The following is a 70,372-nucleotide window of genomic DNA, read 5'->3' on the forward strand; positions in this document are numbered from 1 at the left end:
TTGCTTATCTGTTCCATTTTTTGTACAGCATGTAGAGCAAAATGTTTTGGCTGGTTTAGCTGGATTCAAGTGAACTGAATTTTGAGTGATAATAACTAATGATATCATATGGGTTATTTATGTCGAACCTTTCATGGAGACAACCCTTACGGTTCAACTAACCTTGAGTTATGTAGGTTTAAAATGGCAAAACAATTATTGAGATAATAATTTAATAGGAAGGATATTTTTATTTACAAGTAATTATTGCACTTTAATTGCTCTTGCTGAAAGAATTGTTAGGTTCATTCTTTATTGTTTGGTCAAAATCATGATAATTTTAAATAAAGCTTCAGTTAATTTTTATTTCTCTAAAATCGGGTTGCTGGTATTCATGCAAATATGCTTCTTATAGTGATCACCCTGCAAATACCTTTTGCTGGTGAACAGTTGTGCTGGTCATAACTTTTGTTGGGAGACTTGGGAAGCTTGCACACAATCAAGACCCAACACAAGTGGGAGACATGTTTGAGGGTTGGGGGGGGGGGGGGGGGGGGGACTGCCCATAGCAATTTTGATAGAAAAGGTCCTCGTTTTGCATACCTTTTATAATTTGAAAAAAGGTACCCCCTGCACATACCTAGTTAAGAACATTGCATCTCTTTTCTAAACCCTTGAAATGAAGTTAATGATGTAGGGCTTAATAAATATGTCAGATCTAGCAGCAGCTTCTATTGTTAACTTACAACCATCCTTTCTACTTGTTCATTAAGACGGATAAGTTTTCAACAAATTTTCTTTCTTCATTGTTAAAAATATATCGTTGAGATCACAGTCACCCCAAATGTTTCTTCCAGCCTTCAATGGTATTAAATCAGCCATGTTAAATGACTTCTGTTTCCCCTTTCTTTTCTTCAAAAATGCCAATTTTTCCTGACTCCAAATAAAATTCCTTGACCTTGAAGAATTTTTTCCCCTGACCTGTAGCAAACCTTTTGTAAAATAGCTACCCTTTTATATACCTGAAGACTGATAAAGGTACCCTTTTGGGCAGGGCCTCCCTGATTGACCTTCATACGGTTTCCCCATCCCACCAGCATGCAGGCTAGAGGAAGGAAGGAGAAATATCAGGCCAGTTCGACAGTCATTGTTTTTGATTATATACATGTAGCTACTGAATGTGTTGTGAACTAGCAGAAATCTAGTTTGAAATTTTCAAAATACGATAAAATGTTGTTCAATTTGAGAATGGAACCCTAACAACTGATAGACTATTGTACAGCTTCCTCCAGTAAAACAGTTTTTAAAAAGGTGCTTCTCCATGCCAAGGAAACTCCTGCAACTTTTGCTGCTGACCTGTGGCTTTTTCCTTGGTATTACTGTGTCTCGTTTTGTCTGGGTAGACTGGGTCCTAGCTACCCCACAAACCACTGCGCCGGCGGGCCAGTCTATAACTTGTCGCCACGTCTGTTTTTGTTTGAAAAAATAAGTGTGTCAAGTTTAAATGTTCCTTTGACGATTTGCTACGGGTTCTATCTTCCTTCTACAAACAATTGAAAACTTTTGAAAACGTAAGAGCCTTAGAGATTTCAATCTTTGGAAAGAAATGGCGGAGAATGAACTTGGAACATGGTTTCGAAGCATACCCATTGTCACAAGATGGTGGTTTTCTCTGTCCATCGTATTTCCCCTTCTTGGAAGGCTGGGATTGATAAATGGAATGTACTTCATCCTGGACTATGCAAGTATTGTATATCGTTTCCAGGTAAGAATCAATGACTCCAGAAAATAGCTCCAAGTACGTAAAGCTCTCTGAAAGGCGGACGAGAAGGTTTTTAAACAGATTTTGCACAGAAATGCACACACTTTTTTTAAATTCACACACGGATATAAGCTTAGTTACAGTATCAAAGAATTGAATCCCTCAAATAAAAAAAAAACTAATTAATTTAGAGGTTTGAACTTTCTGAATTTTTGATGGGGTAAGAATTTCATCCCTGGCAACTGTTTTATTTTCTGACTCGATGTCTACATAATTATATGCATGCTGTAATTTAATAAAGGTTGGCATTATATATGTTGTCCATTATATTATATCAAGTCCGTTATATTTTGCGATGGATGGCAGAACACTTATGAACCATACAGATCATGTTGCAAATGTTGAGCCTCTGATAAAACCTTGATTGAAGCGGTTGGTTACAGTATTTTGAACACTGTGTCTCTATGTCCGGCAGCCGGACAGGTTTTTCAAAATCCTTCGTGTCCGGCAGTCAAAATTATTTTTTAAAAATTTCAGTTAATAATGTCAAATCCTTGTTTATATGGCTGAATACTAATTTTGGTGAGCCTGGCACCCGCTATATCAGGATTTATAACATAGACTCTTATAAAATGACCAGCAGTCAAAACGTTTGAATAGCACTCCGGTTAGCCTAAAAAGCACTCCGGTTAGCCTGAATAGCACTCCGGTTAGCCTAAATAACTTTGCAGTTAGCCTGTTTACGGTTAGCTTTCAATAATGCTAAGGGTAAGTCCATAAATACTTAAAAAATTCCAAACTTCGCTGGCCGGTTGTGGTGGTGCAGTGGTTATCAGTATCGCTTGCCAGGCTGGTGACCCGGGTTCGATTCCTCTTGGGGTCGCCTGTTATAACGTTCATTTTAAGTTGTTGTACTAAAAAAATGTTTAGAGTCTGCCGGACACAGAGTATTTTAAGAAACCTGTCCAACTGCCAGACATGTAGCCACATTTCTACTCAACAGCATGGTGTTGTGTTAAAAGATGTGTTGATTTTTGTTGAAATAATAAGTTGCATGCTGCAAATTAAATTGTAGAAGGAAAATACTGTGTGACTTTAATTTGTGTGTGTAGTGCTTTTTGATTCTCCCCCCTCCCCGCCCCCCTCTCTCTCAATCAAAAAAAATTGACATTTGGTTACTCTTCAGTGTGTTTTTATTGCAAAAGATGTTAAAACTTGAAATTATGCAATGGAGCCTATGTGAAGCATGGGAACATGTGTGCAAAGGGAGTCATGATTTATTCTGATTGGATGACAAAGTGATACAAGTTTTGTTAAGCCAATCGCTTGTTGTTGTAATGCAAAAGCAAATGTGAACAACGTTTGACACTCAGGTTAAAACTACTGTAACGTCTGCAGCGACTGGCAAATTCCAAAACGAGACAAAACAAAACGAGCTCTAGGCGTGTCGCGACAAACTAGTGGGTGGGACTACTTTACAGGTCGTCTTCAAGGGTAGACAAGTAAACCACGGAAAACCAAAGTTGATGGTTATCGGCGATTTATTGCATCAACAGAAACGATCGTAAACTGAAATAACAATATGTAACGAATTTCTTTCAATTTAGCGGAAAAGTTGCGTAACAAATAGTCAAAACTTACACGAGACAAACTAACGATTTGGAATCGACAACATAACGAAATTGAATAACAATACATCAAAAATAGTCAGCGTAAATACTACGCTAAGATACTAAATAAGATTCGATCACAGAAGTAAACAACAAAAGGAACTAATTAACAGCTCAATGCTTTCGAGCCTAAAAGGTGGGCGTTCACTCTAGTAACGTTCAGAACACTTTCTAATTTAGACGATTATAAATCAATTAACATTGTACAAATCTTTCTTTGTATTCCTTCGCCCATAGCTATAAAAAATGTAACCTAATCAAAATGACAAAGGTACTCATATCGGTCCTGCTTGAGCCAAGGGTTGGGAAATCAAAAAGCACCAAGAGTTCAAGGTCGACAAGACCACGCGAGATGGAAAGAAAAACTACTTTAAAGGGACGCTAACTCAGCTTTTATAGGTGCGTGGTGACGCTTAAAGGTCCGATTACAAAACCAATAAAAAAGAAGTAAACATTGTAACTACGTTCGTAACTAAGGTAAAGAGACAATTATTAACTAATCAAAATTGATCTTTGTCTAGTGTCCTTAACAACTACTCTAACATGGACTTTTGCTTTGGTCCATAACTGACGCACACCTCAGCACTTACATACTGGAGTCATTTTTCTTAATTTTCAGATATGGAGGTTATTCACAGCATTCGTTTTCTACCCCATTGTACCTCAGACTGGTTTTCATTACCTCATTAATATGTATTTCTTATACTCCTACTCTACAAGGCTTGAAACAGGTGACGCTGATTTATTTCATGATTATCTCATACAATGTGGTGCTGTCATTTTGCTACTATCAGATGCAATTTAACAAAGCTCACATAAAACATTTTGATGAAATGGAGAAACTAACCATTATATTAAACATATCAAACATGTTTACTGTTGCTAATATGAGCAACACCACTGATGTTATGCTAATGCATGGTAGAATGTTCTCAAAGAATCGGTTTTTGGAACTTAAAACCGCTTTTTGTTTTCATGAGCAGATGGTGGTCAATAATTAATCAGGGGTGAGGTTGGTGGGGTTGCTAAATATTGTAGGTTTATTTTATAACTAGCATTTACAATGGGAATTTTAATCTTGAGATTTGAACATTAATATTATTATTTATTCATCATAAAAAATTATGTTATAATTAGTTTGTTGTTTGATTAGTTGAGTAACGTTTTGAAAGGTAAAATTTTTATGTTTTTGGAATGGAATGACCAAAGTGATTTTGGAAGTTCACCTCTGATCATAAAAATTGGCTGCACGCTTAGGTTTCTTTCTTCGAAGAAAGAATTTTGTGAAGAAATCAATTTGTGCTATAGCCTGTGAACACAGATGCATTTCCAGCTGTCGATTTCTGTGATGTAATGACTTTTGTTTTCTCTTTTGCCAATCAGATTCCATGATAGAATGAAACTCGAGTGCTCCTTGTAGCAAATACCTTGTGCAGTAGTTCTGGGGCTATTTGAGCTAAACTGTGATTGGCTTAGAATTCCTACATCACAGAAATCGTTTCCTGGCTCAGGTTCGCAGATGTTATTTTTTGGCGGAGACAAGCGACAGCTGGAAATACATCTGTGTTCGCAGGCTATCAGTGCTATGATGGACAGCAACTGTTTTCTGTCAAAGCATGTAGATGTGCTAATGACAATAAAGTTCATTTTTAATTACTTGCAGGTCTTTTTGATGGTCGACCAGCTGACTATTTGTTTATGATACTCTTCAATTGTTGTATTTTAATTGTATCCTTTTATAAGCTTCTCAATTGAATGTAATTTGGTGGTACAATTTGCTAACTGGAATGTTCCTTGACTTGTCTGACATCAGATCATAGGATTTCTTATACCCTTGAGAGTAAGTTAGTTTTCTTTTTAGAATAATCAGGGCTCGAAAAAGTGCTGTCCGTTTGTCCAGGATGTACAAGTAAATTTTCTTGCGGGGCAAGTGACTTTTTATTTTCACTTGCCCAATGGGCAAGGGCCAAAGCAAGTCATGTGCCAACTAAATAAGAAAAAAAGTAGTTAACCAAGACTTGCGCAGGACAAGCAAAATTTGAGAGCTGTTTGTCCAAAGGGCAAGCTGGAATTCAAGGTTTTTTTTGAGCCCTGATGATGCCTCGGGACATGTTTAAATTAGGTTGGATATTTTATCAAGTTCTTGTTCAAAATAATATAAACAACATAGTTTTTATTTTACAAATTCAGATAAATGTCCTTGTCTTAATTAGCCCACAGTCAACAGTAATAATAGTATTGTGGCTGGTGAAGTTTGGTTGAGCCGAAAGAAATATTCCACTTTTAAAAAATATTTTATTGCGCTCTGAGTACAGGAAATTACTTTACATTTTACATGTGAGTCCACAGAGGAGAACGTTTAATGCTTTAGAATTGTATGTAGTTTACATATTTTTATTAAGCAGGTCAGCTTTATATGAAGATTATTACAAGTTCTTCCCTCTGGCACCCAATTTGCATATACAAAGTGCAAATAAAGTTGATATAAATAAATAAAAAGTAAATAATTTAGTAGTTGTAATATAATATATTATAATATAATATTTAATAATTATAATATCTGAGACAAAGGGGAAAAAGAAGGAGAGTTATGACATTTAAATTTACAACCTACTATCTTCTAATTGATGGAACAAATAAAAAACTGGTTTGCACACTGATGGTAAAAATAAGTGTCAGGTAGTGTAATGTTGGTCTTACAAAGATTAAAATCTGTTTCTTTCCATTTCAGCTTCTCATGGATCCCCTTGTTTTAAGTGTTCTGTATGTTTGGTGCCAAGTAAATAAAGATACGATTGTACAGTTCTGGTTTGGAATGCAATTTAAGGTAGGCTTGCCTTTATCTTTATAATATTATAAATGCCTAGTAAACAATATGCAGTCAGTGGTCTCCTACCATCAAAGTCAAAGTGCTTATATTCCCTATGCTGCTTTTCTTTCTTTTTTCCTTTGCTTTAGCACTTAGAAACTGCTAGGTGCAGTGTATGCAGGGTGAGCTCATCCATGACTGTATAGTAAAGTTCAGTCAATTTCTGCTGCTTCATTTTTCTTTTTCTCTGTGATCCTGTGCTCTTGCAATGTGTGAGGTCATATGCATCGGATCGTAGTGTTTTTCTTACAAACTCAAGAATTGTTTCTTTGCTTACTTTTTTGTCCAAAATAATCTTCAGCTTTTGTCAAGTTGTGCTGCTGTAATAAAAGTAAAGCACTCAGCTGTATTAATCATCTTGAATTTTTCTTACCCTTGTCAAGTTGTGTCACTGTAATGAAAGGTAAACACTTAAAGTGGTACTATGATCAAATTTTGACCCCTTGATTTTTTTTTTGGTGTATTATGAAAAGATAAAAACGCCATTTAAGGTTTGCAAATATCTGTATTTGTTCTGGAGATATTTAAGTTTGAAAAATGTGTAAAATATGCAAGTGAGATAACTGACGACGTCATATAATCAACCCAATATTATATCAAGTATATATGAAATAGAGCTATCTTGGTCAATTTGCATCACAGACCAATGAAACTTGGTAGGCTAATAGTTCTACAGACAACACACCTACGGCCATAAAAAATTCTGTTCCCATGGCAACTCACTCTTTTCCAGTCTGCACCCACTTGATTTCAATATTTTGGTGATTTTCAGCCCAAAAAACATTAAACAAGGCCATGAACTCAACCTAACATATTCATATGCTTGCTGTATCATGCATATGAGGTATCATTAGCAAATATCAAAATGGAATGCCAAAGGTGGCCAGAAAAGCCAATGATATTGGGGAGGTCTGGAACCCAGTATGTTGCCATGGTAACAAGACTGTCAAGCTCGTATTGTGGAGCACAAGTAGAACAATGTTACTGCAAAGAATCAAACACTTCTGATACAAATTGGCTTAGATATCTTTCTTCATTATATTTGATGAAGATTTGGTTGAGTGTATGACGTCATCACTTGGCTAATTTGCATATTTTAAAAACTTGAATATCACTGGAATGAAAAGAGATATTTGGAAAATAGTAAATAGCATTTTTCTTCTCATACAGACTACTTGTTTATGTTTTAAAATGGCTTAGGTAGGAAAGATGCAATTTTCGTCATAGTACCACTTTAAAACTATTTTTAAACAGAAGGTGATTTTCAAGTTTTTTCTTTGGATTATCAACTTGAAGTTGGTACAGGTAAATTAACTCCCATAGCAAGTTTGTGAAGCTGACGTTACAAATGCTAGGCCTCCATCAGAGCAAGTGCTCTATTTCCCTTAGCTTAGTGTTTTTCTTGCCCACTAACACAACCTAGCAGTTTCTTCAGAAGCTAATACATTTATAATAGAAGCTAACCTAACAAGTGGGCTCCTAATGTGTTGTGTCTGTCATATTCTTCAGTGACATCAAAAAATTACATGTGCCCATCAGTTCACTCACTTTCTTCAAACCATTCTATGTGTGATGTTGGTCAATAACTGAAAAGAACTTAAGTTGTGTACACATGGATTTTGAAGATGCATTCTTTTTGTTTTTAGGCAATGTACCTTCCATGGGTGCTGGCAATATTTAACATGATCATCCAGGGAGGGTATGTACATGTAGTGTTTAAAGAATGTTGTTCCTTTACTGTTCCTGTTTACATAAACTGTTAAATTCTCCCAGACTGTTTGTTTTTTTTTTTTGCATCAGGCAATGTAAACATGCATGCATACATAGGAACATGGCTTTTAAGGTGCATATTTTTACAGTACAGTGAAACCTGTATTAAGGGGACACCCTTGGGACCCTCATTAGCATCTGCTTAATAGAGGGTGTCTGCTCAAACAGGTTCTAATATGTTGTGCAATAATAATTAACTCTTCTGTAACACAATGTGACACAGTGTGAGATCAAAGACTGCTCATAGCACAATGTCCAGTCAGTCAATTCATCAATCTGCAATAATCACTTAGCTTTAAAATGACATCGCTGAACAATGTTAAAGGAGTCTCAGCTGAACCTTTAGATGTAAAATGCTCTTGAAGCATCCACTTATTGCAGGTTTTGTGCAACAAAATGGCTTAATATTGGTGTCCACGTCTGTTAATAGAGGTGTCTGCTGAATCCAGGTTTATTTTACAGTAAACGTGGAAAGAAAATTTTGGGACTTCAGCTGGTGTCCGCTAAGAGAGAGTGTCCACTTAATATGGGGTCTGCTTAATACAAGTTTCACTGTATGTTTTCAAAGTGTAAATCTTTGATGTTTTTGTTTTCTTCCAGTGGTATTATGGAGCTTATTGGCATATTTGTTGGACACCTGTACTTCTTTCTCATGTTCAAATACCCACAAGACTTTGGAGGACAGCGTTTCCTTTCTACACCATCCATACTGTATGTTTTTTTTTTAGGGTTGAGTTTTATCTGTAATCAGATTCCTGTACGGCGCTTATAGGCCTTAACTTACACTAACATAACCTGTCATGTCAATAGACACTTTGCATAAATGGTGCCTAAATTTGAAGACCATTAGACATCCTAAGGCTTGTGTTTAGGGCTGTGATTAACGGCCGTAACCCATAACACCCGTTACGGCCAAGTATGCTTGATTTTCCCTTGATGCTACGGGTGAAATTGCCTGTTGTTGAAAGAATTCACCCACAAAGTAACAAGTTTGTTACGGGTGTGGAGAACCAGGCTACAGGTGACTAAAAACTTAATGAGAGCCCTGGTGTTAATGTTTCCAGACAAAGGATTTTTCACATGCATGCGAGGCCTGGAATGTATAAGTATTATTATTCAAATTTCATCATTTATTTAAAGTGTCTATTCTGCCATGAAATTGCATTAATTAGCATAGTTTAACGTAATGAATATAGTTATAACATTGCAATTTGTTTACATCATTTAACCAACATACTCAGTTATATGCACTGTTGAAGATATTCTTCTATACACAGTTGACTTCAAGATTTAAAATGTGAACAGTATATATGCAGATGGTAAACTTAATGTGCAAGTAAAATTATATACATAGGAATGATTTTGTCTTTAGGAAACAAAGGCACGTTTCACTGCTGTACACGTAACAGACTAATTAATTATATACGTAAATTTAGTTAACAAAACTAACTGTGCTTTGGTATCATGAATCAAAGAAATGACGCTTGTCTTGTCAACTTCCACTTCCTTTACAGGTACAAGCTTCTTCCAAACCGCCAGGGAGGTGTAAGTGGCTTTGGTGTGCCCCCTGCCAGTCGCAGGCCACGTGACCAGGACAACGGTGGAGGAGGTGGCGGTTGGGGAGGCTGGGGCAGAGGACAGCGCCTTGGCAACGAATGAATGTTAAGACAAATGTCTTTGTAGATCTCGATAATACGTGTACATGGTCACTATGTCTAGGTTGACATGCATGTGTCTTTAAAAAGATTGCTACGTCGTATGGTTTGGTATAGTTCGAAGAGCAGTCAAGCTTTTAATCTAATGAATGTATCTTTCGTTTAGATGAGAAATTGTCAAACATGAAGTTCTGATCAAATTATATCAAAAACACGACGTGCACCAAGAATATATGTGACACCACTTTGCAGACTTCAGGTGTAATATAAGTAAATAAAGTTCTTTAAACTTTTCTTGTTTTCGTGGTGTAATTTTTCCGGGTTTTGGTATTGGAAGTTGTTCCTCTGTGATAATGGAATTTTACAAGTGGCATTTATAACATTGTCAACACCAGTGTTCGAAAGGAGACAGCGAGCTGAGTAAATGTTAGATTTTGGCTCACTACCCGGAAAGACACACTGTAGTACAAGTGCGTACAATCGTGTAGCTTTAGGTCAGCAGGGACCCCACAGCCAGTTTAGATCAAGAATACCATCAGCTTGTCAATGTACTCTCGAGTTTCGTGTTTTTTAACTCAAGAAAAGTATCTCACCGCCATATAAGACGGGTGGTTCCGAACGGAAAGTGCGAAGTCAGCAAATAGGTGAACGACATAAAGATCGTTCTGTACTATAATACATGTAATATGCATTATGGTGTAGTCTGAAAAACCCGAAGATTGTTTTTCATCCGAGCCATGATCTCTGCTCAAAGAATCGTGTGTAAAGAAACACGTTAAAAACTACGATAGTCTCTGGAAGTATGCATTAGATTTTTTTCTCAAGAAAGTGGGTGGGAAATTTTTGTTACAATGCAATTTTCATAGTCGGACATTATCCATTATTATTATATGGCTAGCTCAGTGAGCGGGCAAGATGAATCAAATCCTCCGCTGTGACTAGCTACCCGAGCGGACAAGATGGAGCTTCACCCCATTTCTGAATTCAAAGACAAAGGATAACAGTGCAATTTCCCTTAATATCCGAGGAGTGATACAGCAAGATCAGGGGCTTGTAGCACAAGAATTTACAAATAACTTTTGTTCTATAGCTGATCATATTGGAGGACCATATGCGTGTAACATAACTGAGAACGATTGTGACCTTCACAGAAGCGCATTAGCCATTAACGCAAAGCACACACCCAACACATTCAAGTTCAGAAAATTAAAACGACAAGAAGTCCTCGCAGCACTTAAAGGAATTAATCCTAATAAAGCAGCAGGGTACGATATGTTACCACCAAGAGTACTGAAAATAGCAGCTGAACAACTGGCAACACCTCTGACCACCATTTTCAATCAGGCAATAGAGGATAACCATTGGCCAAACGCTTGGAAAAAGGGAGAGTGGATCCCGGTCTACAAGAAAGAGGATCGTCTGGATAAAGTCAACTATAGACCAACTGCAGACAACTCAGTGAGATGTTTGAACCTATCTTCAATCCTTTTCTATCAGCATATCGCAAACACTTTAGCTGCGAGACGACTCTGATACGCCTCACTGAAGACTGTAAACATGAGGCAGACAAAGGTCACGCGGTCGTCATGTTATCAACGGACATGAGTAAAGCATTTGACTCATTACATCCGAAATTATTACTTACTAAGATGAAAGCGTACGGGCTATCAGATCCTGCACTGAAGCTGATGCAATCGTACTTCAGTAATCGAGAAAATAGAACAAGAGTAGGTAACTCTACAAGTGCATGGGGGGCACTTAAACGGGGCTGCCCACAGGGATCATCTCTGGGACCACTGCTGTGGAACATATACCAAAATGATCTGTTCTACGCTGGTGTAAAATCTCAACTGTCTGCTTATGCGGATGACCACCAGCTATATTCTTCCAACAAGGAATTACGAACAGCCATAGATGAAGTTGAGAAAGATGGGGCAAAGACATCTAGCTGGTACAAGTCAAACTTCCTGGAGGGCAACTACAGCAAATACCAAGCGATGATAATAGTGAGAGATACTCAACAGACGGAGCTAGTAATTAACAACAGTAAAATTGATATCACCGATGCATTTAAGCTGTTGGGCGTGATACGTGACAAGGATCTTAACTTTACGGAACATATATCGCAGGTTTGCTTGAAGACTAGCAAAATGATTGGCGTCCTACGAAGGCTGAAAAATCTCATCCCTATACATGCAAAATTACGGATCTATAAGACTGCAATCTTACCTCATCTAACATACTGTAGCTTGGTGTGGCATTTCTGCCGCGCAAGCGACACAAGGAAACTGGAGAGGATCAATGAGAGAGGACTCCGTACAGTATTCTGCGATCGGGTCTCCTCCTATAGTGACCTCCTAATACGCGCGGGGATGACAAGCTTCTACAACAAACTATTGCAAGAGATCACAATTTTCATGTTTAAAGTGAAACATAGATTACTGCCTAGCAACGTATTAGAGCTTTTTCCTAGATCACCCTCGAGCTACAGCTTAAGGAACTCAGATTTTTACGTACCAAGAGTAAGAACTGTTAAGTATGGGAAACATTCCCTTCGCTTCCTTGGGCCATCGATGTGGTCAAAGTGAGACAATAGGGACAAGAAAGAAACGTCTTTGCAGCGATTTAAGGCGAACATCAGGGGAAGGGACCTCAGTGGACTTGTCGGAGGCGACACATGCAAAGGGTGTCACCTTTGCAACTCTTGAGCCGTAAACACTAGTTCGCTCGGGACTACCCGCCGTGTCCCGCAAGAAAAATTTCCCCGAAAGCCATAGAATAAATACTTTTTTGACCAAGTTTGTTCGGTCAAGATAGCTGGATATTGGCCTCGTCCCTTTTTGCGAGTTTATGGACCTCGACTCCGTCTCGGTCCACAAAGACGCAAAAAAAGAACTTGGTCAATATCCAGCCATCTTGACCTCACACTTGGTCAATAACCCATACTTCCTGTCTTCTACAGAGAGTGTTTGCAAGCCTGGTCTACTATGACTAATCACGACTCGTTATCTTATGAAGGGTCAATAAATCAAATTATCTGGAACAACAAGTATAGTTTAAGCGAGGGGGCATCCATTTTCCAGTCGGTTTTCAATAACTAAGGAATTCTCAAGGTTGGTGACCTGATTTCTAAGGAGAGCGTTTTTCTCAAAAGTGACAAAATTCTGAGTTCCTCTTTTCCCCTCTTGTTAGTCCTTTGCCCTGGGTGTTTTAGATGCTGTCCCAAAGGAATGGCGTTCTATAATCAAAACAAACCCTTATTATGCTCCCTCTCCTTTGGATCAAACTTGTTTTGCATTAATAATTGCATTGAGGTAAAATGAACGTTACATCTAAGTTGGTCTACAACGAATTTCGCTCGTTGAAGCTAACTCCTGCTAATGCATTTACTGGAAAAGGTATTCTTTAGATATCAAGCTAAGAGAATTCCAATATAAATTGTTAAACCTAATTATTTTCACTAATAAAAAAAACTTCATCAGTTCAAAATGGTGAAATTCCCTTTATGTGCCTTTTGCAATGCTGAGGAGGAATCCCTGGAGCATTTATTGTTTTTTTGTAAGTCATCGAGTTTCTTTTGGAAAGAACTTTTATTTTGGATTGCAAAGGATATCAATACTGTGCTTAACGTCTCACTTTTAGGAGTTCTTTTTGGGAAATTTGACCTTGATAAAGATTTTCTTTTAGTGAATCATATTCTCTTGCTTGCTAAATATTTCATTTATGAGTCCAAACTTTCTCAAGTTATTCCATTAGTTTTAGTCAACAAAGCAAGGTTAAAAGCAACCTGTAAATTAGAATTATACATTGCAAAAGAGAGGGGAATTTTACTAAACCATTGGAAAAAGTACAATAATTTTCTCTCTTGGCTGTCTTGATGGCCTTCATCAACTAAACGACCGATAAACGAGACTTCGAAGCGTCAAAACAATTGTTTACTCAAAAACATGCACACAGTGTTTTTCTGTATCAGTAATGAACAATTGTCCAGTTTTAGACACAGCAACACTCCGAGGTTTCTCAAGCTGAGTGGCTTTTCCTTTTACCGAGTTTAAAAATTTTCCCTCGAGCGTAAAAACTTGAACATTGTCACCTTTGTTGTCACAGACTATCAAGTTGTTAAACTTGTCAACAGCGAGTCCAACAGGACGAAGCAGCTTACCTGGCCCCTCTTGACCAATATCATGTAGAAATTCTCCATCATTGTTAAATACCTTGACGCATTGAACCAAGTCATAGGTGACATAGAACCTGTCTTGATGTAGTAAGGCTAACCACGGGGACGTGTCAAGGTTTGGAGCGCTAAGGGACTGTAGCAATTCAGTACCATCAGGGGAGAGGACTTTGACGGTATTGTCAGCACAGTCACACACCAGCATGCGGCCATCAGAAGCAATGGTCATGGATACTGGTCCGATCAAGTTTTTGTTAAAGATAATTTTAATAAACTGACCACTTTCAGTGAAACAAGAAATGCTACAAAAGGAGTCAAAGACAGTGACGTCACCAGACCTGCTGAACGCTACTAACCTGGGATAAATTAGTTCTTTAGCGTTAAGTCCCTTCTGACCATACTCTCTCAAATAAATTCCATCTGAGCTAAAAAGTTGTACTCTGTCATTATTGGCATCAGCTACTGCAATGTTTCCTGTTTTGTCACTTATTGCAATGTCGCGGGGGTGGTCAAATTTTCCTCGTGCTGTACCACGTGATCCAAAAGACCGTACGACATGGTATTGATAGGGCTTCACGTGAACACTCCATGGACTACCAGTCAGCGGTTGACCATTAACTTCGGTCACCACGTCATGATACCCGTCACATTCGGGTGTGTAAGTGACGCTATATTTACCATCTTCGCTGTCTTCATTTTTGGTGTCGAGGTCCTGTTCTGACGGATTGCAGACTTTAACAACAATCTGATCGATGTCATTATAACATCGTTTTCCCTCTGCATTCTTGGTTGTGACTGTTAGGCTAGCTTCTCTTCCAACTTCGGCCTCTTTTAAACCTTTCCCTTCCACCACTGATTGCAGAGGATCAGTTGTACTAACAGTAACTTCACCCAGAAACGCGCGTCTAACATTCTGGATGCCCTCTTCATTTGTCTTGTATTGAACATGCGATGGTTTAAAGATGTTCATTTTCTTAGCATTTAGGAGACCTTTACACCTGTCAATGACACCTTGTTGTGCTTCAAGAATTTCAACGCTGTTGTTTCCTTGTAAAATTCTTTCGCAACTTTCCACAGAAGTTTTCAGTTGCGTGGCGGATATCTGAAAGTGTTGTAACTGTGTTGTATAATCTCTTTGCTGTTCGTTTTCAATAACCTCTAACTTGGTCACCATGGTGATCTCGTGCTCCTTTAACACTCGAATGAGTTCTTCAACAGTGGTTGACACTTTGTTACGAGCGGCAGCAATTTTCTCTCCGCTTTTCCTCAACATTTCTGTTGTTTTTTCCATTTGTGTCATGTGCTCAGAAATTTCTACTTTCATCTCCTGCACAAGCTCCGCCATCTTTTGTTTCTGTTCTTCTGCGGCTTTCTTGATATCCACCTTGGTGTGGTTTGCATGACGTGTTTGTCCACACTTGTCGCAAATGCAAACTTTGCAGTTCTGACAGTAATAGTTGAGAGGCTCATTCTCGTGACGTTTCTCTCTACACATGAAAGAGGTCTCCACCAATTCTTCCAGTTTCAAATATCCACCTTATCGAGCACAAAAGGTACGGAAAGGTTAGATAAACGAGAGTTATAGTGTTCGCTTACACTAAGTGCTACACCAAAAAAGTCTCCTTCCCATATAGTCAAATTAGTAGGGTTTTCGATTTGAAGCCGTATGTTTTTTTATCGATAGACGCCATTTGGTCGCAATCGATCCGAACCAACTTACAAATAGCAACCCTTCCTTGTGGTATACTAGATGGAATTTTCCACAAGTCACTTGGATTTTCTCTCTATACACAGGAGCCTTTAGGCGACTGTGTAAACCACGACAATACAATTGATAAGTAATACAATTGAACGCGATTGATCTAAATAAACTTACAAATATTTAGCTCTTATTAACCGAGCTGGAGGTCTGTATGGGAGAATCTTGACCGAGGTCGTGAGTACAGACCGAACGCAGTGAGGTCTGTACACACGACCGAGGTCAAGATTCTCCCATACAGACCGACTTAGCTCGGTTAATAAGATGTTTATTATATGGCAAAGAAGAAAAATTTAATTCGTTTAATGTAACTGGTTTGCTGACAGTTTGCTTGCGAACGGCGATGAGCGTAACTTAAGCCTGCCGAAATTTGCTCGTCCTCTTTACTTTTTTTTGTCATCAGGCTTTTTGGCACTTCCATAAATGATTGTGAAGAAAATAAAAGAAAATGGTGAACATTTTTGTATTTTAGTTTGCTACTTTTTCAACGCAAAATGAAACCGGTCTAGCTAGATGCCGGTCTAGATGGGAAGATCTAGACCGCGGTCAATATCCATTTCAACCAATCAAATTCGTGAATTCGGTAGTTCCCAGTCTTTGTGAGACACCGCCATATAATAAATTAATGTTATTAAAACCTACCTTCATCGCTTGATTCCTGTCTGTTAGTCACAGTTGCTGCTGTTAAATCATCAAGTTTTTTCATGACATCTGTCATCTTGTTCCCAATCTCTTTCAGCTCATCTTTAATGTTGTCCTCGTCCTTTTTCCATTCAATGAGAAGTTGTTTGTAGTGATCTTCAGTTTCAGGGTCCATGCACTCAGTTTCCAGATTATCAATAGCTGCCCTGTACCTAACTCCTCCTAGTCTCACCAGAGTGTCCCGGATGTCTTGCCAGTAGGCGTTGAACGTTGTGTCATCAACCGACCCTTGTTCGGCATGAGCGTACACGGTGTTTCTAAAGTACTTAACACGAGCAATATCCGCTTCACGACTCATGTCCGTTGCAGCGGGAAGTGTGTCCCATCCGGTTATCGGAGCAGGTAAGCCGCACAAATTTCTTAACAGAACCATCAAAAGAGTAGTGTCAAAGGTTTTTGAAGACACGGAAGAAGGATTGAAAGGAAAAAGCCTGCCCCATTGCGTCGCATTGATAATTCTTCTCGATCTGAGACCTTGTAAAGTGGGTTTATTTGCCGCCAAAACTGCATGAAGATTTATTGGTGCGTGAATGACATCAAGTGTGTCCCTGAGGGCCTGGGTACCAACATCAACAAGGAGACGACACAAGCGGACGTAGTTGGTCGTTTTCTTACTGGATGAAACTGTTGGTGTTGCGCTAGCCATGAGAGTATTCTGTTATTGATCTGAGTGCTAGGTAGAGAAAGAAATAAGCTACTTATACGCTTATTGTTCTAATTTCAAACAAAGTTTTGTAAGGTTATGCTGCCTCTTTGAGAGCCTCGTTATATGATTGTATTTCACTCGCTCGAGATAACTCTGCCTTCTCATTTCTCTCGCTGAGAGAGAGAGAGAGAGAGACCGAGTCACAGGCTAGGGTTCTGTTGGCCAGGCAAATGGCTGTATCATTTAATTCATTAAGCACTGCGTAAAAATGACAAGAATATTTCCCTTTTTCGGCGTTTTATTCACCACTACACGGGCCGGTTATGAAAGCATGTGAGAGGGGTACCATTTTTCAACTAAAGGTATGCGAAAGAGTACCTTTTCTGTCAAAAGGTTAACTTTAAGCTAACTGGAATGTTATTTGGGCTAACCTGAGTGCTATTTAGCCTAGTACCACTCGGCAGGCCAGCCATGAACCTTCGCGACTGTTCACGGCTATTTTTTGTTGATTTTTATTGTTTGTAGATATTGGTGTGTCTTGATGGGGTTGCTGGAATCTCATTTATCAGTTGAATCTTCGGCCATTCCTGAGATATCAGTGATAATATTATCGGTTTCTTTTAGTTATCAGTAAATTTTTCTGATCTCAAATTTCAGCGTTCAGTCAAAAAACGTGCCATTTCTCGCTCTGCCGGTCAAACCCAACCTAGGCCCTCTATTCGGGTTTTCTTACTGACACCGATTCAACTCAGCGTGAGGCCGACTTGAAATAAAGACGTATCGAAATTGAAGGTTTGCACGTCCGAGCAGGCGTTCGAGAGAACAGTTGCTTTAGTGAAAAAGATATATTTCATTAGTTCTGCAAACACCAGAGAAAAAATGAAACAACTTTGGTGCACAGGTATACGTAGCACGCGAACTTAGCCACTCCCCCGGGGCCACTCCATCGTTCTTTCGCATGACTGGCCAAGGAAAACTTGTTTTTGGTTGTTCACAACGAAGCGAAAATATAAACCGATCTCACCACCAACTCGCCCTAACACCACACGGGCTACTGACTTTTGTACTGCTCAGAATTCTCTACTGATAGGCTTAAGTACACGCCTTCCTGTAATATGTTCATGACAACTGTTTGGCAAGCGCCCCTCTCTGAAGTGGTTGGAATGGCTGGGCATTCAACCGTAAAACAGAGTTGTTTGATACAAATGCGGTATTGCATTCAAGAAGAAAATAATTCAAGTCATTTTGAGCAGAATTTAACGAGACGTAAGCCTCTCTGGCAGTGCCATGACTCAGATAAACCGACATCAGTCAGACTGCTCAGATCTGCCGCGCTATAAAGACAAGGAGATGGATAATTTACAAAGAGATGGAGAAAATTAACGTTGAATCAAAATTAACTCGACTGGGTTGACTAGAGACTCGAGCTTAATTCGAAAACGACTTCATTTATTCAGGTGCGGCCAAACGAACGACATGTGCTACTGAAAACCCAAAACAACGAACAAACCACTGAAACGAAACAGCCGAAACGAGCGAAACGAAACGAAATCAACAAATAAAACAGTTAGAGAAACCATTAACCGTGAACATGCTAACCTGAGTGTTATTTTGGCTAACAGGAATGCTATTCTGACTAATCCGAGCACAGGATTGCAGGTCTACTGTACAGTCTACGCTAATTATGCAATCACGACAGCAATGATGGGTTCTCTTGCTTTGTTGATTCGGTTTCATTTCACCGTGATGATGGTAGCTTCGTTTCGTTTTCTCCATCTGTAGCAATGACATACTGCTTCAAAGATATCTTACGTGACTACAAAGTCACTCAAACAAACCTGCGGATCTTGGAAGTCCTATGAACTGAAATTTTTTAAACACCCACACGGGAAGTTGATCGTCGCTGGATCGTTGTAGACGGATATCCACCGATGATTGGGAGAGTACAAAACATAGACCCTTGGTCCATGGATCCCCTCCGCGGACCAGGTCCATGGACCTCCTATTTTAACTATCCCGTATAAACAAAGACCGCTGATATATGACATTTTAGTTACATTTTAGTTTTGCTGTGAGCAGTTTTGAAATAACAGAATTTGCCACGTTAAAAATGATTTTACTTTGGCTCTACAAAGGTGACTGTCAGTTGTAAAAGTTGCAGTTCATTTAAGCCCTGATTATGTTAGTTTTCATGCTGGGTAAATGTTGACGGTTCATAACTAAATTGTTACACGACGATAAATACCTTCATATTTTTATATTAAAATTAATGTGACTTTGTGAAAGATTGCAAAGTTGAAAATTAATTAACTATTGAATTGAAACATTACTGTGAATTCATTTTTTGTTTTGTTTTGTTTTGTTTTTTTTCAATTTACTTATTTTATTTTATTTTTGTTTTATTATTGTTTACTACAGTATTTTTAGGGGCAGTAAAAATAGGGGGTCCATGGACCAGGGGTCCATGTTTAGGCCTAGCCTCTCACGAAGACGCTCTTTGTGCTCGTCACGCAATCTTCCTCCCACACGAATGAAGATTGCGTGACGAGCCCAAAGATTGTCTGCGTGGGAGGTCTGGCAGGCAACCGAATTACAGCTTTATGGAAATTTATCATCAAAGTAGACTGTGTCCACAGGAAGAAAACTCTCATTTGCTTTTTTGTGCGGTTAGTTATCATCCTACCATATGTGGCGGCCAAGAAACTTGCTGGCTTTGTTCGCTCTTAGCTTACAGATCGCAAGACCTCTTCAGTAGAACAAACGTTCTTTCATTAAACGATTCCCTTCAGGGGTGGTGCGTTTGGCTAACTGTAGTTAGTGTTTTCAGTAACGATATGTTTCTTAAACATCGTGAGAAAAGGGAAGAGGGAAAAACGTATTTTGTCTCAGGCAGGTGGAAAAAGAAAGAAAGGTTGGAAGACCACCTTCCCCTTAGTTGATATTAGTGAATGTTTCTCAACCCTTCCTGGGAAAGCAGGTCAGTTCATCGATGCCATACCGTTTCCTCCAGATAGGCACACAAAACTGTATTTTCAAACAAACTAAAATCCTTCTCTCAGTTACCCTGGGTGCCAGAGGGGGGTTTTTTTCGTGGCGAAGCCGCTATCAAGCTGCGATCGTGGAGAGCGAAAAAATCAAAACACACCTCAGTTTAGGTCATTTGACCAAACTGTTCCAAATTACCCCAGATAATAATAATAAAGATAATAATAATAATAATAATAATAATAATAATGACAATGATAATGATAAAGATAATGATAAAGATAAAGATAAAGATAAAGATAAAGATAATGATAATGATAATGACAATGATAATGATAATAATGACTTTATTAGTAGCACTTCCACGGGGTGGCTCTTCGCCTACTAATAAGTACCTAACTAAATTAGAAACTATAAAACGTCTTTACCTGGCTGCATACTTGAAAATAAAATCACAATTACATACTCACAGTTACACAAACTACTTAACATCAAAATGTTCAAAATTACTATCATGCCATGCTATTTAATCATGAAATGAATCAATTAGGGATAACCAGCAGGGTGCACATGATGAATTTACGCTTGCACACACGGTAGGCAAAAACCGGAAAAAAAGCGTGTAGGATGGGGTGCACCAGAATTTGACATTCATCATGTGAACAGTTTTTCGAGGAGGCGCTGTTGCCTCATGGTTAGAGCGCTCGTCTCCGAATCGAGCGGTCCTGAGCCACCCCCTCTCTATTCCGCCCCCTCAATACTTTTTGACCAGTCCCTAAATAATGTAAATAAGTATATCATTAGGCAGCTATGGCGTTCCATATATTTCTGTTACGATCTTCTGGTATGTCGATTGTCGTATTGTGTCAAGCTGACGTAAATATTGACATCTGAAGGCCACGTTTTCGATCAGGAACTAGCATTTCGCTTACTTGGAGTGCCTTTCCCAGTATAACACTCTAACCTCGATAGTCCTCTGCCCTACGGACTTCGCAGTAAAAACCCAAAACCACATTGTAGAAAAAGGGAATGTATACCCCATCATGCTGAAATCAGCTGCGGTGTTGAAGTTACTCCGGAACAAAGAACTGCTGAAAGTAAATACCTCAAAATTTACAATACAAAATTTGAGTGATCGAGGGAAGAGCTGGCCAAGTCTGATTTAAGTTTAACCTGTCCCTCTTACCCGGCAGTACCAAACAGAACCTTTTAAAAATATTTGGTCAATTGAAAGCTACTGCATGATATGAAGTGAGAAATCCTAATACTAATCAGTTTTAATGTCAATAGCAGCACTAATTATAAGTAAACAATGCTACAGTAGCTATACTAATCAGAGTTCTGGGAGACAGTTATAGTGAGATTTTTATAGCAATCTAGATGATCTTGCTATGACAGTGTCAACTGCGAATTTCAATAAAGTCCTTCGAGTTGTCTCTAAAAAATTCAGGTAATACATGCACGTTTCCAACGAAAAATAATTGACGTCGGGTTGGGGAGTGGAGTGAAAAAACTGTCGTTTTATTTTCTATTTTAGTCACGCGGGGAAAAAACAACCGACTATATTCAAATTATGTTTAGGCGAATTGGATAAACAACGGGAAGCATCGTTTTAATGTCTTTCTATATTGATATTTATTTAGTTTAACATTTTAAAGAAGGTACATTTAGGAGTCTTAAAGAAGTCAGTAACAGAAGATTCCTGTGGCGAAGGTCATTCAGTTCTCCACGTGACGGAAATAAGTGAGTGTAATTTGAGGTTTTGAGGTCAATTATTTGAGGTTCTGAGGATTGGAATCATCTTGAGCATTTAACTGAAAAGCAGAAAGACTTAGTTCACGAATTCTCCGTTCTTTGAATCTAATAAGGTAGAGTATTTGCTGGTTTTATGTCGACTATTCAATTTTTCGTTTAGTGTTGACTATGTTTCCGTGTAGAGTGGTCCACTGTCGCATTTACATACCTTGCATCTAGCACCAGAATCAAAGATCGTAATTTGATACATAAGTGAACTATATGACAATTGAAAAAGAGCTGCTTACTTTACCTTTTTGTCCAATGTGGTATTTTTGAATACCTTCCATTTCGTTGCTTCTTGTATCAACGTTTCTCTGCGTAAATGGGAAGATAAAGAAGTGTTATATATCTCATTCCAGATTGAAACACGTGGCGACATGAAATATCTCGCTAGAATTAAACGAGTCCTAACCTTCCTAGCCAGGGAAAAAACCCTTTCATTTTTGTTTCATTTTTCTTTTGCACTGGTGACTGAGGACCACCGAGGTGCAATGACATTTGGTTTCGTTTTCGCTCGAATGTAGCGACAACCTCTACTAATTCCATTTCATTTTCTGTACAAAGGTTTTCAAGACGAAAAAATGTCTGGTTCCGAGTATTTGAGATCCCCAGCTGCAGTTTCCAAAATAGCAGAATTTGTAAGTTATCATCACTCTCCTTAGAACTCCTTACGTTTAAAGTTCAACATGGTTCAAAATCGCTTCATGTGTAAGCGGTGTTTTTTAGTGTCGGTGTTTTGCCTGAAAATTGAAATTTCAGTACGAACTCCACACTGGGTGGGAAGTTTAACGATTCCAGTCAGATTCAGTGAGTGAAAGTAAACTGATTTTTAATTTCAATCTTTAATTATACACTGATATTCTTTTCAATTTCTCACTTCAATACTATACGTATTCGAAACCAGTCGTAAGAAAATTTTAATATATTAGAAAAAAACTGCGGTTGACTAGCTGCATCATACCCAAGGGCAGATCAGCAAACTGCCCCCCCTCCCGGGGGGGAAATCCAATATAAAAAGGACGGGAATGTTCGTCGTACCATTTAGGGGTTAAACTAGAGTGTTCAACCTCATGAGATCCACAGCAGGAGCTTTCGCAGTGTCAATTAATGTGTTGCTTTAATTTAGAATTGGTACCTCTAAGGGGTGAAAAAAATTTCAAACCACGCCCACAAAACAGGATCTTGGTACCTCTTACTGGTTCTTATCAAAATTTCAGACCAGGCTTGGGGAGCACCCCCGTCGTTTTTATACGGGAGTTCCCCCCCCCCGGGAAAACGGACTTTGTAGCTAACCTGAATTTCTGATATTGTTGTTCTTATTTCACAGATTTTGCTGATGTCAGCGTTCGTAATAATTTCTTTATACAATAGCTACTTCAGTTCAACAGCCGATGCTGATGTGCCGAGACCAGACCACATGGAGCGACTGTCGTTCTTTTTGATTTCTACCGTCACACTTTGGCTGTTCGTCAGTCTCGTGTTTGTGTTCTCCTTGTCAACTGTCAGCGACAAAATCGGCAAAGTTTGGAATGTTCTCGTGAGCAATTTTTTTTAGCATTAAACAGCCTTTATTTCCTATTATTTTTATAAGATCTTTTTACAGGATCAGGTTAATTTTGCTGGAGCCGATTGAGCAAGCTTTGAGTTGACTAATTTTCTGGAGATATGTGCTTGATTCTGCTTATAATTTATAATCACAAATTGCTAAAATATATATCTTGAATAATATGTAGATGCGTATGTATCAATTGTGCCAGTGGCTTCCCCACTCTTATTGTACTCTGTAAGCATATTTAAGTTTCACTGTAGCAGTGCACCGAAGATTGGGGAAAAGATGTTTCAATTTTGCAACATTTCTGCCGTTAATACTCCGAACTCACTCGATTCTAAGGGATGATGGTCCCGATGCACCCTGGGGGCCCTGGAGAACTTTCAATTTGATAGCTATAGTCAATCTATACTACTTCCTAATAAGTGTTTTCCGAAAATTGTTTTCCCAGATAATGACTATCAGCATACTTAGTGCCATGTTACTGCTCGTGTCAAGCTCTTTATTGCTAAACGAAGTCACTCATCTTGCTAATTACACCAGCCCACTTGGGAAGGTTGACCTGTGCATGGCATTGAGGCATGCTGGGAAGCAAACATGTGGCCACTTACAAATTGCAGCGGTAAGATCTGTTTTTTGTGTCTTGAATTTTTTCTCTCGTTCATAAGCAATATTAATACGCAAACGTGTATGTCAGGAAGGCTTCTTAGTGAGGCATTGGACTATAAATAGGGTAATTTTGATTTGAAATCGATCAGTTCTTTGAATCTCTTACTTCCACGGTCTAGGCTTTCAAGTCTGCACATTTCTACTAATTTAAAAAAGCAACAGTGAAGACAGTTTTACTTTTTTCGTTTCAGATCTGTGGATTTTCAGCGATGCTGCTATTTACTGGGGATTTTATCGTGTACTACTTTAAATTTACTCAGTAAAGATATTCTAGAATCAGTAGTCTAATTTGGGCTTCTGCTAGTATGTGCTAGCCACTCCTGAAGTAGGCTCAGGAGGGGGCGAGGAGGGGGCTTCATTACCATTACGATTTACTATAGCTGCTGTTCATGAAGGAGCCCGCGCTCCTCCCCGAAGGGATTCGAGGAGAAACGTAGACCGAACTTTGCCTGGTCTCTTTCACAGCCGTTTACTGGGATGTCACGCAAAGCTCGGAGCGTTGCGTGACACCCCCAAAAAACCACTGCGAAGAAGACTAGGGGTGCTTATCATTTGTCAGAATAAGCCGGTTGGGATGACCATTGAATAATGGTAAGGGCTTTTCTAACATCAGCAAACCCACCGAATGAGATGGCGCTTACCATTTGCAATTCGATTTCTCGTAATTGTTTTCGGCTGATGAGAGACTGGAAACTGGAAAATTCACCAAATGGTGAGGAAATTCCCGTCATTCCGTTCCGAACGGAAAAAGAGGACTACCTCTTAGGTAGTCTACAATTTCCGAACGGATTTTCCGGAAAATTACTATCCATTTGACTTTCAACCGAAATTTCTGGATTTTTAGCTTAATGGTAAGCATCCTAGACTTCGCTTAGTTCCTGAACCTCGATATTTCGCCTCGGTCAATCGTTTTCGGGTCACGTGGTCCGAGGCGAAAAGTGTGCCGTTCGTCTCGGAGACGTCACCGAAAACAATTGACTGTGAAGACCTGTGAGAAAGCCGTCAATCAATCAGTCAGAAAGTCATCCCAGTCGGTCGGTCGTTCAGTCAGTCAGTTCGCAGTTGAAGCTCTCGTAAGCGGACGTTCTCGTAAGCAGCCACTAGAGTTGTGGGAGCTTGCCCAGCCGACAATAAACATTGGGAATGCAAGAAATACCACCGTTTCAAATGATTTTTTTGTTTCGTTTTTGATAATGGCGATATCTGTATACAGATAACTGCCGTACTAACAAATTCTAAAAGCAGTATGAACTGCAATGCGATATACATGGAAATTATTTTCAGATGTCCGCTTACGGGAGCTTACGAACAAAGGAAAAGTCCCTAAATCGTAAGTCCTCAGTGTCCGCGGCCGCTTACGGGAATGTCCTCTTATGGGAATGAATCAAATACAGAGTTTGTATGGGAGTTCAGACGGGATTTTGCGAAGGAGGTCATAGTTAGAGCTGTCTGCTTACGAGAGTGTCGGTTAAGAGAGCTTCCACTGTAAATGAATCACGCTGCGGAAAGTTAAAATAACTAAATAAAGAAAGGGTAAAAAGTGTTTCTACTGTTTTATGTGTAAATCTTATTTCATACACGCTAAATCCAGAGGCACAAAGACACTGCCAAGACCCTGGACCACTTCGACGCTCTCACGCAATATCAACAATTTAATTCGTATTTTTCATATGAACAAAAACCCATCGCCATTTGGCCGTCGATAAAACCAGGAACATGGAACATCCCGGAACATCCCGGAACATCGAATAATTATGATAATTATGAGAAAAATAAGTAAAATTAAATTTCGTAAATAAAATAAACAAAAATAAACTGGTATCAGCTCGAAATATGAAAAGATATTTTGGGGGGTAGGGAGCGTTGGGTATTCCTTCAACGGACCACAATGAGTGCAGGCTCCTCTTCTTTTCGGCCAATTGCGTCACGGGGCTTTACAGCACAAACCTGGACGATTCGGTCGATGAATGCCAGGTAATTCATTGCGTTTCCTTTGTTGATCCCCGATTTCTCCAACATCTGAGGTGTTCGTAGGAGCATCATACAGTTGCTTGTTAAGTCAGTAGCCACAGTTTTGTCACTACGTATACTGTTCCGTCTTCGTGTTGCAATTATCATTCCCAGTTTCGCGCTCTCCGCTAGGAAGGTCTGGCACTATGCCCCACCAAGTGCAGACTCAGCCGGTCAAAGATTAGAGCAGTGCGTTCAGGTGCGTACTTCGCATGTTTGGTCTACTTTGGTGGCGTTCGAATGGCTCGATAGAAAACTAAGTTTGATCAAATGTCAGATAACGATCTGCACGTGAAGCTGAACTAGCGTTGAATAGATTATAGCCTACGGTAAAAGTGTTTTTAATTAAGAATTAACTTGTACTGGAGAAAATATTTTCCAGGAAAGGCATTCGAACTGTTGGCGACACTTTGAATTCAATTTCAGATCGCCAACACTTGTAACAAATATTTCTTGAGACAATAAAGTTTTGGCCAGCGACCCTGTAAGACAGCGCGTCGCCACTGAAATGTTTTTAAATTTTGTGTTTGTATTTGTTTACAGTGTCATCAAAGCTTGAGCAGTCCGAACTAGTTTGCACAAGAAACTCAATGCCGAAGAGTCTCTATTTCTATCTCATGGAGAAACTATTTCTTCATGAGAAATCGTGTATACGCATATCTTTGAATTGACGTAATGAATTGAATAAAGAAATCACACTTGTGTACCCATATTTTTCGGTCTGATTAAAGAGTTCGAACGCCGCCACCTAGGTTTTCTATGAACAACGAAATCTGGGAATAAGGGACAGCCATGTGATTAAACTGATGGCGAACGACTGGAAGGAATGGATTAGTCTTCTAAGTTGCGAGTCGTCACTCATTTCAGTCATTTTCATTTTTCTTTCTTTTTTTCTTTCTTTGTTTAACGTTTTTGTTTTGCTTTTTATTTTCTGAGCTGATACCAGTTTATTTTTGTTTTATTTAAGTTTTGAAAAATTAATTTTGCATATTTTTCTCATAATCATTATAATTATTCAATGTTCCGGGATGTTCCGGAATGTTCCATGTTCCTGCTTTTATCGACGGCCTCGCCATTTACCAATTTATGATGCCGAATTTACTAAATATGCAAAAGCCGTGGCAAAGTCATGGAACTTGGGGAGAGTACCGCCAACCCTTGTTCCCAGTCTCTTGGCTCACATCGCTCTTACGTCGACAGGAGGAGAGTGAGGTACGGACGGGGGTTTTCAACTTGTACTTGAGTTTTGGAAGTCTGAACAGTAACCGTATATTGTAATATACGTTTAGTTAATGGATATTCTAGTTGCCAAAACTCTAGCACGTTGTAAAAGATGCAATTACCATGAGTACATCTGTGAAGGCGAACCAGCATGTTTTCTAGCTTCACGCTCTGAATGAGCGTGAAATAAGTTGTGATGGATCCATTTCGTGCGAGGCTACTGTCCGTTTCAAATGGAATAACTGATCGGGAACTTGGCCAGTTAAAGTTTGTCTGCAAGCAACATATTCCTGTGGGTGTTCTGGAGAAGATTGTTCGTCCGTTGGACTTATTCGATGAGCTTGAAAACCGGAACTTGTTGGGCCATGATAATACGGTATTTTTGGCGGAACTGTTGACCGAGATTGATCGTTTGGAGTTGAAAGAGGAATTGTTTGGTGTTCGCGGTAAGTAAGGTCTATTGATTTCAGGCAATGTTTCGTCTGTAGAATTGCCGCCAAGTTAGAGATATAAATTGATCATAAGAGCTGTAGGCATAGAGTTAATTAGACGCAAACATCATATCCTGTGTTAAGCTTGTAGCTAAATAATTATTGTAGTTAGAACATCACAGATCATAATATGCTGTTGTTGACCCTCTGGGTGTCAAATAAATTATTGAAGATCATATATCATGATTGAGTGATATCAGATTCAGCCGGTATAGTCTTTTCACTTTGCTAGCCTGGGAAATATAAGATCACCTCTTGTAATAAAAAATAGTGGGGTTAGTCACCTGTTGCCTTAATGGGTGACTTGTATCAAGTCACTTGCAAGTTCACTTGTAACATCAAGGGCCTATCAAGCATACTCAGCTGTAAACAGGCATTATGGGTTATTGCCCAAAATATGACAGTCCTGTAGATGTTAAGTCAGAAGTGTCAGTGTTGTATGGTACTGTTACTGAGAGCGACTAACTTTTGCCTTTGAGCGACTGGAAAAACACACCTTTTTTAAAATAATTTTAAGTATTGGGCACCCAGGATTTCAGGGTTCGGTAGTTTTTCAGAGACTACAGCCTTGTTACTGATGAGACAGATAATGCACTGAAAAGGTTGATTACATGGCTAATAATATATATGCAAACATTTCACCATGCTCACTGGCTGTGAGCACATCAGTATATCCCAAACAGTGCAAAAAGTTGAAATTGATTAAATTGAAAAATATTTGTGTAAAATTTTGTATGAATGTTATTAACAAGTAATCAATTTTGTTTTAATTTCTTGTGCAATTTGGAATAAATAATCACTCATAAATTTTTTAAATACTTTAAACTGCTCTTGCCTCATGTAAATTTTTTGTAGGCTATGAAATATTTTTTTATGCTTATTTATTTCAACTCGCAGTTGAATTCATTTGATTTCCTATATAAGTTTCATCACATGCTAGAATTTCAGCTCAGGTAGGGGGCAGGGCCGGGGGAGGAGGTGGGGGGGATATTTTATTTCAGATTCTACAACAGTTCTCTTGAACTGAACTTGGAGATTACATGCAGGAAGTTTCAGTCCCAAATGGACTTTCAGCCTGGGCTGAAATGGATGACACTCATCGCATAATATTGCACTGAATATACTATGACTGCTTTGCCAGAGTTTAAGCATACTGGCCAATAACATAGCAATAATCAACAGTCCTTGGTGTCTTCATTGATGTATTATTAAAACACCTGTGAAAGTTTGAGAGAATTAGTAAATTGAAAACACTGCATAAACATACCTACTGTACAACTTGTATTTGTACAGCAATTTTGGTCGTTAAAAGTTCTACTCCTATTTCAGAAATGAGAACTGCAATATGTAAGAAAGAAGTTATAGAATCTTTAAGTTGACAAAGAGATAGAAAACATAACAGTTGTTTATATCTAATACGTATATTGCTGTTACAACACAATGAAGTACACAATGCAGTTTCCATCAATAATTAAAATAATATTGGTGTTTTTATTTTATTTTTAGTGCGTAGCAAATCAACTGATGCAGTACTCAGCCACATGCAAGATTCACTTCGTGATCATTATCAAAATGTCATTGGTTGGATTCAGCCAATCACATGGAATGATTCATTTCAGATTCACATAGAACATATTTTTACAAATTTGGAAATTGTTTCACTGGTTTCCCAGGGTACAAGATGCATTCAGAAGCCACTGGATTCCTACCACGATATATTTTCCAGCCGTCCAGGATGTTCCAAGCCAAGAAGAATCCTTGTCGAGGGTGAGGCGGGTGTAGGAAAGAGCACATTTCTGTGTAAAATTGCTTACGACTGGTCAACCAGCAATAGCAAGTTGCTAAACTACACAATTGTGATTCTTCTTGAGCTGAAACAAATGAAGGGAGGTTTTAAGGATGCTATCTTGCAGCAGCTGTTTCCCACTGATTTTCCCATCCCACTGACACAACTTCTCAGTCACCTTGCAAGCCATCAGGAGAATGTGCTTTTCCTTCTTGATGGTTTTGATGAAGCAAACTCTTCTTGCCTGAAGCACCTCCAAGATATCCTGAGTGGAAGGATTTTTCGGAATTCATGCGTGGTTCTCACCTCACGGCCAGGTAAAACTGCACACATACAAAGAATGATGGACACACGACTGGTAATTACAGGATTCACCACAGAAAACATCCGAAGTTTTGTGTTCAAGTACTTCCAAGACGATGCTGACACTGCTGAGGTCCTGTTGTCAGAAATGGAAACAAACCCTGTTATCGAGGATATTGCAAAGGTCCCCTTAACAGCCATGCTGATCTGTGCTTTGTGGGAGGATTCGCCAGATGCAACCTTTGAAGCCCTGTCCACACTAACAACTCTTTTCAATGAACTAATTTTACTTATGGTGAAGCGCCACTTTGCCAAGAATTCTGAAGACGGTTGTTCTGCAGATGAGGAGTTTGCTAGCTTGGAAGATATCCCCAAGGATCTTTACAATGATCTGCTCATTCTTGGAGAGATTGCACTGAATGGCTTACTGAATGATAACCTCCTGTTTGATGTCCAAGCATTGGAAAAGAAGTTTTCCAGCAAAGTGCTTTTTGAGCTTGGATTGCTCTCTCAGGAGAAAAGCACTTCCAGGTTGAAGCCAGTGCGAAAGTGCTGTTTTATCCATAAGTCTTTTCAGGAGTATGCAGCAGCATTGTGGCTCAGTAATGAGATCAATTCTTCCATGAATGATCCGTCAAAATTGAAGGATGTCTCTGCACTAACCTTGAAGTGTGTCAAGAAAGCCTCTGATACTATGCTGCTCAATTTTGTGTCTGGGCTTGTTGGCGACAATTTTGAGTTTGTGTTTGTACCCTTGTTGGAAAGTCTCAAGGAAAGTGTCATTGCTTCAGACATCGGTGAAGCAAATGACTTCCTTGAAATGTTTGTTCTTGCTTTGTTTGAATCCCATCAGGGTCACCTTGCAGGTAAATTAGGGGCGACTCTTCTTGATGGAATCCTGAAGTTGTCTGGTCGAGACGTTAGTCCATATGGTGTCAGGGCCATGACGTACTTCATGCAAAACAATCCTGACCTCAAGTCGTTTGTTCTGGAACACAGTCAGTTGGAGAGGCAAACAGCAGCTTTTTTTGCAAACTCTCTTTCGCAAATGCCTTCCCTACGAGAACTTTGCCTATATCAGAACATTGTAGGTGATGGGGCTGTAGAAGCATTCAGCGGGAATTTGTCCAGCAGTCTTCCTTTGGAGAAGTTTGTGTTCAGTGGAAATGCCTCGAGGAGAGATATCGGCGATGACTTTGCATCAATTATGAAGTCCTGCCCAAATCTTCGCCATTTGGATTTGAGCTACAGCGGTCTTGGAGATGAAGATATGAAGGCTGTGATAGATGCTCTGAAATTTGTTCCTCACTTGAGATTATTGAATCTAAGTGGTTGCAAATTAGCCCAGAACAGCATGACATACTTGTCTGAGAAATTGTCCTGTGCACATGAGCTGGTCAGCTTGAGTCTCGAAAACAACAGTGACATTGGAGCTGAAGGTGTCAAAGCATTGGCCGAGGGGTTACACAAGGTTCCATGGCTGGAAAGTCTGTCACTCCGTGATGTAAATCGGAATACAGACAGCACCAGAGACACCTCTAAAGTCATTTACACCAGCCTCGGGCAAGCGTTTGCTCACTGTCCAAGACTAACAAGGTTAGATCTGTCTGCAAACCTGTTACATCAAGGGACATTCATTGCAGATTCCATCAAGAATGCCCCAAAGCTCACTTGTCTGGACTTATCTGGAAATGCCTTTCAAGATGATGGTGTAGAAAGTCTGGCGAAAGTTCTTCCTTCTTTGCAAATGCTCTCAGAGCTTTTCCTCGACAGAAATCACATCACATGCCATGGATTAGTATGTCTTTGCAAAAGTTTAAAACTCTCACCAAAGCTACGAAAACTGTCTCTAAAGTCAAATTTGATTTCTGATGTTGGAATTGAAGCTTTAGCAAGTGTTTTCCCCAGCCTTTGCCAGTTGTGTGACCTGTACCTTGGCTACAATAGCATCACGGAAGCAGGAGTAAATGCTCTTTGTCTCTCATCGGAGTCTCTTGGTAATCTTCAGTGCCTTGATCTTAAAGCCAACCTGATCAGTGAGGAAGGCATGGCTGCCTTAACTGAGCAGTTAGCGTCATTGCCTAAACTGAGGCAGTTATACCTCTGGAGTCCTGTGACAGAATCTCCTCAAGGACAAGCAGCAGAAACTGCCAAACCTGTGGAGTTTTTCAGCCCCACAAGAATTTATTCACCAGGTACTGGCAAATAATAGGTAGTCAGAGTGCTTATTCTTAATTTCTCTCATGATATCAAATTCTTGTCATGTTTGTTGACATTATCAGGAATCCATATTCGCAGTTGTCCGGTTGTCTATGATGACTGAAAATAAGAGGGACAACCAAAACAACAACTCTACCAGAAAAAAAAACAACATTTCTTAAATAATTATTTTCTTACGAGGTCCCTGCATTCTGACCACTTGTCATCCATTTGGAACTTTTAGAAAACAGAGAAAGATTTGCAGTTTTCTTTTGTGATGAAATCATCATTTTGGTCTGCCATCTTGGATGATGTGATATTCTCCATGAATGAAATCATTGTGGGCTCAATTTTCATTTTGTCAACTGCTGATGCTCTGTATTGCATCTGAATCGGCGAAAATGGTGCGATAACATCAGCTGTTTTGATCAGGATATGGTGTTAAGTAATAATGTTAACACTTCGGAAAACAAGCCAAATACAGTACGAGCAGGAAGAGCAAAGGCATTCCTTCCAGTCTTCATAGCAGTTGAAGAGGCCCTGGTTTTCATTTTTACCTGAATTTTCTGTGTGCGCTGACAGCCGCAACTATGTACATGATGTACTGCAGTGTGTGTACTAGGAGACTGGTCACGTGAAATTAACAGAAAAGAAAACTTTCCAGTTACATGCTGTTCTGTTGCAATTCTTCCCTATTGAGTGGGCAAGTAAAATTTTGCCAGGGCAAGAATGTCATCTGGCATACTTGTGCGGCTGACGACTTGGAGGAAAAAAAACGATATGGATCCCTGTGTTATAATGCTTGCACTACATGACTTTAGCTTCTTTATTTGTTACATAATAAGATACACCCATTTTATGTAGGTTCTCATTGGCTGAAAGCATTCTTAGTTTACATTAAGTTGATTACAGCATAAAAGGAACTTTGATAAAGTGTTAAAATTTTCCTCCTAATATTTGTGTGTTGTATTTATTTAATTTTCAGGCTACCGGTATACAGAATCACAAGCACATAGTCTTTCACGTGGTTTTGCTGAAGACAAACACCACAGCAAATGTTATGTCTCCCTGAAACAAGAAACCTTTAAGCTGCTTATGACAAGCGCCCATTCCCACACTTCATTGGAGGGGATTTAGTAAGTGCGCTTCATTTTTAATCTCACTCTCCCACATTGACTATAGAGTTGCTTATTCACTCCGATGCGAGAAGAGGGATTGTAAGTCTCGATCTCGGGACTATACATTCAAGTGATTCAGGAATGAAGTTATTAATATTAATTACATAGATATAGAGGAAGGTAATGCACTGGAATATTTTGCTTCATGTTGAGAGTTTTATGTATTATTTTCCCAGGGACTCTCACATTTGTCCTAAGAATCTTGTTTTATATAGGAGTCTGAATATCATGTTTTCCCTGGGGGTACAAATAGTCATGTTCAAGGTCTCTGCACTGTAGCCCCCATCTCCACTTCCCTCGGTCATGTGCACAATAGTCCTGATTTTAAAAATTCATAAAAAAAATCATTAGTTTTGCTCTACATATATTATTACATTATATTATTACAAACATTAAATCTGGCCGAAAAGTGTTAGTTTAGGGAGTTATTTCCTAGGCCACCTCCTATGACTTTAGGTCAAGTCCTGTTGATTTGGTTAAGAAATATTCTCTCATAGTTTTCCCTTTCTATGAGTCTCCTCTCAAGTGAAAGATTTAATGGCAGTGGTGGATCCAGACCTAGATTTGCCACTGAAGGAATGAAATCAAATGAATAAAGAAAGTCTTCCTTCTGACAGGTGCTCTGAATGCCAATTTATTGTGCAGTTGGAATGATTGTGTAGGTGCCCAATTTCAGCACTCCTGTTGCAACTTGTACGTTATTTGGAGAGCTGTCAATGGGCACTTCTGCTAATCTAAATCAGTTATTATGTGTTTTTATAAATATGTTTTTTCTTGCTGTTTCCTTTATGTTAGTAAAATAGAATTGAATCTGAGTATTCAAAAAGGCTCGCATAGACTTACTAATGTTAAATTTGCTTGTTGATATGAGAAATATTAGCACTTATTTCAAGTCACATCATACAAGTTACAGAGTAATCATGTTTGCTCTAATTTATTTCAAGCTGCATGTACCTTTGATATCTTGAGTGCCGTATGGCCTCCTTATCCTGGGAGGGGGATTCCCTCATAGAAACCATTATACTGTTGAACAACTTACTCATCTGTGACATTTCTGGACAAGATTTCCAGACAACTGTTACTATATTTTATGTACAGTGTAATAAAAAAATTGAATTAAAACCATTAGTCAATGACTAGCACGTAACAATTAATCTTTTTTTTTTTTTTGGCTAAATCCCTTTGAAGGTACCAAAAAATATTGATAATTTAACGGCAGTTGTTTTAGTTTAACAACCGAAGTGGTGCTAACCAACAATTTTTGCCCCCTTCAAGGTATGAGGAGCATCCCTGTTTCTATAGGGAGTCCCTCTGGGCTGGGCTCCTTGTGCCCCATTTACATGCTTGCTAGTTAACTCAGCACTTGTGTCTGTTTGTCATTCAGCCTCAGTCAAACAGCCATTCCCAAAGGAACTGATCCGCAAGATTACCCTCGCCTTCGTTTGATAGGACAGTACAGGAAGTAACAAGTGGGATGTCATTTGAAGTGATATGTTGTAACAAGTATGTGTCCTGCATGGTATCGCCATGGAATTATTGCAATTCAAGCCTGCAAAGTTATTTGTCAGGCATCGTAGTTGTTAAGCAATCTGGCATTGCGTGCATCTGCATGTAGCCAGCTGATTTGACAGTTTTGGAACTTGTTTGATATAATTTATTTTGAATTGGATCTTTGAGTACTTACACAAAGAGATTTCCATAAAATGAAATTAAGGTAATAATAATTAAGCTATTCAGATAATTTAGGTTTAGTGACATACAACCTGTGTTATTTCCTCTAATAACTGTCTTATTTTGACAGCAGCCCTAGAGCAATTAAGCTTTACCGTACTTCATACAAACATACATGAATTGGTAACATGTTTTCAAGGAAAAGTGTTAAATAGACAGTGGGCACAGTGATCTGATATATTAATATATCTATGCATTACAATTCTTACATGGCACTAAGGCTTTGGGAACTAAACAAATCAATCCGGAGACGAGCGCACCAACCATGAGGCCACTTTGTCTCAGTGCCATGTTAGAGTTTAATTATTTGTAAATATATGGAGAGTCATCTGTTCCAAAAATACAAATTGCTAGTCGTTAAACCTCAATCGTTAGTGGTAGCAACAAATCGTAAGTCGAAAATACTTCAGTTGTTGTTCTGCAATGGTTAATCGTTAGGCAAAACACTGATCACTAGTGTTGTTGCAGAAAACACAGTTTGAAGACTCCAATTGATAGTGCCAATAAAACATCAATCTTTAGTGTTCTAAGGCCAATTATTGGTGCTAAACATCAATCATAGTTGTAAGCATCAATTGATAGCATTAAAAGTAACTCATTTGACTGTTATTATGCAGCATTATTATATGGCTGTGTCTCACAAGGACTGGGAACTACCGAATTCACGAATTTGATTGGCTGAAATCGATATTGACTGCGGTCTAGATTTTCCCATCTAGACCGAAATCTAGACCGGTTTCATTTTGCGTTTAAAAAGTAGCAAACTGAAATACAAAAATGTTGACCATTTTCTTTTATTTTCTTCTCAATCATTTATGGAAGTGCCAAAAAGCCTGATGACAAAAAAAATGTAGAGAGGACGAGCAAATTTCGGCAGGTTTAAGTTAAGCTCATCGCCGTTCGCAAGCAAAATGTCAGCTAGTACAAACCAGTTACATTAAGCGAATTAAAGTTTTCTTCTTTGCCACATAATAAACATCTTATTAACCGAGCTAGGTCGGTCTGTCTGTTAGAATCTTGACCTCGGTCGTGTGTACAGACCTCACTGCGTTCGGTCTGTACTCACGACCTCGGTCAAGACTCTCCCATACAGACCTCCTGCTTGGTTAATAAGAGCTAAATCATTACTGTTGACATCAAACAAATTAGTGCTAAACATCAATTTCTGGAGTTTAAAGAGTGCATATCTTGATTTTGGAAAATCCAGAAAGGAGGGGGGACCATATGAAAAATCACACCTGTGGGATGGAATGGATATTTTCTGGAACTGCACATTACTTTCCTCCAATCAGAGGAATCCTTATATAGCCACATTTACTGAACAAGGTAGCAAACAAAATGATAAGTTTAGAACTCTCAGAAGAACTGCAATTCTTCCTGGAAGCATTAGATTCTATTTTGCAGCTATGTGCCGTAAAAAGAGAATTTAGGATGGTAGTTTTGTTTTGCATGTGGTGAACAGATCTGGATGTATGGTATGGTCTTGCCAGTTCATTGAAATTCATTTTTCAAACTCATTAATAATTCAGCAACTTAAAACAAAGAAAATCACAACCGTGAAGGAGGTTTGGATACCTGGTCGTAATTGGCATAGATTTTGACGATTTTTCTTCTCCGTTTACTCCTTAGTTTTTGTTTCGATTGACGAGATAGATCAAACACTCGAGACCGTGCTTCATCGGCTATCCGAACACCTCGAATTTCGTCAAAAATACTCCTCTGCGCGTCGTATTTTCAGCTCTCCTCTCGGTGTTTGGATAATCCCGATGAAACACTCCCGGGGGAGGGGTACTCCCTTATATGAGCTATATAGGTATGTGCGGCCCCAAAGGGTAGGGTTTTTCAGCCGTTTTGGTCATAAATAGGGTATCGAGTTTAGCCTATTTTGGCCATTTTGGTCATAAATAGGGTATGGTTTTTGCACTCTAGCCTTGATATGGGTATGTTTTTAAGAAGAAGCTACTTTTTCATCATAATCAAATTAACAAAAGCCCTTCACAAATTATGTTTACGGTAATTTAACATTGGTCTGAACTAGGGAACTTATTATAACGCAGGTCTGAAACAGGGTTTTAATTTAATGGTTAGGTCATAAATAGGGTATTGAATATTTGGTTAGGTCATAAATAAGGTGGGGAATATTTCAGATTTTGGTCATAAATAGGGTAAGGGTTTTGAGAAGCGGACCGCACACCCCCACCCAACTTTTCTGGGAATATCCCTCCCCCCCCCCCCCGGGGAAACACTGCCTCTCGTGTTTGATATATTACGTGAAAGGGCTTCTAAAGTTGGCCCAGGCAGACTCCAAGCTTCTAAGTGAAAGAGTTTATGTTTCAATTGATGTAATAGAGAGCAGATTACGAGGAGAAATACCCAAGCCACTAGTCTATTGCCAGTGATTCTTTTGTCGTTTGAAATACACAGGAAATCAGTAATAGCCTTTTGAAAGCTGGTAGATTCACGACTAGTAATTGATATTTAGCGCTATCAATCGGAGTCTTTATACAACAGCGTTTGTCGGGGTGCTTGGTGCAGCAACACGATTATTGACCATTTCAGGACGGCAACTGAAGCTTGCGTGTATTTTGTTGCCGGAACTAACAATTGACAGAATTGAGGTTTAATTCTAACGATTTGTATTTTTGGTACATATGGCTCCCCATAGAAATTGGCCCACGAATTTGTGCCAAGTTAGTTAATGTATTCCAAAAAGGTGTGCAGAAAGTCCACCAGTGATTCATGTTGTAGACTTCAAGGCTTTCGATTTGAAATGTACACTACAGTACACGAAATTGAATACACTGTAAATGTGAATTTATACTTGATTGACTTATTGATTAATGAAACCATTGATTGACGACACACTAAATGATTGATTGGCTGTTTGAGCCAATCATTTACCAACGAGAGCTGTCAATTAGCAAATTACTCGTTGCCTTTGATATTGCATGGAAAATACGTAATAAGTATTAACGAGACCACCTGTTGGATCAGGATTTAGCTTTTAGATTTATGCAAGATTTTAGTTTTACGAAAGAACAATTTTTTTCTAGGTGGCATTGACAAAGAAAATATTGAATTATTGGAGAATATTTTAAAGATATACCGCCAATTTCTCACAACAAGCTTTACAAGCAATGTTTTCCAATTAGTAAAGAGCATATCATTAAGGTATTTCGCTTAAGGAATTAAGGATTTATAGCTTAATTAATATGCTTTTGTAGATTCCGCAGTGAACGCTTCCACAACGCGTTTAGGGTATTTTTCAATTGAGTGTCGTAAGACCAAAACTTAAGTAAACACTTTGGGCAATTACAATTTACGTAGACCATCCAGTGAACCAATCAAATTTCGAAGCAAATTATGCGTGTTTCCGACGCAAAGCGCGGGAAAACGTGTGCGAGCGAGTCACGATTGGTTTGGGTTTTAGTTCTGATTGGATGGCAAATTGACGCGCGTTTTTTTTAAGGCAATCGCTTAGCGTGGTATTGCAAAACTAAAGCAAATATGTAGTTACTGTTGACGCTCAAGTGAAAATCTGTAGAGTTTACATGTAAGTAGTTAACACAGATACACTCGTGCTTTTAGAATCGAAGAAGATAAGAGTGTTAGTGAGATACATGTATATTTTTCAATTTAATTTATTATAGTAAAGACTACTCCTGTATGTTGCTTTTATTTCATTTGGTACACAGTGAATTAATTTGTTTCTTGAATTTCCTGTCTCATGTTTGTATTTAAGACAAAGAGATGCCAGCGAAAGAAATTGTTAGAGCTCAGTGAAAGCATTCCAATTTACTGTGTCGTTCCAAAATTTTCTAGGCGTGAAGCTAAGATGTACATTGTTGTTTCGTGTGTTGTATCGTATATCTTTACTAGTCTTGACGTAATTTGGTGTGTCAACTGAAAAAATTCCGAATACAAAAGACTAGTAAAATTGTACTGGGATACTCATACAGAAATATTTAGATCTTACTGTACATTTTAGGGATCTCACTGGACACTTTAGGGTGTACAATTGCAGTTATTTTTGCGAGATTAAACAGTATTTTGACGAGCCCGTTGGGCGAGTCAATAGAAATGACACGCAAAAGTGGACAATGGGCAACGAAACCACTCGCTATAGTGTTAGATACGAGATTTTTTTGACCAACATAGTTCTTTCCAGAACTGTATTCTGCGTTGGGCGCACTCAGAAGAAATAAATAGAATACAAAAAACCTGTTTAACTGATCCTTTTAGTGTCGTGATTCGTACTCTTCGATATCACCTAAAGGCATGGCTCCTTCTCCTTCGTACGTCTCGTATTTCTCTCTGTCCAGTCATCGCATGCACGCATGCGCGCGAATGCAACTGCAGAGGAAAAGAGATGGTGGTGAGATCGGACTGAACCCGAAGTTTTTGTGATCAAGTTGCGAAGCAAGCAGCGCACGAACAGGTACCCTACAGCTAATGGCGTATGCAAAGCAAACATTCGATGGGTGAAGAGAGACCTATACCACACCAGGGTGCCTGTTAAACTCAGCCCCGGGGGTATACTCCCTTATATTGGCTATATGTATGTGTGGCCCCAAAGGGTATGGTTTTTCAGCCGTTTTGGTCATAAATAGGGTATGGTTTTAGCATTAGTCTTGAATTGGATATGTTTTTTTACAAGAAGCTACTTTTTCATCATTATCAATAAGACCGTCGACAAAAGTCCTTCATAAATTAAGTTTAGGGCAACTGTACCAGCCGCAACGGTCATAAATAGGGTGTCGAATTTTTTTGCTAGGTCATAAATAGGGTAACAAAAATCGCAGATTTTGGTCATAAATAGACCCTTTTCATAAATGGCTGCCAATTATAAATTCTTTTGTAAGTATTAAAATTAGCCTAACTAACCTCGTTCTTGAGTTGATAATTCGAAAGAATTTTTACTCCCAAACGAGTTTAGTGAGGCTAATTTAAGTACATACAAAAGAGTTTTAAATTGGCAGCCATTTATGAAAAGGGTCTATGGGGTAAAGGTTTTGGGAAATGGACCGCACAACCCCACCCAACTTTTCTGGAATTTCCCCCCTTCCCCGCCCCCCCCCCCCCCCGCCGGAACTCAGCTCGTTCGTCCATCCTAAGGTTGATTTCGTCCTTTGTCCTGTGGCTCGCAGGAAAGCTACTAGGCTACTAGGCTACTAGGGGACTGATCGCGCCAGGACAAGCTTATCGAGGATTCTCAGTTCCCGCGCTTTTTTTTTACTACTTTATTGTGTTTTATTTCTTCATTTAAAAATAAGGTGTAGTGAAAGGAAGGTGGAAAAGGCAAAATACAGATCGAGGACAACATACTTTCTTTTGACTGGCTTCACTTGTAGACGGCTGCAAGAGCGCTACAGGCAATTTGTTGTACATGTAATCCGTCGCAGAAGATTAGAAACAACACTGGGTAACGTTTTATCATATTTATTTAGCGATCCATGTAACTAGCATTTGTCCATGTAATAAGTAATTAAATTAAATTGCTGATCGATCATTTATATGTCTCCATAGAAGCTCTCAGTACAGGAGGCTTGTCACTCCTCAGATTCTTCTCGCGAGCTGAACGTCCCGTGTGACAATTGTACCCTGAATCGATCTGTAAAAACAGCGATTCTTCAGACTCGCGACTTCCTCACTGCCTGCTTTGATTGGCCGACCCTCAGTTCATTCTTGCGCCATAGAAATACAGAGGACAACCTACCTGCAGACTACTTTACACCCGTGGCTACCCTGCTGTAAAAGCCCTAGGCGTTTCTTTATTCTCAGTTCAAATAAAAATGATTTCCTTCAACGATTACAGTCAGAATAGAACCTGAAATTACATAAAAGCTAAACTTTTATCTCATTTGTAAAAGGCATAATAATCAATACAACTATGATACTTTATTCAGTTTAAAATAATTGGGAGCTAGACTGAATTCAACCGTTTTCATTCAGGTTCGTATTAAAAAATTTAAAAGATCACTTAGCCTTGTTGCAGTCATTTAAGTAAAGTATTAGGTTGCTTTCGACAACGTCCATCCGAATTTTTCATGTGAAGTAATATGAGCATGTTAGCTTATGTTGTTTCAGTTATAACAACTGCAAGGGATACAGACTGTCCACAGCCCTCTATTTTCTCGTACGTTTTTATTCGATCGTTGAACGCGCGGATAGAATCGCGAGAGAACCGGACGCCAGCACAAAACGCTTGGCTCACCTCCCCGCCTCGTCCCCGCGTGCTTCGCGCTTGTTTCACTCGCTTTTCCTTTCGCGTGTGTTGAAAAATAGAGGTTGTGAACAGTCTTCAAGAGATAGTATAGGCCCAAACACGCTCACTCTAACAGAAGTCCACTACCGTCCTCACAGTTCATTTTGATTAGAGTCTTGACGTTGTGACCAAAAATGTATTACACTGGAATCCCGATTGCCCGTTTACTCGATTTTTTCAAATGGCCAGCTAACTCGAATTAAACGTCGTTTACCCCCCCTCCCCCTCAGTCGAACACTGTCGTTTTACCACCTAACGAACCACAGGTTCAGAAAATCGGGATATTCCGCTCTATACAGTGTCCTGATTTCGCTCAAAAGTCTCGTGCGTTTAACCTCTCTTTGTCAGTTTTCGAAGGAAGTAACAGTTTGATTTTTGCTTGCGTAACGCAGCAAGGAAACTAAAAAGAAGAAAAAACAAAACACTAAAGTGCTACAAGGTTCGACACAGTTTAAACGCAATCCCGAGGGAAGGCCTGGTTCCACATTACTCACAAGCGCTCCGACACTTTGGAACCTGCCTACCTGAACTAAAAGTCAATGACGGAGCACAAGCAAGACGCTGCGTGATACTAGATCATGTGTGTCGCCAACATACGACTTGTGGTATTGTAAGTTTATCACAGTTTTCAGTATTGTGCCAGATTAAGGTGGCCGAACACAGTTTTCAAGAGCCTCTGCCTAATTCACCATTACTTTAAAGCTATTTATGCTTTGGCGCCCGTTTTTTGCAAGAGTCAAGGTTAACCACAGAAGGGTTTATTCTCACATTTTGGCTAAGGTGAGTGCTGTTGCCATGGCAGCGGGGCTGGTTAAAAACAAGGCTTAAAAAATGGTTTTTGTTTATTTAAAAAAAATTCAGACGTTAGATTTTTTTCATCATTTGCCCACTATGAATTGACATTAAATCTCTTCTGTCAACACTGTTCTAATAAAATTTTGACATAGGCGACTTTCGTAATTCGCCGTAAATCGTTTTCACTGCATGTTCTGTATTATTAAAAATTCCCTATGTCAAAATTCAGATTTTTTGCGATAGATCATTCAAGTGTTTCTGAATTATTTTTTTTGCCAAATTTCTTGAAATTCTATCGACTGGATCGTTAGAAATCGGCAAGTTTCTGCAAAAGCAATCGGTCTCAATTTTTCGAGCAACTGCGCATGCGCTGCATTTAACTGGGTTCTTTCGGTAACAAAGAAAAAGCTGAGAATTGCTGGGTTCTTTGCGTCTTTACCTTTTCTAACATAGCTTTGTAATAAAAGACTAAAGGCATCAATACACTGCGTTCAATAATGGAGAAAAATAGCGCATATAGTGCGGGTGTTGAGTGAATAAAATGATCGCTCTATTGAAGGCATGTTTGTTTTTCAATCCTTGTGCGCGCGCTGAATTGCATCAGCAAAAGCGCGCGCGAAAACTGTGTTCGGCCACCTTAATCAAGGACATCTTCTGATGTCTTAATCTTTAGTGTCATGCGAGTAACTTCTACGTATCGGTCAAACAGATCCATCGGAAACTGATGACTCCCCACATCGAATGCAACCAGGCGATTGCCATACTCATTAATTATTCTCTCTACGTTTCGCAACTCAAGATTTATGCGGAATCCATCATTGCCACTCTTTTGGGTGACCACTGTAAATGCACCCGTTGAGTCGGAACCTTGCTCTAGCATAAGAATCACGTCTTCACCATCAACACCAGAAGGGTCCAGAAAGTACTTATCGCTAATCATAACGTAATCTGTGCCGCCCTTCATGTCAATCGTGTAATCTGTGGAATCTGGATCCTGGTCGGTTGGCCATTTCAATAGTAATAAATCTTCTCTGTTACCGTCGTCGTAAGTAACAGTCCGCGGAGATTGACCAATGTTTAAATTCCTTCTTTCGCCATTGAATTGCCAAGGACTAAGATGACCGTGATCCAGTGGGATGGGGTTGTCATCGTTGATAAAGATGTTGCCATTGGTTGTTGTATTCCACAAGGAGACTTCTATTCTAGGTATGTAAGTATACTGACCCCTTGTACTAAAGATTTTCAGTTTTTTGTAGGAAAGAACAATATTGTTTGGCGGAATTTTAGAAGCATCCGAAGTTTTTAAGTTAATTTTTAGAGACTGCTTGCTTTGGTCAGTGATCTCAAATTTTGTACTCCATGGCTTGCCGAGATCAAATTCATCAAAATCAAACTCGTATACATTACTTCCGGATGTTTGAAAAACTTTGAAAAGGTTTTGATGTAGAATAACGTGATCATCGAATGGCGAACCGACAAACTGGGTGACAAAGAACACTTTACCAAGAGTGTGAGTTCTTCTATCTTCTCCGTGGAAGTATTTCAAGACTTCATGTTTTGTGTCAAAGAAGATTCCTTTGATGTCATCGCGGTCTCTCGACATTCCTTTAAATGACAGAATGTTCCATCCGTGCCATTCCATATCGGCAATCAATGAATTTTCATAATCTTGATGGAACTCTCCTATCATGCCATTTATGTTCAAGCAATCACTTCCGAATCCGGTTCGTATGTTTATTTTGTCACGTTTACGGAGCTTCTTGTAATCACTTATACTAATCACATCATTTTGGGGCGTCTGTTCTTGATCAGCATCCGATCCAAGGCTCAAAAAAGTATTGATATTAATGCCGTTCAATTCCTCCTCCGATATAAATTCTGAATTGATGAAAACGTGAACACCACCGTAGGTAGTGTCCCTTTTATACTTCCCATAAAAATCAAAACCAATGAAGCCAGTTGTTTTACCCCAGCCTGTGGAACTTGATGCAAGAGGCATCTTTGGACTCACTATGCCACGGTATTTGCCAATGCATACGTAAGTCTTATTTCGCATCTCTTCCTTCGCCTCTGATAACATATATCTGGTAAAGTGGCCCTTGAATCCGCGGTGGTACATAGAATTCTGGTATGGTACTTTTCCGCGATAGTATTGATTCATGTAAGAATCAAGCAGTTGCAACTCTCCCGACTCAACTTCTGTCATAGAAGCCGCCTGGTTGTTGACATAAACATCACTGTATGGTGAGCCAACATTCTCCAAAAACTCCATTCGCTTGTCGATTTGGCTCACACAAGCGTCTCTAAGGTTTCTAAGCTCTCTTAGTCTTGCTCTATATGCCTCAACTGCGGCTTTATCGTAGGGTGGCCCTACGAACAGTTCTATTAAGGTTGCAGCAATTCCCAGAATTGCGCCAGCTATAGCTCCAACTGGTCCAAGCACAGCCGATCCTGTAGCTACCGCAGCGAAAAAGGTGCCAATTCCTACCACTCCGGCAAGGATACTCAGCGAGGCGGCAGCGATGCCAGCGTCATTTCCATCCCTGATGGCGATGTCAAGTCCCCAAATATTGAGACCTATAGTTATGGTATCAGTGAGTGGCCCAAGCACATCGAATACTGAAGCTTTACCGAACCACTTGGTAACCTTAGTAAAAGCTTTTTTAACCTTACTCACACGAGAAAACTTTGCTACGTCATCGTTGAGGGTATTTTTTAAGGTTTCTTTGGCAGTTCTAATAGTTTGTTTGTTCATGCCCTGAGTTGCACTTTTGCTTATTTCGCTTTTTAGAATCCTGTTGTAGTATGCAATAGCTTCTCTGGTGGCTGCGAATTCGGTCTTGGTTGTGATGTACGTCACAATTTCTTCGGTGATGGGTAAAATGGCGCCCCCTCCAACATCAAGGAGACTGAGGGTCAGTGCTGTTTGAACAAGAGATTCTGTCGCCTCTTCCAACTTTTCTTGCTCTAGCAACGATAACGCGGCGACAGTACTGGACCGGGAATAAGTTCCAATGGCGGTAGAGGGTACCAATGCTGCCTTTGAGAGCTTGGAGGCTAAGGAACCAGAGGCAGCTGGGAAGGAACAAATGAATCCAAGTAGCAGGATGGCGAGAGAACATGCCATTGTTTTCCGGCCTCTCCTTTCCTAGAAAACCTAGATATTCCCGCTCAATCTGGAGTAAAACCTATGATTATTCGATGTGTGGTGTGCAACTGAAACAAATCTTTTACTCTCGAAGATTTTCATCTATCTCAGGTGACAGATGACTTCATCCAACATTCTCTCATTGGAGTTTGGTCAAGCGCTGAGGTAATGGATTTTTCCCATAGTTTTTCTATTGTAGCAAGGCTAGTTTTCCTGAAACATTAATTAGTGGTAGAGACTTTGTCGGGTAATGTCACTCCCCGCGTATTGAAAACATCAGGAGTCTGCAGGTGGGAAGTTTGGCTTTCGAAAATGACACTAAAAAATGTTAAAAAAGCAAGGTCGACAAGTACAGAAGAAACTACGATAACAGATGGGGCATCAGTAAAGTATATCGTTTAATGATGAAGCGAATTATGTGCAAAAATGTGCAAAATTTTTCTACACGTCCATAAATGGCAATATCGATCTTCGGTTATTCTCATTGTTAATCGGTCAGTGTACCTTTCACATATCTTCCTTTTTCATAAGCTCCTATCAAAACGAGTTAAAATATTTTGATAGGCGTCAATTGGATAGAGTCGTGGTCTTCAATACATTTCTCATTCTGAGGCAGAACGTTCCACATGAAATTACCGACGACACGTCCGTGGTAATTGTTTCGACCTATTTTAAAGACTGAAGGTTTTGTACTACTTTATATGACGATCTATGACTGTAGAAAGTGAATTTCGCAATTGATTTACCAAATAGTCATACAAATCACACATCGATTAAACACATTTTTTTAACTGTTGAAATGATCTTTAAGAAATACGTTACACTACTCCACTTAGAGACACTGGCATGTACACAGCTTCACAACCTTTAAACACCTCAGTTGGTAAAACGCGGCACTGGTATCGCAGGGGTATGAGTTTGAATCCCGTTCAGACCTGGAGTTTTCTTCAGGCTTTAATTCGCGGCTGCCTAAGTTGTATACAAAACAGTGATGATCATTGATGTCTTTAAATGTTTCTCCACGGGTTAAATATATGATCTTTCTGGTATTCGTTTTCTTCTTTTCATCATCTACGGGTATATTATGAACTCCCAACATGACCAGCTCCCAGCTGGCGTGGTATACACTGTACCTCAGTTGGTAGAGCACTGCACCGGTATCACAGAGGTCATAGGTTCGAATCCCGGTAAGTCTAACTGAAGATTCTTTAGGCTTTATTTTCATAGCCTCTGAAGTATAGTACCCACCTGTGATGATAATTCATGTCTTTACATCCGTCTTTCTCCACAGTTCAAATACATGATCTTTCTTGTATTAACTTACATCCTTCTCCATCTACGGGTATATTACGAACTCCCAACGTGACCTTCTCTCAGCTCTGAGCCTGGTGTAATAGCTCAATTAATAGAGCACAGCACCGGTATCGCAGAGTTCATGGGTTTTAATCCCGGTCAAGCCTGAAGTTTTTTCAAGCTTTAATTTCACAGCTGTTTAAGTTGTGTACACAACTGCGATGATCATTCCTGTCTACACAGTTCAAATATATGATCTTTCGAATACTCACTGGTAAGAGACATTATTTACATGAAAACTAATGGCTTAAATGGTTAAACAAAGTTTTCAAGATCAACTCATGTACGTCATATTCCAAGCATCAATGTGAAATTCAAAGTCAATAACAAACGATTCAATAAATTTTTATACCTTAACCAGAATATGTGGTTACTTTTCGACGTTAGCACGCGGTATGCGGGCTATTTCGGTTGTAGTCGCCGACACATCCGTCAAATTTAGACCAAATCGCGAGTGACAGTCATTACTATGATTTGTTGATATGTTATTCATGAGGTGAAAAGGAATTTCCCCATAATTTAAATAGAGAACTAAATGCCCCAGAAAAATCACTTTTGTAATCTCCTCTACACAGCACATCGTCGGAATACCAACTGAACTATGGAGCGCCATACATTGGGAACCGGTCAATTTATTAAGTTCATTTCACATTTTATTTGGTTGAATTTAGTAACCGATGCCCTTATTTTTGGTTGAGAAGATTGATATCACGTAGCAATCCTTTCAAACAAATCAAGAGAAATCGGTTTCTTCTAAACAACAAGGAGCCACCCACCCACCTTACCAACCAACCAACCAACCAACCAACTAAGCAACCAACTAATCAACCATGGCCAACCAACCATGAAGCGAACCAACCAACGAAACAACCGAAAACAGGTTGATTAAACAGTCTTTGATTCTTGTTATGAAAGATATTCCCTATGAAGAAAGAGTAGAGCGAGATCGTTTATCGGAGTTGCATTGTTCCAGACACCAAAACGACCTTGAGAAGTCGCCGTCAGTGGAAGAACACGATCATACCTATTGCTATATATATGGGTAATTGACCAAGGATGAGGTCAAGATGGCTGCAAACGAACGAGACCATGCAATATCCAGCGATGTTGCCCGAAAGAGCCTGGTCAATAAGAGAATTACCATATGGCTTAGGTAAAACTTTTCTTGCTTTCTTGCGAGAAATAGCGTGTAATCCTGAAAGGGAAAGATAGCGGTAACCTGCCCACTCGGAAAGCCAATCACAGCGCAGGATTTGGTTAGAAATGCGTTATACATCTAAATCTGTGTTTTACTTTTTTACCAACTAACGAGAAGTATTAATGTAAAATGCCTAAATCAAATGCAAAAAATATCATCAAAAGCACATTGCCAAGAGCACCAAAGATTACCACCCAGCGGAGTCCTGTCATAAACTTTGTTAACTCCCAAAGCATCAAATGAAGCAATGGCTTTGTAATCTTATTGCCAACTTGCACGAACTCGAGATCGTCTGGAGATCGTCTGCGGTGATGTCCTTCAAGAGTTCATTTAACTAAAATTGAATGTTGCCATACACCTGTACCATTACCCTAGCCTTACCTCTGATAGGAAGTATACCTCAGGGGAGTTTTCCTGCGTGATCATTTGGCAATTATACCGTGAATCGATCTGTAAAAACAAGGAAAGATACTTGCAACTCTCGACTCGCGACTTCCTCACTGCCTGCTCGAATTGCTGACCCTCGATTCATTCTTGTGCCATAGAAATAAAGAGGACAACCTTCCTGCAGACAACTTGATACCCGTGGGTACCCTTTTGTTAAAGTCCAAAGATTCCCAAGCGTTCAAGTAAAAACGATTTTCTTCTGTAATTACAGTCGAAAAAGAACCCGAAATTACATCAATGCTGATCTTTTTTCTAATTTCTAAAGGGCTCAAGAATGAATACAATCATGATACTTCATTCACTTTTAATTAATGAGGAGTTAGAAAAATCAGTCATAGAGATCACTTAGCCTTTTTCGACTCATTTAGGTAACGTTTGAGGCTGCTACCAAGCAGGTCTCCAATGCTAATACTTGACTGCAAGAGAGGAAGAAGAATAAGAGTGTTAATCCCCCATATAGTCCCTACTGTTCCCAGATAATCATTCTCAACGTACTTTTATAGAAAAGGTTCCCACTTCCTCTCTTCTTTCTCTTGCTGACTTCTTTGTGAGAATTCGTATCATGACAGGTTCAAAAGTTATTCGTTTTAGAGAGTTGACATACGATAATTTTTTGTGCACGAAATACATCCGGCGCAATCCTCACGGTTCATTTTGGTTAGAGTCCAAAAATGTATTACAAGTAGTCAGAAACAAAGCCTTCAATTTCCTAGTGTCGTGATTCCCCTGAAAAGTCTCGCGCGTTTGGCCTTTTATTTTGTCAGTTTTGGGAGGATTCAACAGTTTGATAAATGTTTGTGAAACTATCTATAGCAAGGAAACTAAAGAAAACTCACTGAAGTGCTGCACTACAGTGTGGGCTTAAAGGTTCCCGTCGCCACATTACTCACAAGCACTCTAACACTTTGGAACCTGGCTACATCAACTAATTACCAATAATAGACTACAAGTAAGGCGCTGTGTGATACTAGAAAATGCCTGTTGCCAACATGGGACTTGGGGTATTGTCAGTTTAACACAGCTTTCAGTTTTGTGCCACATTAATTAGTCAAGGACGTTTCCTGTAGTCTTAATCTTTAGTGTAAGAAACCAGAGGCCGCGGGGCAAGAAGAGATGAATCCAAGTAGCAGGATGACGAGAGAACATGGCATTGTTTCCGGCCTCTTCTTTCCTATCCACCACTTAAACAAACTATTTGAATAAACCTAAATTTCGCCGCTCAATCTGTAGTAAAACCTATGATTATTCCGATGTGTATTGCGCAACTAAAAAATATCAGTCTGTCGCTTTCGAAGATTTTCAGCTATCTCGCAGGGCAGATGACATGATCAAACATTCTCTCAGTTTTATTCGGCCAAGCGCTGAGGAAATGGCAGTTTTTTTTTTACAGTTTCTTTTCTGTAGCAAAGTTAGTTTTTCTAAATAATTAACTTGGGAGATGGAAATTTTTTCGGGAATGTCATTTCACGCGTAATCAAAACATCAGGAGTCTGCAGGTGGGAATTTTTGCGTTTGAAAATGACACTAAGGAATCGAAATGTTAAAAGCGCTAAGGTCGACACGCATACAGAAGAAACTAAGATAACAGAGAGGACATCAGTAAGGCATATCCTTTACCCCCTCCCCCCACCTTTAAAGATGTAGCGAGTAAAGGTGAACTGTTTTTCACACCCGTCAGTAACAATAATGATGTTTCGTAATTGTTAATGAGCTAAATAAAACGTAGAACTAAAAATCATGATTTCAACAAATGAATCTACACTAAAATTGAAAACAATTAGGAATTACAAGTTAGGAAACGTTTCATAGAAACACTTAGAAAGGCTACTACAATTGTTGGGTAATACCGCTGTCTTATGTAAGATTCCATCCGACTGGTAGAGTATATATATTTTTGACGAGGGTGAGTGGAAATATGGTTATACAGCGTCTTTAGTCTTTGATACATCTTCTTATTCGAAACACAAACTAAAGAGAAAATGGTGGAACAAAATAGTAAAAATCAAAGCTAATTTAGATCAGATATCGAAATACTTTCACGGTCATGATTTCCTTTGTTTAAATTTGATAAATTACTAATGAGTTTGAAAAATGTAATTGCCATGGACAAGTCCGTGGTGGTTGTTTTGATCCTTTCTTAAAGGCTCCAGGTTTTGAACTATTCTATATGACGATCTATGACTGTAGATAGTCATATAAAGCACACATCGATTCGAAACATTTTTGTTATTGCGGCCCTGCTCAAATTAACCTCAAGAAATGCGAGAGATCACCAGTAATACCAGGCATCAATGTCAACCTCAAAGCCAATAACAAAAAATTCGATCGTTGTTTTTATACCTTCAACAGTAAAATAATGTTAATGTTCGACATGAGACGGTGTGATGCAGGTTATGTCAGCTGTACTCGCTGACATATCTGGCCATTCTTAGGTGACAAACCGAACCAGTTTGATAAAGGTAAACGCAGCACTGCATATTTTGTAGATAAAGCCGAATCTCATGATGCATGGGCATCTGTGATGACATTTACTTTGCTTGCTCCTATTTACATACTTTGTGTTGTTTCTATGTGCGGAGTTTCCTAGCAACTCGTAGGGTAGTTTTTATTTTATATACTATCCAAGTTTCATTGCGTAATTTAGACGCATCTTGACGTGAACAAGGCCAATCGTACTGATAATATTCCAAATACGAAAATCCCCCTTGTAACAACATTGCAGTCCTCCTCGATGCTTGGAAGTGTCCTGTTCATCTCAGTATCCAATTACAGATTGGGTGCGAACCCCCTACATGAGCTTTTTACTGTCTTGTGGCAAACATACATGTAGATATGTTTAGGAAATATGTTTCAAGAAAGCAAGCCCCAAAAAACAGTGTTGCTTGTTGTGATATTGAACTTAACACACTTCAAGCCAACTGAAACCTTTCAATACACTCATTTTTCCTCTAGTCACCCGCCGGGTGTCAAAAAAGGATTCGTGAAGGGAGAAGCTTTTAGACTTTTACGCACTAACTCTTCAAGAACAATATTTGAAGAGAACATTATTAAATTCAAATCACGTCTCCTTGCTAGAGGTTATCCAAAAAACTGATTGAGATACTCCTATCAGGTATCAAATTCACAGAAAGGGCATCAGCGCTACAACAAAAATAAGAAAGCCGAAAAGATATCTTGCCTTTTGTAACACAATATCAACCGTCAGTGCCTAATCTCAAACATGTTTTAATGCAAAAATGGCACTTGATACAAAACCAGCCTTCTCTACGGCAAATTTTCAAAGAGCCACCACTCATATCTTTAAAAAGAGGGAAATCCCTTAAAGACATACTCGTAAGAGCGAAATTATAAAGGGGTCAAAGATTACGCACATGGTTCAAAAGTTTCCATTGTTAGAAGTCGTGTAGGCCTGTGATTCCGTGCTACTTCCTACTACATAATTGAACAACAACTGTTGTGGTAATTCTCTAACCATTTTTAGCTAAAATGGTGTAAAATTGGGAAACTTGAGACTATGGCGATTTATATCACTACAAAAGTAAGCAAGATAAATATTGCAATATTAGCTAACATTGATTTATTGTGAGGGATTCTATAAATATTTTTGAAGTTTATGGAGAGACTTTGCTAACTTTAGATTTTATAACTTGAGTCAAATAAAATCGCTTTAAGTCGCCTTAAATCGCCTTAATTCGCCTTAAGTTGCCTTAAGTTGCCTTAAGTCGCCTTAAATTGCCTTAAATCGCCTAAAGTCGCCATGTTTCTTTTTTGCCAATTTTGCTTAAGTCGCCTAAGTCGCCTTAAATCGCCCAAAGTCGCCTTAAGTTACGGCGACTTAAGGTCCCAGAGTAGGCCTTTGCAGAGGGACAATACATATGCAAAAACGTTTAGACTAGCTATAAAAGATACATATGAGCCGTGCCACCAGCAAGATGGTCGTCCAAAACATTTACTTCTGATCAGCTTTCTTTCTAGTCCGAAGTAAATGAAACAACAACACCACACTGAAGAGCACAAAAGATTCCCCTGACGAAATACAACTTAGACATCAACACGCTACTGATATACGTGTGACCTACTGATCCTCGGAAAAAGCTAAAACAAACGCTAGACGCAATCTGACTTCATCCTTGCAAAACGTTTTACATCAGAACAATATACATTTGAATTTTAGTCATTCTGTTTGCTCCTAGAATGATAAGTTTTACACAATCTTCATTCAGGGTTTATTTAAACTTGACAAAGCTGAATTGAGGAAGCGAAACTAAGATGTTGTCTCGCATTTTTTGTTGTTCATTTTTAACTTTAAAAGTTGAAATGTACGAAATCGTTACAAGTATGTAGGTCATTTAAATTTGTACTCGAAAAGTGAACTTTCCTTGTGATTCTTTTTTAAATACATATTCCAGATCATCAAGCACCTTATTGATAAGTCTTGAAGGGAAGCGACACAGGAATAACGTCATAAACTGATTTAGACAAAATGGTAAACAACAGTCACGATGATGATTTCCCGGCTGGTCTATATATTATTCATGACGTTAAAAGGAATTTCCCCATAATTTAAACTTAGAACTAAACTCCTCAGAGAAATCACTTTTAGAGAGCGCCTTTACACAGCGGGGCGTCGGAATGATTAAAACCAGTACCAGGACTTTAAAGTTAGACAGTAGAAAAAAGCTGCCGTAAAACGTTTGACATACAATAGTTAACTTCCTCCACCCCCCCGCCCATTAAGTCAAACCTGGTATTTAGGTCGTGTTCCATTGAAAAACACTCCGCTTTTAGTCCCTCATCAAACTGGATTGATAGGCTTTATTTGTAGAATAAATGACGTGAAATGCGGAAATACATCTGAAATGAAGATGTTACCCCAGAGGCTGTAATCGTAACGTGAGCAATTGCAAATTAAACCCGAAAAAGAGTTCGGGGTTTCAAAGGATTCCAAGAGTAGAGCCGCAGAGCTATACCAACTGAGCTATGAAGAGCCATACATTGGGGCATGACAATTTGTCATGATTATTTCACTTCATGGTCTATTTGGATGACATTTTGTAACGGAACCCCATGGCAACTATTTTTGGCTGTATAGATTGATAAAATTGATAAAATCTAAAATCTGTACATGTGAAATAAATCTACCTAAATATACCTTTAAATGAGCGTATACTCTTCTACAATGCAACCATAAAGCCCCTTTTTCTGTATGGCGGAGCAGTCTTGAGTATAACATCTAAAGCAAATATCAGACGAGTCTTTCGACTGCAAAAGAGAGCGGCCAGGGTAATATTGGATGTTAAAACAGCAAGGGATGAACGAACTGTTGACTTATTTAACAAGTTGGACTGGTTACCCTTCTACGAAGAAATCAATGTTAATAAGCTATGCCTTATCTTTAAATGTCTACATGGTCAATGCCCAGAGTACATATCTAGGAAGTTGATACGTGTGAGTGACATATCGGTAATATCCTTGCGTTATAGTCACATCACGCTACGATGCTCTAAGAGCAACAGAGCGACAGAAGGAGGAAAAACTTTTGCTTCTACATCAACTTCACTATGGAATTCCCTACCTCCTAACATAAGATCCTGTGATAGCATTAATGTTTTTAAAGAGAAATACGTCAAGCTTATAAAGAAGGGGTATGCAAATATTGAACATTTCACAATTTCTTAGTGTCCTCTAACTCTTTGTATCGCATGCACCAACAAGATTTTAGTCCATTTTATTGATGTTAGTAATTTTACCCGTTTTATACTTATTATTATTCACAGTTAGATATTTTTAAAATCATTGTGATTTATATTTTAATTGTTTAAGGGAGGGCCACGAGTTTATCAGTCAATGACTGTAAAATGTTTTTACCCTCATTAAATAAAGTTACTTACTTACTTACTTACTTACTAACCGAATTCAATTTCTTCTTAAGAAACAAACCAACCAACCAACCAACCAACCAACCAACCAAATAAACAACCAATCAACCAGATAAGAGGGTCTCAATATGGCACAACATTGCACAACATGGCACAACATACTTCAACATGGCACAACGCGGCACAACATGGAACAGCATAGCACAACACGGCACAACATGGCACAACATAGCACAATATGGCAAAACATGGGAGAAACGTCCAGGACAATTTTTGTCTGAAAGTAATTAACAGGAGTGAGAGTAATTAAAAACAATTAAATGTGGAGAGAATAGCGATAATAAAGCGGAGAAAATGAGTTTTGTAATATATAGATTTAGGCCAGCCTAAAAGCGTAGCTCCTGGGCCGGGTTGTTCAAAGCCCGATTGAGCTAACCCAGAAAAAGGGAGAATTTTGATTTGAGTTTTGTAACTTTGCGGTGAGGTTTCTGTATATTGTTTGGCCTTCTGTTTTGAGTTTTAATAATCACCATATACACAAAACAAAACAGCAAAAAACATTTGTATAGAAGAAAAAGTTATAATTCGATAAACTTTAATCCTGGGTTAGCGTAAACCGGCTTCCGAACAATCCTGCCCTGTTTCCAACAAGCTAACCCAATATGAGCCCGCGATCCAATCGATAACCAGCACTTGGTCAGCGGTCAACTTCAAAAAACACGTGACCTCGAGGAGCTGTAAACTTGAGCCCGCGATATGGTCACGTGATACTGGTCAGCAGATACCTTGTTTTGACAGGTGTCAATTGATCATAACATGGATTTCCACTATCAAGGAAGTACACGGTAAACCAAGACTGCATGTCTCTGTCAACCTATTATTTGGAGTATGGCCGCCATGTTGGACAACTCCGCCGCCGCCGCCGTCGTCGTCGTGCGTACGTGCCCACGAGCAATACCGCTAGCCACGTTAACCATGAGAAAATCAACTCATGGGTTTCCTTTTCCTTCCTATATGAGTATGGGGCTCCGCGATAAAAGCATGTCTTATCAAGACAAAACATGCCTATTTAATTTTAAATGAATTGCATTTCGTAATAAAAAAATCGAATTTTATGAATTTTGATTTCAGTACACCCGTCAAGTTTATCGAGAGTCTCGAGGTGTAATATTCTTAAGACAAAGTGTCGTTTTATAGTCCAAAGAAGCGTTCCCAATGATTGGACAACGTAACCATCTTTTGTGTGTTTAATGCAAGGAGTAAACAGCTTGCAAAGGGGATAACGGAAGCAAAATGTTCGTTGGCAATTACAAAGTGATAATGATAACCAATGAAATTAAAAACTAAAGCTAAAATAGAAACGTTTCAAACAAAAACTTTATTCGTTCCGTTGTACTTGACATAACGATGTTATGAGTGCAAATGGGAAGTGGTGAGATGCAGTTTTTATTCTCGTCAAAGCACTTACCATTGACATCATCGAGATCCCTTCGAAAACGCAAAAAGGCGGCCACTAGTTTGTCAACAACCGCACACTATTACGCTACTCGCTATCTACAGCAGAGTAGATAGTGAGTAGCGCAGTCAGTCAAAGAACGGCATTCGCGATAGAACGCTAGTAGATTTATACTAAAACTCGATAGGAACGCTTACATGAATAAGATTTTTTAAACAAAATGCTCTGTTCTCACTACTGTGTGTTTTGATCTTACTTTCACCTATCAATTACTTCGAGATTTTAAGAAACAAAATAGATCAGATCAATGGTCACTTACTACTTTATTGCGGGAGGTAGTCTTGCAAACCTACAAGTCTTCAAATCTTTAGTTCTGCAATTGTGCAGGTCTAAAACCAGCATTTATCCCTTTATACCAACATACCTAAATACAGGTTTGATGAAACTAATAATTACCAGGCAACTACTAATACTACAATAACCAGATATGAATTTCTCTAGTAGACTGCATTACAGTTTATGGCTACAGAATCCTCTAGGTCATCTTCTTTTGTGCAACTGGGAGAAAACTAGAGCTATACAATATCGATTGTTATATCGTTTCGCACTGAAAACCATATCTAATCAGTGTAACGAGCGTAAACATCACAACATGTGTGCCCATCATTGTCCTGTTCCGATTTGTCCAGAAAATCGCTGAGATACCAAATTCTGTACACGTCTCCAGCAGCCACCCTCAGGGGAGGGGAGAGCCCATCAAAGACCAGCTCTGACGAATTGGCATTGTTACCAGGCAGCCCATAAACCTGGTTCTTGTAATTCTGTGGAAAAATCACTTCGTTTGTTGCATTTGTGACGATTGTTGCAATAGTGGATAACTGCTTGCAACCCCAGTGACTTCCGTAAGGGACGTTTCTGTAGTCGCACGTGATAAAACCTGAAATGTGCACGAGCTTCAAGGATATAACAGTTCCATGTGACGTAATAGTGAATTTCCCGTACGAGTCATTTTTTGCTCCAAAACAGACCCCACCCTTGTTCAGCCTAACCCAGGTAGAAGCACCTACAAATTAAATAAATATTAGCGGCATTCCATTTTAATACACTAGAAACTTCTGTCCTTCTAGGCACTTATCTCTGGTCTCTTTAGTACAAAGACAACACGAATATTGCTGCACTTCTAGTGGAGTCAAACTTCTCCCTCCCGTTTTCTTGTTGGGTACCCCGGCTAACAATTGGCTAATAATGTCCGGCTTTTCTTCCTTCTGCGAGTTTTTTTCATCCCCATAATAGCAAGCGCCTTTACTGCTTTACTGAATGTTACGTTGAGTTTACCTTTCTCGATGATCTCTGTGTCCTGTCAAAGATAAAAAGTTGTAAAACCGTTATTGGATTTTTACAGTAAGTAGCAAGTTTTTTTTTCTCCCTATGAAGACTATAAACAAACCAACCTTAAGTGAAATGTGACCGAAGACAATATTTCCTTGTCATTTTAATACGCAAATGAAGGAAATCTGTTTTAGCTCAAGAAAAATATGGATGGAAATCAAATTAAAATACATTACCTTTAAAAACATTGAGAAAATAACACCGTGCTGATCATTTAAATCCCTGAATTCCGCGTCGAGAGGAGAGATAATGTGTTTGTTCAATTCACAAGTTCCTTTGTTGTTATTCTCTGAAAACACCTCGAAGTTTGTAGAAGTACACCACGTGTTTCTCAGGCATGAATGACTGCAGGACATCAAACTCGGCGACTCGAAGCTTTTCACAACATGGCCCATTAGTCGCTTGTTCTCCAGTGTCTTGAAGTATGCCGAACGGGAAAGGTCATTGCCAGTATCGAAAATAGCGACATTTATAACACATTGTAGGAGGAAAAAGAGCAGAAGGTTTTTAACCTCCATCTTTCGCAGAAGTAGATGACCGAATACAACGTTCTATGAAGCTTTAATTTAACGTTGAGAACTTTTAAGCCTTCGACAATGGTCCTTCCAGGCGGTTATCAACCGTTTGCTTTTACCTCATTAAGGAGGAATCAAGAGTTAACTTAGTGAGTGTAAAGAGACGAAATACATAATAGTTTTACTATGGTTAATGGTGTACATTCAAAAGACAACACTTGTCCAATCGTTTGCATGGTCAGGTAAAAGCTAATCAAGAGAAAACGTTAATTAAAAGTTACCTGACAGTTCTTCTAAGAAAATCCGTTTTTTGGCAGGAAAAATCTGTCTTCCAGAACCTTTTAGAGCTTTATTTGACGTCACTTTTAAAGTGAGCAAAAAAACAAAACAAAAAAACCCCGATAGCATCAATTGATTAATACCTTTTTCACAAGCAGTTTTATTCTAATACCTTTTAGGGTGACATCTTGCAACTATCTTAACATTTTTGTGTCGTTTTAGACGGACAAGAACTGTCAATATCAGGCATTCGATTTTAAAACTACTCGACTCTTGTCAAACTGGGCGATGCCTGTTGTTTTAAAAATACTCTACGACAGATCCAGAAAAGTTAAGTTGCAATGTTTTTTGAAATATCTCTTGCTCTGCTCCTTTTTGATTTGTCTGTGCTCGCTGAGACTGAAATGACTTGTTGAAAAATGCAGGGCTTTTGGTTTCTGCTGTATCGGGGAAGACTATATATGCTCCGAGACATTTGAGCGTAAGATGTTGACCAAGACGAGATCAAGGACACTTACCTTTATCCTCTCTTGGTTTAACCAAAGACTGACTGAAATAGTACTTTAAGTAGTAATTCACATCTCTACCTCTTGGTGAACTGGGGCGCTGTCCATTGTTTGATAATTCTTCGTTTTCAGCATTTTACTTGCGAATCTCGCAGTGATAAATTGCAAGATGTAAACAGATTGTGTCCATCCGTCCAAAAAAATCTAGTGCCGGATAAACATGTAAAGGCAGCGTTAAGTAGCTAATGCCATGTACTGTAAGTATGGTAAATAAAACTTGATGTACCAACTAAAGATGATATTTGTTTTATTACTGTATAGACCCTATTCGCAAATGGCTGCCAATTTAAAATTCTTTTGTATGCATTTAAATTAGCCCAACTAACCTAGTTTGAGAGAAAAAAAATTACTTTGAATTATCAACTCAAAAACGAGGTTGGGCTAAATTTGATACTCACAAAAGAATTTTTAATTGGCAGCCATTTATGAATAGGGTCTATAACGAAATGATTGAAAAGTAATGCAGTCCAACCCGGTCACCAATTAAACGGTTACATCTATTAGGCGGCCAGTTATCAAAGTCCCAATGAGGGTTTTCTTTTGCTTTTACCTCTATTGAGAAACCTTAGGCGGTTGATGGCCACGAATTGTAACCCTAAAAGAACCAGACTCATGCACTAAATTTCCATAGATGCATAAAATTCGTGTGTTTAAATAAAGTGTGCGAGTCCTCAGCTCAAGTTCTATGTTCGCTATGAATGAGTAAGTGATCTGAGACTAGTTTTGTTGGCTCAGTTGAGTTGCGGTCAGAAATGCGTGAACGTAGGTTGAGCGTGTTGCTAGCAAAAAAAAAAAACGATCATAGTAAATTTACTTCAGGGTTGAAAGCAAACCTTTTGAAAGTGCTTCTTTGTTTACAGGTTTTTATGATTGCGGCGTGACTGAAGGAAGTTTTGCGCGGACTAAAACGTCCTCGGGTGATTTTTCCTTCCTGTAAAGATAAAATCGGTTGCTGGTTAAAGATATGTGCGAGTCTAGCCTGCTGTTGAATGATATGCCAGTGTTTCATGAGAATCTTTTTAAGATTCGGTGTGGCCGGGTGGTAACAAATGGCAAAATTTCTTTCGCTTTCTTTGTTTTGTTACGAAGAGCCTCAGTTCTGTCGTTTGCGCTTTCCTTTTCCCTCATTTTATGCATATTCACAAAACGTTGGATGGCATAGAAAAGATTCTTGAAATCCATTAAAAGAAATTCCCCTTTTTGCGTTATGCCCAGCTATCCTTTGATATGATCTAATAAAAGGGTGTTCCGCTTGCTATATATAAAGAAAGCCTCCATTTGAAGCTATTCGATTTTTCCATCGTTCGAAAATGCTGACATCATTCACCTAACATGCACAGCTGTCAAGTCCTCGTACTACCACTATATTTTATGCTTTGTTTTGAACTTTATTAAATCCATTTTAAAAACACTGGTTATCCTTACAATCTGATTGGCTCACAGTGGTGCGATTTATATATTAAATCCATTTTGAAATCACTGGTTATCTTTGCAATCTGATTGGCTCTCAGTGGTGCGATTTATTTACGAATCGCACTATTTTTTGCTCCAAATCGCATCTTGTTCTCAGCTAATGAGACTGGGACAGTAAAACAAAACAAGCAATCAGATTTCAAGGTTAGTTCAGAGTAATCAATAAAATTTCAGCAAAAGGAAGGGCAAAAAGCCATTGTGTGTTGAATTTTGGAACTACTATATTTGCCAAAACTTTGTTGTGGTTTTTTTTCCCAAAAAAAATTGGCGAATTTAATTAATTACAGTTTCTGAATGACGATTATAAGCTTCTTCAGGTTAAAGACCTACTTTAATGGAAGTTTCCAACTTTCAGTGTCCATTTTGACGAACATTTTGGCGATTTTTCTCCAACATCTGTTCAAGATCCGTATAATACCGAGTCCAGTAAAACATAAACAAACGAAAACCACACAACAACAAATTCAGAGCCATCTCAAAAAGGTAGACGTTTCCAGGTTTCCGGTAGTTTCAAACGAAGCAACACAAGAGCTCAACATCGTCGCTGTAAATAAGCATCTATAGTCAAAACTACAAAACAGTGAATGAACGAACGTGTTACGAAGCTGGTGCCAGTCCCGCCATCTTGAAAATATCTTGAAACAAATGGCGCCGCAAGAACTTGACAAGGTCCTGAGTATTGAGTTCAAGGACGAGTTCACAAAAAGAAACGGAGATGATAACGAGCTGGAATCCCTAGAGTGCCATTGGACGGGTATTTAAAAGGGAAAAACTTTCCAGTGGACATCGTGCACTCGAAGGAGTTTCACAACTCAAAAGAAATCCATCGCAGAATTAAACCGGCTGCACCTTCAAATTCCTTCTCCAAAGACAACTAGAAGTCCCGGCCTCAACCACAGAGGAAAGGAAGGCCTTCCATCATTGATTCGATCAGGTGACGAGAATTGAACTTTTACGCATGAAGTAGACTGTTTTCGTTCTGACTTCAGAAGACTCAGAATATTGCTTGTCCTTTGTTTAATGTGCTCGAATGAGTTTTCGTCACATGACATCGTTTTGCATACTAAATGTTATGTAAAGAATTATGTAAAGGCATTTCCGGTTCCGCTATTTTTAACTAACCAACTACTGGAACAATACATCAAAATCTAAAATCTAAGGCGATAAAATTGTGCGATTTCAAAATGGATCTAATAAAGTGGCAATTGAACTTCGTGTCGTACAATTTTAGTCTGAAATCATACTTGTGATTTCAAATCGAACTCGCGCTGCGCACTCGTTCGATTTTGAAATCACGCGTATGATTTCAGACCAAATTGCACTCCACTCAGTTCAATTACCATTATAAATCAGTTAAATAAAGTTTTCAATAGCAACTCACGCTCGTATCGGTCCATATGAAAGTTCCTACTGATTTCAATCAGGTTTTTCAGTTTTGGTTGTCAATACTCTTGAGCTTGTCACGTATTTCTTTCGTAAACGGACTTCTTGAGAGTTTACTTTGAAAATAGCGGCACTTCTTCGAAATGCAACAAACTTCGCATCTATCTGGGGCGTCTATCTGACGCATGCGCAAATGACGGTTATAATGTTTTCTTGTGAAAATGTTTTCAAATGTTTCAATGCTGTCAGTTGTCTTGGTGTGGATGGGGATGACGCTGCGAAAACAGTGGCGTGGACAGGAAGTTTTTTTTTACAATCACTGGATACACCTCTTTTCGAAAACGCATCACTGTAGACGGAGTTGAAATGTTACCGAGGTTTACTTGACGCCGTTGCTTTTCTGGTTTTCTGAAGCTCCCTATTTCTGTCACAACATACAATTTTTATTGCTTATGCACTAAAGTCTGCAAGTTTACAAGTATTCAAATCCTTAGGTCGGCAAGAGTGGAGGTCTAGAACCAGCATTTATCACTCGCAAAAATATTTAAATACAGGCTTGATGAAATTAACAATTACCAGGCAACAGCTAACAATTACAATAACCAGACATGAATTTCTCCAGTACACTGCAGTACAGTCTATCCATGGCTACAGAATCCTTTAGGTCATCTTCTTTCGGAAAACTGGGCGTAATCTAGAGTAGCACAATATTGTTTGTTATATCATTTCGTTCTGAGAATTCGTTCTAATCAGTGTAACGAGCGTAAACGTCAATACAGGTGTGCCCATCATTGTTATATTCTTCTCCGTCCACAAAATCTTCTTGATACCAAATCCTGTATTCATCTCCAGCAGCCACTCTCAGGGGAGGCGAGAGCTCGTTAAAGACCAGCTCTGACGAGTTTTCATGGTAACCAGGCAAGACATAAGCCCTGTACTGGTAATTTTGCGGGAAAATCACAACGTTTTTGGCATTTGTAACGATTGTTGCAAGTTTGGATCCTTTCTTGCATGCCCAGTGACTCCCGTATGGCACGTGTTTGTTGTTGCACGTGACAAAGCCTGAAATGTACACAAGCTTCATGGTCATGACAATCCCATTCGAAGTAATAGTGAACTTTCCGTATGAGTTATTTTTGGCTCCAAAACAGACCTCATCCTTGCTCAGCTTAATCCAGGTAACACCTATAGATTAGGAAAAATATTAGCTTTATTCTCTTTTAACAAACTGGATACTTTTGTCCTTGCAGGCACTTATCTCTTGTCTCTTAAGCATAATTCACAATACGATTGTTGCTACTGTTCTAGTGGAGTCAAACCTCTCCCTTCCATTTTCTTGTCGGTGCCCCGGCTAACAATTGGCTAATATTGTCCGGAGAGCATGTTTGCACCTTTCTTATCCATATACTGTTAAAGTCCGATTATTAGCCCTGAGCTTATGCAACCTCAGTAGGGGTTTTGTGGGCTTATAAAATAAAGTGGTTGATCTTCTATCCGTAGGGGGAGGAGGCGTGATTTATGTTATTGGAAACAAAATCACAAGGATCAAGTAAGGAAAAAATTACGCTCGGCACAGTGGTCGCTGTATTAAGCCTCCTCATACTGGCAAATACAGGTCAGCGAAGTACAAAAAGTGATATCCTGGTTGGAGGGGCTGGTGGTGTTTGCCTATAAATAAGCAAGAAAAGATCACGGTAAGAGAGTAAATTCCCCATATAGGCCTTGTACCCATGGTAATCACACTTGATTTATCTTTAGGCATGGTACCCAGTTCTTCCGAGGATGTTACTCGCGCGATGCGTGGACAGCCCAAGCAACTTTCTCACAGCTACGCGAGACAAAATGGCGGGAAAGTCATTTTGTATGTTCCATAGCATAGATGGTTTCCGCAATCTCAGTCGTCTTTTTGTTCGGCTGGGCTTACGCTTGTTTTGTGCTTGTTTTCGCTTTGAAACGAAACGAAAGCAAAACAAACGGGAAGAGAAGCGCCTTTACCGCTTCATTGAATGATACATTGAGTTTACCTTTTTCGATGATCCCTGTGCCCTGTTAAAGAGAAAAAAAAGTTTTAAAACGATTCGAGTTTTACACTAGATATTAAATTGTCCTTTTTTGCTATAACGACTATAAATAGACCAACCTGAAGTGAAATGAAACATAGACAATATTTCTTTGTCATTTTTAAAATACGCAAATGAAGGAAATCTGTTGTAGCTGAAGAAAAATATGGATGGGTGTTAAAACACATTACCTTGAAAAACATTGAGAAAATAACACCGAGTTGATCATTTAAGCTGGTGGATTCCTCGTCGAGAGGAGAGATACTGTGTTTGTTCAATTCACAAGTTCCTTTGATGTTATTCTCTGAAAACAGCTTAAAGTTCGTAGATGTACACCACGTATTTCTCAGACATGAATGACTGCAGGACATCAAACTCGGCGATTCAAACCGTTTCACAACATGGCCCATTAGTCGCTTGTTCTCCAGTGTTTTGAAGTATGCCGAACGGGACAATGTAGCGTCTTTGGCAATATCGAAAATAGCGACATTTATAACACATTGTAGGAGGAAAAAGAACAGAAGACTTTTAGCGTTCATCTCTTGCAGAAGTAGAAGACTGAATGCAACGTTCTGTGAAGCTTTCAGATAGTAGTTTTTTTTTAAGTTGAAAACTTTTGAGCCTCCGGAAATGGTCCTTCCGGCGGTTATAAACTGCTTACATTTAATTCATCAAGAGGAATTAAGGATACATGAGTTAACTTAGTGAGTGTAAAGAGAAGAAATGCATAATAGTTTTACTAGGGTTAATGGTGTTCATTAAAAACGCGAAGCCTCTCACGTCGTTTGTATGCATGGTCAGGTAAAAGCTACTTAAGAATAAAGGTCAATTAATGTCAGCTGACAGGTTTTATTTTTAGAAAATTCGCTTTTTGGAAGAAAAGAACACGTCTTCCAGGACCTTTTAGCGATTGATTTGACGTCTAAAGGGAGCCAAAAAAGACCGGTAAAATCAATTGATTAATACCCCTTTTTCACAGCCTGTTTTATTTCAAAACCTTTTAGGATGACATCGTGCAACTTTCTTGATATTTTTGTGTCTTTTTAGGCGGACATGCAAGAAATTTTAATACCTCGAATCCGATTGTTAAAACCTTTTGGTAACTTGAAGTTAAAGAAATAGCTCTTTAAGTAGTACTTCATAACTACTTCACTATTTGGAGAAATAGAAAAACGATCTCTGGTTAAAAATTTGTTTAAAACGAGCTTTCGACTACCAGTCTGTAGTCTTTAACGAGTAATAGATAGAAAGTGCGAACGTTGAAATATATACTAAGAAAAGTGAGAAAAAACAAAATTATAATAAAAACAATAGAAATGCTTGTGTGCGAGTAAAAAATGCTAACGTGAGGTTCAAAATAAAATTGAATATTGTCTTGGTAATTGTTTCGCATTATTGTCAGCATGGCTCGTAATTGCTGTGTGCCAGGATTCCAAAGTTTTTCTAACACGGAAATTTCCCTTGTCAATCACGCGTGCATTGTCAAAGTCGATGAAATGGTCGTTCAACCAGGCATGTGAAGCAATATTAGAACCTTTTTTGAAGGTTTTTGTGTATCTAATATGTTCTTTCTTCCTTGTTTGTAAACATCTACCAGTCTCACCGATATAACTACACGGGCAATCGGCGCATGGGATCTTGTAAACGACATTTGTTTGTAGTTCCGCGAGTGGTCTTGATTTCGGAGAAACAAACTCTTGTTGTAATGCCTTAAGGGGTCTGCTTGTAGTTTGTATTCCATTGTTTCTTAGAAGTCTTGAGAGAGGTTCAGTTAGGCCTTTGATGTAAGGTAAAACTGCGAAGCCAACGTGTAAGTCAGGATGATCAACCCATCCAAAGAACATTCTTAACAATTCTTCTGGAGATGGTGTGATTGCCGGGGGTGGTTTCTTCTTCAAGATGTTGGATATGACCGATAGCGGGTAGCTGTTCGATTTCAGAGCATCAGTGACATGGATTAATTCTTCCGTTTTTCCCTCGGGGGTACTTGGGAGGTTAGAAGCACGATTCAGGAGAGTGGTGGCAGTACTCAGCTTATGTTTCATTTCGTGGTGTGAATAAAAATCCAGATATCGGTCTGTGTGAGTAGATTTCCTGTAAACATCAATGGTTATGACGCAGTTGTTCCTGGATACCAGGGTGTCTAAGAAGGGTATCTGTCCATTATTCTCAGGTTCAATGGTAAAGGCTATCTTTGGGTCAATTGAGTTAAGAGTGTCATGAAAGGATGCGACAGAATGTTTCTTTATTATAACAAAACTATCAATCTTATCCTTCTTCTTGAGATCTAGCAACATGTGGTTAAGTTCTCTTTCGATTTTGGCAAACGGAGATTTCTGGACGAGCTGGTAAGTCAAGTGATCACTGAGTAAGGCTTCCATTTTCTCGTTATAATCAGATCTATCCATAACACCAAATAATTACCTTTGTCCGCTTTCATTATTAGGCGTGTCGTCTTCCTTCAGGTTGTTAAGGGCTTTTCTTTCAGCTTTTGAGATGTTGTTTTTCACCGGCAGACGAGCTCTGTGAAGGATGGAGGCGGTGGACGTTCGGATGGAATCTTTGGTGTCATCCGGAAGTCGGACAATGGCTGCTTCAACGTTAGCATTTTTTACTCGCACACAAGCATTTCTATTGTTTTTATTATAATTTTGTTTTTTCTCACTTTTCTTTGTATATATTTCAACGTTCGCACTTTCTATCTATTACTCGTTAAAGACTACAGACTGGTAGTCGAAAGCTCGTTTTAAACAAATTTTTAACCAGAGATCGTTTTTCTATTTCTCCAAATGTCTTATCCTGGTTACTCATCTATTTTTATACTTCACTCTTGTTAAACAAGGGCGCTGCTCGTTGTTTTACAAATATTCTACGACAGATCCAGAAAAGTTAAAAAAGAACTTGTTTTTGGAATATATCTTGCTCTGCTCCTTTTAATTTGTTTGTGCTTGCCGAGGCTGAAATAACTTATTGAATAATACAGTTTTTTGGTTTCAATTGTATCGGTGAAGACTAAATTTGTTCAAAGACATTACAGCGTAAGATGTTGACCAAGACAAGATCAAGGTAACTTTCCTTGATCCTCTCTTGGTTTAACCAAAGAATTAGAAATGGTACTTCAAGTAGGAATTTACAGCTCTACTTCTCGTTGAACTGAGGCGCTGTCCGTTGTTTGACACTTCTTCGTTTTCAGCATTTTACTCGCGAATCTTGCAATGATCAAGATGTAAATAGATTGTGTCCATCTGTCCAAAAACTAGCTCCCGCTGAACATGTGAAGGAGCATTAAGAAACCAATGTCATGTGCTGTAAGTAAAGTGAATGTAATGTACCAACTAAAGATAATATTTGTTTTATATAACTTAATAATAACAGAAAAATGATTGTAATGTAATGGCTTATTTCTTTGTAGTTTATTTTCTCAGTACTGTAATAGTTTTCAAAGATGTTCGTTTTGTAAGTAGCGTCATACTTTCCTTTCTGTATATTGGCATTCTAAGAGAGGATAAAGATAAGAGAGTTAATCCCCCATACAAGCCTTATTTTCAAAGTAAATCTTCTCAAGTTATTTTTAGACATGGCACCCAGCCCTTCCGCGGATAATATTACTACACGTGTTGCGTGGATGTTTACTTTCTATGGAGGATGAAAATGTGTGTAAAGTCCCTGGACTGTCCACGTGAGCAAACTCCGCGTCCTATGATTGGCTATTTCTAGACCCTCTTGGGATCTCCGAAAAAGGAATGGCCTAAAAATAACCCGGCATAGTCAATCGAACCCAATCGAACTGTATTTCAATCGAACGCAATCGAACTGAATCGAACTCAATTCAGGGATTGAGTTCGATTGAGTTCGGCAATCTAACCAAATCGAACTCACACAAAAATGATTGGACAATCGAACTAAATCGAACTTTTGATTTCTGAACTCTTGATGTTTTGTAAAACTGGTGTTGAAAATCAATAGCAAGTTTTTCGGGGCTCGAGTTACATGAGTGCAACACGTGTTTTTCGTGTTTTCGAGACCATATAACATAATCCTTGTTTAAGCGAATTCATTCACCGATCACAATCAAACGCAATCCATTGGACCGGCAATCGAACTAAATCGAACTCACACAAAAATAATTGGACCATTGAACTAAATCTAATGTTTGGTTTCTGAACTTTTGATTTTTGTAAAACTGGTGTTGAAAAGCAAGAATAAGTGTTTTTCGTGTTTTCGAGACCACATGACATAATCTTTGTTCAAAAGAAATTACTCACCGAACACAATCGAACGCTATCCATTGGATAGTGTTCGATTGAGTCCGGTTGCCAAACCCAATCGAACACAATCTAATGGATTGAGTTCGATTCTGTTCGAATTGTTCGATTGAGTTCGATGGGTTCGGAAATCGAACGGGTGAACCGGCCATGGAAATTTTAAGAAGAAAGACAGAAGAAGTCAGCTATCCCATCGGGGAAACGGATCAATACGAAGGCCAGTCGAAAGACATTTTGAATTCAATTCTTAAAGAAGAACTGTCTAATAGTGACTCCGAGGCATTGATAGTGGAGCTACGAGAAGATGAGGTTTTGTCACTGAAATAAAGGTGCTGTAAAACAACAATGATGCAAAATAGTGTGATTTGAATTAACATCGACGTAGATTAAGATACATTAAATTAACGCGAGTTTTTTTTGAAATCGTGTCAATAAAGTGCATAGTTAATTTCCCATTATAAGGCAAATCATGAGCAGATTAAACTATAGAACTACCAAACGCAAATTTCCAGAAGACATTTGTATATGCACTCTGCATCTAACTAGTAAACTTGCATTGAAGGACAGCTGGGATATCTTTGTAATTATTGTCTACAAATTGGTATTCGTAAATATTTAGTACTAATAAAAGAGGACTCTTACATGTATGGAAGGGCTAACCAATTTTTTCAAGGCGACAAATGCTCGCAAATCAGATCGGTCCTCAACTTCCATAATACAGTCGACTCCCGACAACTCGAAACCTCGCTAACTCGAACCTCGCGCTTACTCGAGCCAAAATCGATTTCCCCTGGATTTCCGTCATACATTTACTGTAATTTTACCCTCGGTAACTCGAACCCTCGATAACTCGAACCTCGCGCTAAGTCGAACCGAAATCGATTTTGCCCTGGATTTCTGTCATACATCTACTGTAATTTTACCCTCGGTAACTGAAACCCTCGGTAACTCGAACCTCCCGCTAACTCGAAGCAATTTTCGTTTCCCTTCAAGTCATTTTCTATATAATTTCACCCTCGATAACTCGAACCATGAGCATGAGCTTTGTGCCAGTAGCCAGTACCAGTACCAGTAGCTTTGTATCAGTAGCCCGACATTGTTCTCTTAAAAAAAAACCTGTACAGTTCACAGTTCCTAGACTTCTCCCTGCTGCTTTCCTTTGTTATATTTTTCACATTACGTTACGTTCCGATTTAGAGACGTATTGTTTTATTTTCACTCGACTTCTCTATTCTGTAATTAAATTTGATTAAAATGAACACTGCACGAATAGGAAAACATTAAACACCGTTTTTTCCTTATTTCCGGTCATTTGTTTTCTACTTCCGCCAACTCGAACCTTTTTCAATTTCCCTTGAAGGTTCGAGTTATCGTGAGTCGACTGAATTTCGCTCTCGACTATTTCTGCGTTCATTTAGCATCTTTTCCAAAGATTTCACACCAGATTCTTGAATTTTGTCACTCATATTTGGTAAAAACTTATTAGAAAAAAGTAAAATAAAATAAATTTTCATAAGAAAACCATTTTTCATATGTACCGGTTTTTGTTTTCAAACACAGCTCGACAGAAGTGAACGAGAAAAAAAGACTGAAATATTCAGCTATGTAGCAGCTAGTGAAATTAAAGTGCAACAGTTTCTCTTACCCCAAGTGAAAGATAAAGACTTTTTTAACCAATACAAAACGAGAAATGAAATCCTAATTAAAAGAGAGAAAGAAAGAATAATAATTAAAAAAACATGAATCAACGGAAAAAACAACATAATAACTGTCACTCTTTAAAAGCCCGTCCTCAAAGTTCTTATCAGCTTCATTAACTTCAAATAAAATAAATGCAGTTTGGCTGACAATGCTTGCTTTCAAAGCGGCATCATGTTGAAATGTCTAGCAGAAATTTGACGACACTCCCTAAAAGCCAAGCTCTAATCTCCATATGGAGCTGAAGAAGACACCATTACAAATAATTGAAAGAAAACCAGTTGCGAAATAACAGATAAAGGGCTGTTACTTGTTGATAACTCGGCACTGAAAAGTCAGTGTGCCAAAATGAATAGACTTACTTATGAAGGGACGCCTTACAGGCGGTTTTCGGTTTCGCGTTATTGTCCTGAGGACTTCAGTTATCTTAAGCCTTGAAACTGCGATCGACCACTTAGCACAACCGCATCCTTCAAATTTGATCAGGAAAATATTAGATTTTTCCACGAATATCGATAGTGGACTGTAAGTACTTCAGAAATCTTTATCACGAGAACTTCACGTTGTATTTCATAGTATGAGTATACCCGCTTAGGAAGTCAAATTTGTGGAAAACGGCGCCGAAAATCTGTCAGAAATCACACAAAATAATGACAAAACATTCAGCTGTCAGCCGTCATGATTTGCGATTGAGTGAAACGTTTGTTATCTGTTATGTGTTATTTAAGTTAAACTGTGATCATAATGCTGTCAAGAACAGTACTTTCTTGCTTCATTTGCTCATTTAAAAAACATTAAAAAAAAAACATTTAATTCGACAACAAGAAAGTCCAAATAATACATATAGAAAGAACACCATAAAACCAAAACCGTGAAAAAAAAGGCTTACTCTTTAAGTTTATTATAAGCCCTTTTTACTTGTTAGTGACGTTGTTGCCTTCAATAGTTGTAGAAAACAGTTTTCGAATGGGTTATTCCTGAATTGTCTGATATCCTTGTTTCAAATTAATTGCGCGTTAGTGTAAAGACCTGGAAAAATAAGTTAAGGCTCGAACTTGTGATCACTAGCTAGCACCTTGATCTTCTCTTGTTGACATTAAATAATCTGGAGATAACAAAACAGGAAATTACACGAGTTTTCTTGAGACCTACAGGCGTATGACAGACATATGACAACAAGGAGGTTTTACGAGGGAAGAAGAATACTGTGGTTTAAAAATATAGGACCTATTAAGCACACGAACTATAATACTGTCAGTCCAAGCTCAATTAGGGTAATTCCTCTGAAATTAAAGTGA

General features: G+C 38.9%; 8 protein-coding genes across 9 annotated transcripts in view; 4 read left to right on the plus strand and 4 right to left on the minus strand.

The window, feature by feature from the left end:
* Window positions 1-356, plus strand: part of LOC110065926 (riboflavin transporter 2-like) — a 5,069-nt gene extending 4,713 nt beyond the window's left edge. For both annotated transcript variants that reach the window (XM_020773112.2, XM_089298778.1), the window contains one exon: window positions 1-356. This exon is cut by the window's left edge. The gene's annotated coding sequence lies outside the window, so the exon portion shown is untranslated.
* A 1,056-nt stretch (window positions 357-1,412) lies between these two features.
* Window positions 1,413-9,999, plus strand: LOC110065852 (derlin-1-like). Its single transcript, XM_089298796.1, has 8 exons — window positions 1,413-1,744; window positions 4,031-4,142; window positions 5,075-5,139; window positions 5,225-5,251; window positions 6,143-6,238; window positions 7,927-7,979; window positions 8,651-8,761; window positions 9,565-9,999. Exons 1-8 carry the CDS (start codon window positions 1,586-1,588, stop codon window positions 9,707-9,709), a joined length of 768 nt encoding a protein of 255 aa, XP_089154922.1. The 5' UTR covers window positions 1,413-1,585; the 3' UTR covers window positions 9,710-9,999.
* Window positions 10,000-13,401: 3,402 nt separating this feature from the next.
* On the minus strand, window positions 13,402-18,970 carry LOC110067597 (uncharacterized). Its single transcript, XM_089298771.1, has 3 exons — window positions 18,825-18,970; window positions 16,281-17,013; window positions 13,402-15,415 (listed from the first exon to the last, which is right to left on the minus strand). The coding sequence occupies exons 2-3, from the start codon at window positions 16,984-16,986 to the stop codon at window positions 13,641-13,643; spliced, it is 2,481 nt and encodes an 826-aa protein (XP_089154897.1). The 5' UTR covers window positions 16,987-17,013; window positions 18,825-18,970; the 3' UTR covers window positions 13,402-13,640.
* A 3,372-nt stretch (window positions 18,971-22,342) lies between these two features.
* Window positions 22,343-25,801, plus strand: LOC149106336 (uncharacterized). The gene is made up of 4 exons (XM_089298800.1): window positions 22,343-22,406; window positions 23,096-23,305; window positions 23,769-23,939; window positions 24,178-25,801. Exons 1-4 carry the CDS (start codon window positions 22,350-22,352, stop codon window positions 24,247-24,249), a joined length of 510 nt encoding a protein of 169 aa, XP_089154926.1. The 5' UTR covers window positions 22,343-22,349; the 3' UTR covers window positions 24,250-25,801.
* Window positions 25,802-26,873: 1,072 nt separating this feature from the next.
* On the plus strand, window positions 26,874-39,138 carry LOC110065906 (NLR family CARD domain-containing protein 4-like). The gene is made up of 4 exons (XM_020773086.2): window positions 26,874-27,663; window positions 29,215-31,992; window positions 32,982-33,132; window positions 34,559-39,138. The coding sequence occupies exons 1-4, from the start codon at window positions 27,414-27,416 to the stop codon at window positions 34,638-34,640; spliced, it is 3,261 nt and encodes a 1,086-aa protein (XP_020628745.2). The 5' UTR covers window positions 26,874-27,413; the 3' UTR covers window positions 34,641-39,138.
* Window positions 39,139-40,328: 1,190 nt separating this feature from the next.
* On the minus strand, window positions 40,329-45,167 carry LOC110065922 (uncharacterized). Its single transcript, XM_020773109.2, has one exon. It carries the CDS (start codon window positions 45,090-45,092, stop codon window positions 42,603-42,605), a length of 2,490 nt encoding a protein of 829 aa, XP_020628768.2. The 5' UTR covers window positions 45,093-45,167; the 3' UTR covers window positions 40,329-42,602.
* Window positions 45,168-55,349: 10,182 nt separating this feature from the next.
* On the minus strand, window positions 55,350-57,725 carry LOC110058560 (uncharacterized). Its single transcript, XM_020765210.2, has 3 exons — window positions 57,012-57,725; window positions 56,782-56,803; window positions 55,350-56,509 (listed from the first exon to the last, which is right to left on the minus strand). The coding sequence occupies exons 1-3, from the start codon at window positions 57,351-57,353 to the stop codon at window positions 56,067-56,069; spliced, it is 807 nt and encodes a 268-aa protein (XP_020620869.2). The 5' UTR covers window positions 57,354-57,725; the 3' UTR covers window positions 55,350-56,066.
* A 3,747-nt stretch (window positions 57,726-61,472) lies between these two features.
* LOC149106337 (uncharacterized) overlaps window positions 61,473-70,372 on the minus strand; it is an 11,702-nt gene continuing 2,802 nt past the window's right edge. Inside the window, exon 3 of the mRNA XM_089298794.1 lies at window positions 61,473-62,236. Within this exon, the coding sequence (XP_089154920.1) occupies window positions 61,797-62,236 (440 nt within the window). The 3' untranslated portion in view covers window positions 61,473-61,796. The remainder of the gene's footprint in view (window positions 62,237-70,372) is intronic.

The sequence above is a fragment of the Orbicella faveolata genome, unplaced genomic scaffold, assembly GCF_042242905.1.
Source record: "Orbicella faveolata isolate gen_17 unplaced genomic scaffold, um_ofav_v1 contig_3, whole genome shotgun sequence".
In the NCBI taxonomy this organism is placed as follows: domain Eukaryota; kingdom Metazoa; phylum Cnidaria; class Anthozoa; order Scleractinia; family Merulinidae; genus Orbicella; species Orbicella faveolata.

What these genes read in the sequence shown, in the direction of transcription:
- LOC110065852 (XM_089298796.1), top strand. Translation starts at nt 1,586, where the DNA reads ATGGCGGAGAATGAACTTGGAACATGGTTTCGAAGCATACCCATTGTC. An exon ending in GTATTGTATATCGTTTCCAG is followed by an intron (nt 1,745 to 4,030) that starts GTAAGAATCAAT and finishes CTTAATTTTCAG; the next exon opens with ATATGGAGGTTATTCACAGC. An exon ending in GGTTTGGAATGCAATTTAAG is followed by an intron (nt 6,239 to 7,926) that starts GTAGGCTTGCCT and finishes TTTTGTTTTTAG; the next exon opens with GCAATGTACCTTCCATGGGT.
- LOC110067597 (XM_089298771.1), bottom strand. Translation starts at nt 16,986, where the DNA reads ATGGCTAGCGCAACACCAACAGTTTCATCCAGTAAGAAAACGACCAAC. An exon ending in ACAGGAATCAAGCGATGAAG is followed by an intron (nt 15,416 to 16,280) that starts GTAGGTTTTAAT and finishes GTGCTCGATAAG; the next exon opens with GTGGATATTTGAAACTGGAA.
- LOC149106336 (XM_089298800.1), top strand. Translation starts at nt 22,350, where the DNA reads ATGTCTGGTTCCGAGTATTTGAGATCCCCAGCTGCAGTTTCCAAAATA. An exon ending in TTTCCAAAATAGCAGAATTT is followed by an intron (nt 22,407 to 23,095) that starts GTAAGTTATCAT and finishes CTTATTTCACAG; the next exon opens with ATTTTGCTGATGTCAGCGTT. An exon ending in GCAAAGTTTGGAATGTTCTC is followed by an intron (nt 23,306 to 23,768) that starts GTGAGCAATTTT and finishes TTGTTTTCCCAG; the next exon opens with ATAATGACTATCAGCATACT.
- LOC110065906 (XM_020773086.2), top strand. Translation starts at nt 27,414, where the DNA reads ATGGATCCATTTCGTGCGAGGCTACTGTCCGTTTCAAATGGAATAACT. An exon ending in GGAATTGTTTGGTGTTCGCG is followed by an intron (nt 27,664 to 29,214) that starts GTAAGTAAGGTC and finishes TTTTATTTTTAG; the next exon opens with TGCGTAGCAAATCAACTGAT. An exon ending in CACAAGAATTTATTCACCAG is followed by an intron (nt 31,993 to 32,981) that starts GTACTGGCAAAT and finishes TTTAATTTTCAG; the next exon opens with GCTACCGGTATACAGAATCA.
- LOC110065922 (XM_020773109.2), bottom strand. Translation starts at nt 45,092, where the DNA reads ATGGCATGTTCTCTCGCCATCCTGCTACTTGGATTCATTTGTTCCTTC.
- LOC110058560 (XM_020765210.2), bottom strand. Translation starts at nt 57,353, where the DNA reads ATGGAGGTTAAAAACCTTCTGCTCTTTTTCCTCCTACAATGTGTTATA. An exon ending in TTTTCTCAATGTTTTTAAAG is followed by an intron (nt 56,804 to 57,011) that starts GTAATGTATTTT and finishes TATCTTTGACAG; the next exon opens with GACACAGAGATCATCGAGAA. An exon ending in CACAGAGATCATCGAGAAAG is followed by an intron (nt 56,510 to 56,781) that starts GTAAACTCAACG and finishes TTTAATTTGTAG; the next exon opens with GTGCTTCTACCTGGGTTAGG.